The 60,948-nt window shown below is 31.4% G+C and overlaps 5 protein-coding genes across 9 annotated transcripts; 3 read left to right on the top strand and 2 right to left on the bottom strand.

The window, feature by feature from the left end:
• The first annotated feature begins 235 nt into the window (after nt 1-235).
• LOC114162286 (oxysterol-binding protein-related protein 4C-like) lies at nt 236-4,532 on the top strand. Of its 3 annotated transcripts, XM_028046116.1 has the most exons (8): nt 239-422; nt 694-745; nt 1,319-1,480; nt 2,072-2,317; nt 2,546-2,642; nt 3,352-3,646; nt 4,008-4,110; nt 4,224-4,532. In XM_028046116.1, the coding sequence occupies exons 3-8, from the start codon at nt 1,325-1,327 to the stop codon at nt 4,470-4,472; spliced, it is 1,146 nt and encodes a 381-aa protein (XP_027901917.1). In that variant the 5' UTR covers nt 239-422; nt 694-745; nt 1,319-1,324; the 3' UTR covers nt 4,473-4,532. The 3 variants fall into 3 exon arrangements, with proteins under 3 accessions (XP_027901916.1, XP_027901917.1, XP_027901915.1); XM_028046115.1 differs by lacking the exon at nt 694-745 and having other exon boundaries at nt 236-422; XM_028046114.1 differs by lacking the exons at nt 239-422; nt 694-745 and having other exon boundaries at nt 1,310-1,480.
• A 2,881-nt stretch (nt 4,533-7,413) lies between these two features.
• On the bottom strand, nt 7,414-8,361 carry LOC114162769. Its single transcript, XM_028046744.1, has one exon. It carries the CDS (start codon nt 8,066-8,068, stop codon nt 7,556-7,558), a length of 513 nt encoding a protein of 170 aa, XP_027902545.1. The 5' UTR covers nt 8,069-8,361; the 3' UTR covers nt 7,414-7,555.
• A 2,105-nt stretch (nt 8,362-10,466) lies between these two features.
• Nucleotides 10,467-17,553, top strand: LOC114163142 (pentatricopeptide repeat-containing protein At5g57250, mitochondrial). Of its 3 annotated transcripts, none has more exons than XM_028047262.1 (4): nt 10,467-13,919; nt 14,966-15,115; nt 16,888-17,050; nt 17,243-17,553. In XM_028047262.1, exon 1 carries the CDS (start codon nt 10,635-10,637, stop codon nt 13,827-13,829), a length of 3,195 nt encoding a protein of 1,064 aa, XP_027903063.1. In that variant the 5' UTR covers nt 10,467-10,634; the 3' UTR covers nt 13,830-13,919; nt 14,966-15,115; nt 16,888-17,050; nt 17,243-17,553. The 3 variants fall into 3 exon arrangements, with proteins under 3 accessions (XP_027903063.1, XP_027903062.1, XP_027903061.1); XM_028047261.1 differs by having other exon boundaries at nt 17,227-17,553; XM_028047260.1 differs by having other exon boundaries at nt 16,888-17,553.
• A 57-nt stretch (nt 17,554-17,610) lies between these two features.
• Nucleotides 17,611-19,662, bottom strand: LOC114163144 (aspartic proteinase CDR1-like). Its single transcript, XM_028047263.1, has one exon. It carries the CDS (start codon nt 19,446-19,448, stop codon nt 18,111-18,113), a length of 1,338 nt encoding a protein of 445 aa, XP_027903064.1. The 5' UTR covers nt 19,449-19,662; the 3' UTR covers nt 17,611-18,110.
• Nucleotides 19,663-22,198: 2,536 nt separating this feature from the next.
• LOC114196009 (glycosyltransferase BC10-like) lies at nt 22,199-28,099 on the top strand. Its single transcript, XM_028086487.1, has 11 exons — nt 22,199-22,512; nt 23,620-24,135; nt 24,957-25,055; nt 25,823-25,923; nt 25,994-26,065; nt 26,196-26,286; nt 26,633-26,713; nt 27,005-27,064; nt 27,138-27,260; nt 27,453-27,491; nt 27,576-28,099. The coding sequence occupies exons 2-11, from the start codon at nt 23,752-23,754 to the stop codon at nt 27,702-27,704; spliced, it is 1,179 nt and encodes a 392-aa protein (XP_027942288.1). The 5' UTR covers nt 22,199-22,512; nt 23,620-23,751; the 3' UTR covers nt 27,705-28,099.
• The last annotated feature ends 32,849 nt before the right edge of the window (nt 28,100-60,948 follow it).

The raw sequence follows: 60,948 nt of genomic DNA, 5'->3' as shown, positions 1-60,948 counted from the left end.
TAATAATTATGAGGATATACTAAACTAATTCACTAAAAAGATGCATAATTGTTATAATTGTTAAAACCAAATAAAGTATTTAAAGTAAAGACAAATCCTAGAAAAGGAAAATAAGTAAAGACAAATAATGTATGCATCATGTGTGAATTGATATTGCAAACATTTTATATATATATAAAAAACAGAAAAAAAAAAACAACCTTTGCACACATATATATACCTCACCCCACCCATTCCATGTTCCATTGGCTCTCTCTATAAACACCATTTTTTTTTCTTGATTTCTACACAAAAACCAAAGCACTTCACACTCTCCTTTAACATCTCATTTCTCAATTCTTCAAATCTACCCTCACTTTCTCATCACATCCTTTCGCCATTATTCTTCACTAATTAAGCCTTTCTTCTTCAACATAAACATGGTATGTTCTCTAATCTCTTGCTTTAGTTTGTGTTCTCATAAGCATAAGTTTCTCTCTGTTATATATATGTTTTTCTATGGATTACCTTCCTTTTTTTTCATTTGTTTTCTTTTCTGCATAAGTTTTTTTTTTTCACCAGATAAAGTTTTCTTATACCAGTTTCAGAACCGACATAGATTATACTTTCTACTTTCTGCATGATTAGTTTCTTTGTTCTTCACAAGTGTGAATGATCTAAGGGTGAAAATCTCTCTGATGTTTCTGCTTTTAGGATTCTGAAGGTGGTTTTAGTGTTTGAAGGGTCAGATGAGTGGTATTCCGAGGCATGCAATTTTACAGCTAATCACACATTCTCAGTTTCTTGTTTTGGAAAATTAATGTAACAGTTGCTTGTGTGGACAGAATATATATTTTACAATAGTATAATGATTCTCTTTTCAAGCATGCATGTGAATGAGAAAAAAGGAAAACAAAAAGTTGAAACTGTTTAATTTATTGTTCCTTAGTTCACGGGCAAAGTAGTGCCTTGGAACCTGTCAATTTCGAGTTGGCAACAACCCTTTGGTTGAGAGTGTTTTGATTGGCTCAAGAATTCTATTGCTTTTGCGAAACCTCAAAAAACAAGTTCATATGTTTGCAGAACAATGTTTACACCTTAGACCTTACCATAAAACAAAATCGAAATTTTAGAATACTAGTTGTCGGGTCAAACTTTGTAGACTTAGATTTGGACTGTGTTTGCAATTTGCAGGCCCAGACTGCATTGTGGTCATCGTTGCTTTTACTTTGCATAAACTAAGAATATTCGTGCAATGCACAAACAAACACATGTTTATGGCAATTTGTTGTAACCCTTTCGGGGTTGTGGAAAATAAGAATGTGAAAAAATGGTGCAGGTTAAGATGAAAGAGGAAAACGAGAGGAAAATTGTGCTGACGAAGCCATTAACAATAGACAGTGAATCTGATTCAGACGCGTATAAAGCCCCTAATCTTATGCAACGAATACTAAGTTTATTCAAGAATGTACGCCCCGGTTCTGACCTCACACGCTTTCAGGTACTACTTCACTTTCTTTCACGTCTTTTTCTTCTTTCAGGTATGTACTTAAATCTTTTTAACAGAAAGTCTCGCCCAATTTCACAATTCGAAATACCCTTATGCTTATAATGAGGATTAGACACATCGATGATGAGAATAAAGAGGAAGCTCGATGGAAGGTGCTTCGAAATGTTACGAAAAGGTTAACCAAGGACACAAAAATCCTTAACACGATATGTATTTAGGATAGAGTTTGATAAGCTCCAATAGCATTCTAGTTTAACTTTAACTCCATCTTATAGAATCAATTTATAAGGTAAGGTTTTATCTATTTAAATATTATAGTTTAATAGGAAGTGCATATGTATCAAATTGGAAATTTGATAAATTTGTGATATTAAAGTTTATGTGCATTTATGGCTTACAAGAGCCTGAGCCACACCCTCTGGACCAAATAATGTCCCCACATGGCAACTAATAGGTTTTGTGAAAGTTAACTCATTTTTTAAAGAAAGGTTAGGAAGAATTACATTTGATTGGTCTATTAACTGGTGTCATTTGAGCCAGCATGTTATAGAGAATGATGAAAATCTTTTACCATGATTGTAGCTGCCACCACTATTCAACTTACCAAAGTCACAACTTCAGTGCTATGGTGAATCAGTGTATTGCACAGGATCAGACTTGCTAAGCATGTGCAACAATGGAGAGAGTCCAATTGACAGGTTCATATCTGTTGTAGCATGGAGCATATCTACCACTCGCCCTGTGAATTTTGGGGTTGCTCCTTATAATCCAATTCTTGGCGAGACACACCATGTTTCAAAGGGAAATCTTAATGTGTTATTGGAGCAGGTACATGCTTCTCATTTCCACATTTCCACATGGCCTCATTCTGAATTTTTATGAAGTAATGTTATTCATAAATTCTGCATCAGTTTTTTACCTTTTTGATGATATCAACCATCAATTGTATACTTTTTTGTTTGTTTATTGAAACTTGAAACGTGGATTTTGGCTTAGTTACTTTTTCCTTGATATCTTCCTATGTAATCACATTATTGGTTTATTTTTTGTATGCAGATTTCACATCACCCTCCAGTAGCTGCTCTCCATGCAACTGATGAGAAGGAAAACATTGAAATGATATGGTGCCAGCGGCCTGATCCAAAGTTTAATGGTATTTCACTATATTCATCCTTTTCTAGACTATTATCCATTTCAAAAATCAACTTTCAAATGTTTGCTCAAAAAAAAGTTTCATCTACGTGTGGTTGGTGCTGCAAAGATTTGTGACACTGATTAATTGATTAAATAAAACTGTGACCAGATAATCAACAAAGAATCATTACTGAGGACATATTTTTCATATCATCAATCAGATATCAACAGGGGAAATCTAAGAATCAGTGTTCTAGACACACTTATTAGCAATCCTTTGTATCAAACACTGCAATTGATAATATCTAGTACCAAGGAAACTTCCATGTTGACAAAATTATTAGGAACTCAGTGTCAGTATTTATCTAATCTTTTAAAGATCTTTCTGATTTTAAAACCAGAAATGTGCATCACAATTTGAATTCTTGGATTTCTTAAATTCTTCACAAAGGATAATAAAAATAAGGTCCAAATTGAATAAACTTTTCAACAAGTACTTTTAGAAAATAAAGAAAAAAAATCAAACTTTCTCAAACTTAAAATTTCAACATTTTTGTTTGACATCTCATCAATAAGATGAGGAACATGCTTTGGCTTTAATTTGTGGGGGAAAAGATTATTTAGACATATACCTGAGCAAGTCAGTTTCAACTTTCATGTTCTAAATGTAGCCTCTGACAGCAAAGACTTACACATTTTTATGTCTGTGCTGCAAATTAAACATACAGGCAGATCAATTGAAGCTAAAGTGCATGGTATACGGCAGCTGAAGCTACTCAATCATGGTGAAACATATGAAATGAATTGCCCTCACCTTTTACTTAAAATTTTTCCAGTTGCTTCGGCTGATTGGTCTGGCACAGTTACCATCCGGTGCCAAGAGACAGGCCTAGTGGCTGAGTTATCCTACAGATCAAGTAGTTCCTTTCTAGGAATTGGAGGGAACCATAGAATGATCAAAGGAAAAATCCTTGACTCTTCATCACTAAAAGTTTTGTATGAAGTTGATGGTCATTGGGATAGGTATTATTTTCCTTCTAAACACATCTTAGAACTTTCACTTGTTTTTCACATCGTATCTAGTATAAGCACATAAAGTGCATAGTAGCAGAGAACAATATAAGAAGGAAATTTAAGTTTAACTCAAATTTACAAAACTTGTACGGTTTTGCATCCATTTATATACATTTATATACTGTAAATTGATTTTATTTCTAATCGATTACTTTCAACAATTGGTTAACTTATTCAGCAGTTACATGGCTGTGTTATTTTCAAGAATGGTATTTTTCAACCAAGGTGAATGTTCTTATGGCTTTTGTTATGCAGGATTGTAAAATTGAAGGATACAAATAATAAGGAAGTAATGGCTTTTGTTATGCAGGATTGTAAAATTGAAGGATACAAATAATAAGGAAGTAAGAGTAATATATGATGCACAGGAAGTTCTGTCAGGTCTAGAAACACCAAAACTCAAGGATTCGGAGGTACTAAAAACTCAATGTGTATGCACATCAAATAATCAAACTTTATGTTCAAATAGTGATTGTGTTTTGTGTCATGTTTTCCTGATTGTGACATGAGATTTTATGTTGATCAGAGTGTATGGCCAACTGAATCAGCTCATGTTTGGGGAGAACTGAGTGAAGCCATAGTGAAGAAGGACTGGGAGAAAGCAAGAGAAGCAAAGCTAGAAATTGAGGAAAGACAAAGGAAGCTCTTGAGAGAAAGAGACTCAAAAGGAGAAACATGGGTTTCTAAACATTTTGTAGTATCTAACAACAAAGAAGGGTGGGAGTGTTCACCTATTCATAAGACTGTACCAGCTGCCCCCATCACAGCACAATAATTGTTACTGTTCCGTACTCAAAAGCAATGAAATACATTTTAGAAGAGAATGTTCATTGAAGAATTTAATTGTTGAATTAAGTTCTTGCCTAATAAGTTACCTGATAAGGGAGAATTTGATTAAAAAAAAATTAGATCTTTGGGAATCCAAGATTTAAAATGTTAGTTATCTATGTTTTAAATTAAGTTTTTCAGAGAATTGTTCGAATGAAAGAGATAAGAATATATATATTTTTTTTTTCAAATTTTTAAATAATTAATAGATAAAAGTAATATGATTTTCTTATTATTAGATAATTTAATATGATAAAGAATATTTATTTTTGTAAAATCTATCACATTACTTTTAAATTCTCAAGAAACTTATATAAATCTTTCAAGAAATATTTATGACAAATCAAACAAATTTTAGTCGTTTGCACATTAAAAAAAAGACTCTGTTTGTATAGTGTAAAGTTTTATGATGGTGTTTAATAACAAATCACCTTTTATGCTAAACTTGTTACATTTTATGGAAGATAGTTTAAAAATCACACCAGTAGTGATTTGTAATTGATTAATTATTAATTTATAATTACTTTATTTTCTATACATATTTTTTTTTTCATAACAATTTTATGTTTTCTGCAATGGGAAATTATGTTTTTACACCTACCAATAAAAAGAACCATTTAACACTTCAATATATTAGTATCTTAATTATATTTTTATTTTTAAGCTAAGATATTCATAAATACAGTTCTATATTATTAAAAATAAGTTGTAAAGTGGGTTTTTTTAAGGAATAACATGTGCATGAAGTTTTTCCATCGATCCCAAAACAATAGATATTAGATAATCCTAGATGAAATCATTTTTCTTTGACAAGAACTATATCCTTTTCAACACTTCTTTTAGGTTCATCCAAGAGAACTCAGAAAGAGGGTGGTTTATAAATTTTGGTCCATTATTAATTGTTGTGACCATTTCAAAGAAAAATATGAATTCCTCAACACATTAGCTCACGAACTACTCGTCACTTTCATATCAATGACATCTCTTTCCAAAAGATGGAACACTTCTTCAATAGCCTTGGAACCTGAGTCATTTCCCTTCTGCCATAATAGAACACTTCAGAGACAAGTAACCACTGACCAAAGCATGTGAAAAATGTAGATTATACATAGATACATGTTGAGAAATTATTAAAATTAGCTAAAAAATAATTTATACAATACCAAATCTTAAATTTTATCATATATAAAAAATAAATCTATATTCAGCTATATTCACCTTTCCAGAGTCCCAATTCAGTGCTATGGTGAATCTCTATATTCCACAACTTCAGACATGCTAAGAAGGTGCTACACTGGACAGAGTCCACTTGCAGTACTCATGTGAGTTGTAGCATGAAGCATATTGTTAAGTTTGTAAGGAGGGGTATCGTTGGGGAGATACAAACACCAATGAGATCTAGGCCCAACCACATAAGACATTGACACCACTCTTAATCCAAAACTTTAAGGCGATGAGTTTATGGGTCTTTATTTTTATATAGTATTCTATTTTCTCATTTCTAGCCAATATGGAACTTAGACTCACACTTGGATTCCTAACACATATCCACCACATCCCGCAATTTTTTGGAGTTGCCCCCTACAACCCCACTCTTGGAGAGACACATCATGTTCCAAAGGAAATCATAATGTCTTACTAGAGCAGCACATGCTTTTGCATTCTGTTACAAGCTCAATGTGGTCACAAAATTATCACATTTGATCAATCGTTACATTCTCATAACCTTTAAGCTTAAGCCTCTCATGTCTTGTGTAATGGACAGATACTTTTCAGTGAGTATTGTTCTGAATTTACTTGTTTTCAGGTTTCACACTACCCTCGTTTGTCTGCCCTGAAGCAACTGATGAGAAAGAAAACATAGAAATCATTTGGTTCCCGTATCCCTTTCCAATGCTTATGTATCCTTCTCATTCTCACTTAAAGAAGGTATTTTCATGGCATACTTTAAGTTCTTGCAGAAATCCCAGCACGTTATTGTAAAAGAAATGTTACTTTAAACCAATCAAACCAACTTTTGATTGCTCTAGTTCCAATTAAAACATGAAAGAGTTCAAAATGAAAAGTAGTAGGCGAAATCATGAGGTTTTATTTTCATGCATATGTCAGCTCAATAACAAGAACAAAATGCATGAGTTGGCAGGTGTTCTTGAGTTCAACCCAAGATCTTGTTGTGTATATTTAATCAGAGTGTGTGGCCAACTGAATCAGCTCTTATATGTAGTGAATTGAGCCAAGCCATCCAAAGAAAAGACTGGGAAAAAAAACAAGAGAATCAAAGAAAGCTGTGGAGGAAAGACAAAGGGAGCTATTGAGAGAGCGAAAAACTTATGTTCCTTAACATTTGATTCTGTCTCAATGCAAAGAAGTGGTCTGGGACTGTTTTACCTATTCAAAAGTGGGCCCCTTCATCTCCTTGTAACCTTGTAATTTGCCGTTTTGTTTATATTAGCCACTAGTCCCACTACTACATTATAACTACTATTTTATAAAAGTAGCCATGTGAGAGTTTTTGCCAAAGTCATCATTAAAAAAAGAACAAAGAAAAGTCTATCTGATATTGCACACTCCTTATTGGATTTGGTGTTCAGAAGGAAGAAATTATGCCTATGATACAAGTTTTTCTACCTGAATCAACAAAAATTGAGTTTGATCCTTTTTCTTTCCCTTCAATCAGACAACCAAATTATCGTATCAGTTGCTAAAAAAGTTATAAATTGTTTGTGTTGTGTTGTGTATTGTATCCTAATTTGCAATCCACTACCAGAGATTTCTCTTCATCTGATTGCTCCATTAATTTTAATTGCAAGACACATTTTCAGTAATCAAAGATTGTTCATGAATTCTGCAAACTGAAATATCAAGTGCTTAATCATTTGGATCATAAATACAAAGAAGAATTATACACAAGAAAATATCAAGTGTAACTGTCTCAAATTTCAATTTTTTCCCTTGTCAAAAGATAATCAAACCACCTAACATGTGTCTTCTTCCTTCCTAATTTTACCTCAATTCAAGGTCTTTCAAACATCAAATATGTTCTTGCAAATCTGACTCACTTCTCCGATTGAAAGACTTCTCTCTGATGGTGTCCAAGATAGGTTTCCAAGGCTGCACTCTACACGGACTTCGCTCAACCACACCAAGCCTCCCAGGACTCCTTGAAGGCGAATTCCAAACATTGTTCAACCCTTGTTGGCTTGAGAAAGGACCATCTTTGAGAGAAGACCCTTTGCTGGTTTTTGCTATTGCAGTGAGCCTCTTTGCAAGGGAAGCCAAATCCACAGGAGAAACATCAGCTTGAAGGATTGAGTACGGTAGCATGAAGTAGACATTCCCAGGTTGAAGTTCTGTGTCTCCATTCAATGGTTTTGAACAAGGTGAAAGAAGCTGAAGTGAGGTACAAACAAAGTGCTTTGGACAGGTGCCAGTGAGTTGGCTCACAGAAATTGGGTTCTCAAAATCCTCCACATATCCACTGAGATGAACCAAACGGACATTGTTGGTTGTGGAGGATGGTTTGGAAGAAAAACAGGCTCCCATATGTGACTCTTTCTTGGTAGATGATGATGAAGAATGAAAGGGTAAAGCTAACTACTAAGTTTGTACTTATTATGTATGACTAATGTTAATTTACTATATAGTATACACAACTGGGGTTTGATTATTGATGCGTGGAGGGATAAATTTCTAGTATTTTTTTGCCTAAGCAGCCTTTTGATAAAATGAAATAGACGGTTATCGGTAACCTAAGCAGTGAATTTTCTGACTGATTCCTTGTGTTTATCTTCAACTTCATTCAAGGACTCAAAAGGGTGGCCATTTAATAAAAGTGCTTCTGCATGAAAACACAAGCTGAAGCCTCATGTGGACAATAAAGGCATTTATACATGTTAGTTTAAGTGAGAAACTCTCAGTGGCATTTTTTCAAACACCATAATTTCTAACCCAACCGTATGAAACGGGGTAATTGACCAGATAGACCTGCAAAATGCTATCTTCAAGCGTTGAAACATTCAAAGCAGAGCCAAATTAGTGACTGTAATCATGCAATGAGAAGTAAACTCAAGAATGAAAAGACTTTAATGGTATAATTAGCATTGGTTTTTGATTTTAGATTTGGATGAAATGGATGTATCTTGTACGTGAGGTTAGGGTGAGGAGCATTACCAATGATAGCTCTCAGAAAATGTGTTGGTGGGTCCCTTTTGTTTGAGGGAAATATAAATTCAACAGAAGAGAGTGGACTTAGAACACGAGGTCTTGACTGAAGTGTTGGAAACGCTAACTTTTCGTTGTGATTTTACAGTGCATGACTCTGACTCTTTTGGTTTCATGCTACTTAACTTCATGTTGGAGTGCTACCTTTTGTTTTGTGCCATGTTCATGCTCTCTGATTTGTGTGGTGTATAATCTTATTGTGCATGCATTTATTGGGAGAAAATTTTAGACTGTTTCAAAAATATATGACAAGAATCTAAATACGAGTTAAAAGTTAATATTTAAGAAAAATTAAGATCCACAAGTATTATGTTCTAAGATTTACTATCTTTCCGCACCGAATAGTCTTATGTATTATTTAGAAGTTGAGTTCTTGAGATCTTGAATAATTTAAATATCTCTTTCTATTCTCATTCTTTATATTAACTTTAAAGAATAAATTTTATAGAAGTTAAGATCTAAAACAGTTTAAATATCATTTATTTTTTTATATTCTTGTGTGTCTTTTAAAAATAAAATTATAATGATTTATGATATTCATGACTTATTCTTATTTATTTTATAAATATAATATATTTTGAGAAAATGTGGTTGTAAATTATAATAATATTTTTAATAATCACGTAAAATAGAAAATTGAAATGCTATCTTGAAATTAGTGATTCTCACTTTTTTTGAATGTTATTTAATTTCCTTTTAAGAGAGAAAAGAAAAAGCAAGGTTTGGTTTCTTTGACTTTTCCTTGATCCTGACTTTTTCTTGATGGATAAATTTTGAGACAATGACTTGTGTCAAGGAAGAAAACTTTGTCACACATTAATTTATATAAACCTCTTAATTAAAAGTTCATATTTAATAAAACAATCTTCATAAATTAGTCTACTTTCACTCATTTACAGCTTAACTTTAAATATTTATTTACTTATCAATTTATTAACAAGTAATGTGTGTATCATGTAAGACACTAAAACTTATATTATCTTGTACACATTATAAATGAATTAATAAATAAATTAAACAGATATAATGTGTAATAAACATCTTAATTTCAAAATCAAAAATAAAAACTAATCTAAATTATGTAATTCAATTTACCAAATCCGTTCTATGTACTACAAATTAGAGATCTTCATAATGATTATTTTTTCTTTTGTTTATTGGCACAATTGAGATAATTTCTTATGTATAATAAAAAATAATAATGTACGGTTGTCCTTTTGTTTTTGGCTTTTGATCTACGTCTCTTAGTTTCTACGTATCTTCCAATGTGATTTAAACTTGTTTAATTACTTTATAAGTTACTTGATACGATAAAGTTTCCAATTTGTTTTGGATTAATAAAAAGTTGGAGATGTTATTTTATAATATTTGATTGCTCATTCAAAATTAGGAAATATTATTTCCTTTTAATTTTCTCTATTTATATGTATCGTATGATTATTCTTGTGCGAGCTGAAAATATTTTTTTTTCTTAGTTAAAATAATTTTGTCTACATAAATAGTTAAAGATAATATCGAATTAAAGTGTCATGGTTGAAAAGATGAAGTTGGGAATCAGTGAGGAAGGGTATTTTGGTCCTTTTATCTGTTAGTTTTCAGGTGTAGTTACTAATTGGGGAGGTGTAGGAAGCAATATTCTTCCAAAATGCAAGAGTATATGTAGCCCAATTGTACATGTTGGACTGCATGCAGCGATTTTGGATCCAGTGATTGGTCAGGCCCAATTAAAGTGGGAGGGAGCACCTCTCTGATCATGTCACTCTCTCTGCTCCGATTCAGTCTCGAACCGAAGAGAATCTAACCGAAGGAAGTAGCATTTCAATTTTCATCCAATGTTGGAACAACAACTACGTTGTTTTTGAAATCCAAGCATTGTCTTTTCCCTTCTATGTTGTTCCACCCACGACCCTTGTCCCTCCAAACCTTGCTCAAGCGTGGCTTCACCCCCACTCCCAAACCCATCAACCGCTTCCTCCTTTTCCTCTTCCACCTCCAAAAGTTCAACCTAATAACCCACTTCTTCTCTCAGCTGCAAACCAACAGCACCCCCACCAACCCCCGAACCCTCTCCCTCTTCACATGGGCACTCCTCAAATCCCACAAATTCGAACAAGCAGAACAATTCATGCACACTCACTTGAAAATCACTCACCCCTTCATGTGGGACACCCTCATCCAAGGCCTCTGTGCCCAACGCCACGACCCTGAGAAAGCTCTCTCCGTTTTGCGGCGTTGTGTGAGGGACCGTGCTGTAGTACCTTCTTCTTTCACCTTTTGTTTTATAGTTCATGAATTGAGCTCAAAGGGGCTGATGGGTATGGCCGTTGAGGTGCTGGAGTTGATGGCTGAGGATGGAGTCAGGTACCCTTTTGATGATTTTGTGTGTAGTTCCGTGATTTCTGGGTTTTGTAGGGTTGGAAAACCGGAACTTGGGGTGGATTTTTTTAAGAGAGTCACTGATTTTGGTGGGTTTAGGCCCAATGTGGTGACTTGCACGGCTCTTGTGGGGGCTCTTTGCAAGATGGGGAGGGTTGGAGAAGTATGTGATTTGGTGCAGTGGATGGAGAAGGAAGGGTTGGGATTGGATGTTGTTTTGTATAGTGCTTGGGCTTGTGGGTATGTTGAGGAGAGGATTTTGGTTGAGGTTTTAAGGAGGATGAGGGAAATGGAGGAGAAGGGTATAGACCATGATTGTGTAAGTTATACTGTGCTTATAGATGGGTTCTCCAAGCTAGGTGATGTGGAGAAGTCGTTTACTTTCTTGGCCAAGATGATAAAAGAAGGACATAGACCTAATAAAGTCACTTACAGTGCAATCATGTCTGCTTATTGTAAGAAGGGTAAGGTGGAGGAAGCGTTTGCTGTTTTCGAAATCATGAAAGAATTAGGAATTGAAATGGATGAATATGTGTATGTGATTTTGATTGATGGGTTTGGAAGGAGAGGGGATTTCAATAAGGTGTTTAGTCTGTTTGATGAAATGGAGAGGAGCGAGATCAGCCCTAGTGTTATTGCATACAATGCTGTTATGAATGGTTTATCCAAGCATGGGAGGACAGTAGAGGCGGATGAGTTATCGAAAAATGTTGCTGCAGATGTGATTACATACAGCACACTTTTGCATGGGTATACTGAAGAAGAGAACATTCCCGGGATTTTGCAGACAAAGAAGCGAATAGAAGAAGCTGGGATAGCTATGGATGTTGTCATGTGTAATGTACTGATCAAAGCACTGTTCATGATGGGGGCTTTTGAAGATGTTTATGCACTTTACAGAGGAATGTCTGAAATGGATCTGGTTCCAAATTCAGTGACTTACTGCACAATGATTGATGGGTATTGCAAGATACGTAGACTTGACGAGGCACTAGAGGTATTTGATGAATTTAGAAAGACTTCAATCTTGTCACAGGCGTGCTACAATAGTATTATTAATGGCCTTTGCAAGAATGGTATGGCAGAAATGGCCATTGACGCATTTCTTGAACTCCATAACTCAGGTCTCGAGTTGAATATAGGTACATTTAGGATGTTAATGAATACAATTTTTGAAGAAAACAATACAAAAGAGGCTTTAGATTTTGTTTACAGAATGGATGGTTTGGGACCAGACATATATAGTGCAGTATGTAATGATTCTATCTTTTTATTATGTCGAAGAGGATTACTTGATGATGCAAATCATATGTACATGATGCTGAAAAAGAGAGGTCAACCTGTCACGGGCAAGTCTTATTACTCAATTTTGAGAGGGTATCTTAGTAATGGGAACAGGGAGAAAATTCTGCCCCTTTTGAATAGCTTCCTGAAAGAATATGGTCTAGTTGAACCAATGGTACAAAGTATACTTGCATGCTACCTCTGTCTGAAAGATGTCAACCGTGCCCTTCAATATCTTGGAAAAATGGTGGATAACTCTGTTGCCGACATTTTCCCTGCCTCTATTCTTAAGATTCTCATAAAGGAGGGTAGATCTTTAGATGCATATAAGCTTGTCACAGAGACTCAAGATAATTTACCAGTCACATATGTTGATTATGCCATTGTTATTGATGGTTTGTGCAAGGGTGGATATCTCAATAAAGCATTGGATCTCTGTGCCTTTCTTGAAAGGAAGGGGATGAATTTGAACATAGTCATATATAATTCAATCATAAATGGATTGTGCCATGAGGGATGTCTTATTGAGGCATTTCGGCTGTTGGATTCGTTAGAGAAACTTAATTTGGTACCCTCTGAAATAACTTACGCTACAGTAGTTTATGCTCTATGTAGAGAGGGGTTTTTGATAGATGCAGAGCATATTTTCAGGAAAATGGTCCTCAAGGGCTTTCAGCCTAAAGTACAAGTTTACAACTCATTACTTGATGGATTTTCTAAGCTTGGACGATTAGAAAAGGCATTTGAGCTTCTTATTGATATGGAGACAAAATATATCGAGCCTGACAGTTTGACGATAAGTGCTGCAATTAATTGCTATTGCCAAAAGGGTGACATGCAAGGAGCCCTTGAATTTTACTATAAGTTCAAGATTAAATCTGTATCACCTGATTTTTTTGGCTTCTTATATTTGATAAGAGGTCTTTGTTCCAAGGGAAGGATGGAAGAAGCCAGGAGTGTCTTGAGAGAAATGCTCCAATCCAAGCATGTGGCAGAATTGATAAACATAGTCAACAAGGAGGTTGATAGTGAGTCAATAAGTGATTTCCTTGCCACTTTGTGTGAGCAAGGAAGGGTTCAAGAAGCTGTTACAGTTCTCAATGAAATTGCCTGTATACTCTTTCCTGTTCAAAAGTTGTCCACTTATAAACGACAAAAGATTTATGAATGGAAGGATTTTGGTTCAAAATGCTCAAGCATTCTACCTTCCTCTTGCAGAAGTGGTTGGAATCTTGGATCTTATGATGACAAAGATGTAAATAATCTTGCAACAAATAATAATGATTGTATGACAAGATCCCAGATACATGGTTTTGACTTCTATTATTCTAGAATTGCTGCACTTTGTGCCAAAGGGGAACTTCAGAAAGCAAATCAATCAGCGAAAGAAATGCTTTCTGATCTGACAGAGTCCATGAACTGAACGTGTGGGGTAAATAAGGAGAATTCTTTTAGTGCTTGAACTGCTCCCCGTGTGCTGCTGGCAAAGAGAGCACACGGATGACACCTACAGGTACATAATTTTTCATTATAGTTAAGCTTCTAAAGTGTCTATACATGTATAATGGGTTACCATTTCTTTGGTACTTAACATAATTTATTGAAACTTACCTGAAAGCTTAATGCCACCTTTTAAATTGTGTAAATTCTTAACTTCTTTGTTAGACAATTTTGGCACGGCATCTATGTTCTTTACAATTTCCATTCTTGTAATCATGTTTATTGTCCTCTGCACTACTACATTTATTGCGTGTCATTACTAGTGTCAATTGGTTTGAGTGCTTTTACCCTTTGTCTTTCTATTTTATGTGGTCAATCTGGTTTTGACTCTGCTGTTCCCAGTCCCCAAAGACTTGGGCCTGCACTTATACTGGATCTAATTTTGTTACTAAGTAAATGGGGGGTATTAGTTTACGGTATTGCAATACAATACATGCTTTCGCTGCCAGAAGCTGCCTTTCACTCTTTCTCCTTGCCTAGCCCTCAACCTTAAAGCATACCATCAACCTTGATCTGTGTGTCCGTGCTTCAGGTAAATCAGTTCCTGCAAGTCAATGAATGTGGCACCCTTTGTGATTTTCCTTAAAGGGTTAAACCTTTCTATAATGCATAATAGTAATGTGTGTATAATAATAAAAATGAGAAATTTCGGTCATGTTCAATGTTCTGGACTATGAAGGGTGGTTGCTGTTCGAGGTTTTTACACAACCCAAAGGCAATTTCCGGCAATGGTCTCTTTCTCTTTTACATTTCCTTACTATTGTATAAACGAATAAGATTTCCAGTTTCCATTGTAGTTATAACCAGAGAAGTAATTTTGTAGCCCTCTGTCTTCCTTTTTGCTACAATCACCAATCTGAAAGGGACAAATGTCTATGGGAGGGGAAACAATATCAGCCTAAAATACATTGCAGAAATAATCATATTTTTTTTAATTTTTATAACCTTATCATAATCTTTACTATGACGCACGGGACAGTGAAAACTCACTCAAGGTATTATTGACATTTGACATGTCCATTTTATTTCTGATTATTTGTGCCATGCTTTGAGTCACAGGACTGGATGAATGCTGGATCCTTTTTGAAAAGGCAGTTATGTAACATGGTTGATGAACTACTGTCTGTCCTTGCTCCTGTTCGGCACTGTCACCCATAAAGTGATTACCAAGGAACCTGCTGGACTCAACACTGAGCCAATATAGAAATGGTAATATATATATACACCTTTCTCATCTAATTTGGGTTTGTTGCTTCAATTATAGTTCTTTCCAGTAAAGGGATTTAGCTGCAGCAATGATTCTGGTAATGTACATCTTGTTGAAGATAAAATTGAACCTTTTTTTTTTTTTTAATTCCTTTGGTTTTCCCTACAACTATACAATTTTTTTATTTTACTTTTACATTTTTTTTTCACTTTATTAAACTGTATATACTTACACTGGATAGGTAATGAAATTAGTTTCATACTCTATTTGTTTTCTGTTTTCAATTATATGTGGTTTTCATTTATGCTGGCTAATAAAGTACTTGTATACCAAAAACATTAAAAGAAATATTTTTTCTTAGGCTCAAAATGAACAGGCTGAAACACTTTTCTTTAATTTATGTTGAGTAGTTCTTCTAGTAGAAGATAACTACCTTTTTGTGAGAGTATCTCATGTCATGATTGCATTTTCTGTCTAACTGTTGTTTATTTGTCACCTTTTGTTCATAAAATAAATTATATGGACTCAAGAATCATAACATCCTCATAAAATAGGCTTTGTTAAACAGGAAAAAGAAATAAAATTTTATTAGTTAAGGAAAGCAGACAAGGAAACCCAAATACCTGGAAAAATTAGAGAAGACACATTGTATACACACTGCCTAGACTTCTTTTTTCTTTTCATAAACTCAAAAGTTGCATCTCTATGTTTTCTTTCTTTTTAATGTATATAAATTTTGAACTGATGGAAGAAAGGCTAATCCGCATTTTGGTGAGTGAAACAGAAACTTTGAAGTTTTCTGATACACTGTCAACTGAATTGTTATTTTATTCTACTTTTCAATTTTCATTGACTTGAAGATTCTTGTTTTGATTATGATACTTTCTAATTTCTTGTCCTTTCATATATTTGTTTTAAGAGCCTTGAATCTGAAAGGTTCTTGGCTTGGCTTGGAAGAAATGAACCTTTGACTAAGATTACATATAGTCACGTCTCAGTTTACTCTGTAAAAATCTTATGCATGGAAGTTATGTTCTGGGATTTTGAACACATGTAGAGAAAACTGGTTTTCTTTTTTATCTTTCACGATAAAAAAAACAAAATACTGTTTAACTTTATTTTTCTTGAAGCATAGCATTTTGATGAACTACACCTGTGAACTCCTCGGGGCAACTAAATTCAAATTTTCAAAAAGTAATGTGTTTTGAAGCAACACTTGAACGATGGTTGTGGGTTGTGCTGACAATTTTTTGACAAATGATTTAAACTTAAGGATGGAAGAGATGAAAGAGAGAGAAGTAGATGGAAGAGATGCTAAAAACTGTGTATGGATATGGACTACACAGCAAAGTCCATTTTATACAGATTGATGACGATAAATACAAATAATTATAGGATATTTTATTTTTACATACCTAATATTATGATATGCCTATTCTAATAAGATATTCTTATAATTATAAAGATCCTAATTAAATAAGAAAATAAATCAACATATAAAAGACGAACAAGTCCTAAGAGATCATCTAAGATACTATATAATATTCTAAGGTAGTATCTGAAGATATTTCTTATTTTTCTAACAGTAATTGTGTGTGTGTGTGCGTGTACTGACTATAAACTGTATGGAAAATAAAATGACTTTCTGTAGCTGCCAAGAGCAGTAAAGGTTTTACAACGTGTTGAACATTACACATTACCGATTTGAACAGAGTTTCCACCATTTTGTAGTGTTTTTTCCATCTGAGATTGGTTCTACTCTTATGATATACAGCTCATGGTATACACGTCGGATGGCTGCTAACACAATACTCAGAATACAAGAGCTGTAATAATGTTGTTGTAATTCTTGAAGAAAGGGGATAAACTGCATGCTAATTTCTGCTTTAAGCCTGGATCGACCAAAGTCTTACTCCCTCTCTTTGTGGCTATTGAATGTAAGTGTTTTTCTTTCTGTTCATGTTATAATAAATAAGCATATTGAGTTGGATTATTGTTCTTTGATTTTCTGCCTTTCTTCCCCTCTTTCAACTGAATGATGCTTGATTTGTAGACATTAAATTTTACTTTATTCTCTCTGGCCTTATAGATCTTGAGTGTTTTTTCTATTAAGGTTAAGTATTTCTCAGCCAGTTGCATGTAATTGCAAACTGGCTGTGTCTTGAGCCTTTGACAGAGATGGCTGGACTGTGGAGACAACTGGAGTTAGACGTTGAAAAATGCCTATCTGGAAGAATGATTGTGTAATGTCACCAAAAATAGAACTATAACATTATTGGAAGGTTTGAATTTTTCTTTTGTTGGTGGTTGAAAATTAATATTATGTAAGAACAATTATGATGTATTCATAGATAGTTCAAATTTACTTCTGTCAGTCCAGTCACCTACCTAAACTACTTACATTATTCATTTATGGCTTAAATAAGGTTTATAGTTTTAATATGTGGTTAATTTTTGTTTTGAGTACTTAATGTAAATATTTGTTTTTTGTTTCTGAGTAAAAATGTTTTAGTTTAAGTCTCTTCTATTACTTGTGTGAGTTCTCGAGTTTACATGATAGTTAAGTTGAGCACATGTCATACAATTTATAGTGTTGACAAATAGCATATATTAAGTTTCTTTTGATAAGTGTACTAATAAGATATGTCGCCGGATTATGAAAATCATATTGGTTATAAAAGTAAGTTTAGAGACTAATTACTGTATGTGTTTGTTAAATTGAAAGAACATGTATCATATGATTTTTAGTAATGATATTTATTAAACATGTCTTAGTGTGAATAATTTGTTTTTGCTTATATTTGAGTTTGGAGGATCAGAATATAAGAGTTGTTATAATGTCTTGTTTCTAAATTAAAAATAATTAAAGCCATATATGCTTTGCGAGCAATGCATTGCTATTTACTTTACCTTGTTAGTGTACAAATAATGTTTTTGTTGTGGACTTGATCAAATCGAAGTTCAAGAGTTGTGATTTGTGAATTGCATTCACAATCATCAACCACTAAGAAGTTCACAATCAATTCTTTGGAAGTAAACATACTTATTAACAAGGTCATATCCCACGTTGTAGCTCTGTTGGGCTAACAATCCAACAACTGAAGGCTTACTTTTAATGTCGATGTTACTGGCTGGACCTATAGTCATGCAGAATATGTCATTACTGATTTGGCTAAAAAAGCTTCCAGAATCCAAAGCCAAATCAGCTCCTTCAGCAAAATGGAATGTAACCACTGGAAACCCAGCTAGATCTTTGCTGATACTACCATAATAACACAACATCCATGGGGAATTTTCAATCATTGCTCCTCTAAAGGACCAACCAATGAGATTTCTAACTTCTTTGTATATTAGTTTATGCACATCATCAACTAGGTAGCTGATAGTGCTGCCTGTGTCAATGATGACTCCTCCTGAGCCATTCTCTTTTATCTCAAAAGTTCCTGGAGCTATGTCAAGCCTTTTCTCCCCTATACTTATGCCTTCCATGGTGACATAATAAAAGCCATTGTGGACTTCAAAAGGGGTGGAAAAACCTTCAAGATCTGCCCCTTCACCTAATATTAGTTGGTTGTAATTGTAATGAGGGTCAGCCAGGTTGCCTATGCAGTAAGAAAACTTTCTACCAATTTTTGTTGCCAAAGATTCAGCTGCACTGTTTAGTCCTAGTATTCCATTGTGTCCTGGATCTGAACTGTATCCAATGTAGTGGCCACATCCAAATAGTACATCTATTATCTGAGAGGTACCTTCATCAGTTGTCTCAAACACAACAGTATCACGACCATATGTTCCTGAAGCCATGGAGCTATCTGCATAAGAGGCATAAAATGGAACAGGGTCACATTTGCAACCCTTGAAGAGACATTGTACTTTACAGTGTGGGAGAAAGGTGGAAGACTTTGAGGGGTCAAAGAGTGGACCTAAATGGTTGTCACAATTTGTGCAAGGGGAGCACATGATCCAGAAGATGTCACTGGCAGTGTCTATAACAACTAGTTGTGGGATAGGGGGTTGGCCTATTGAGATATTGGCCAGTATTGTTCTACCAGTTAAAGAGGGAGAAACACTAGCTTTGTAGTCATTGTTAGAGGCCAAAGAACCTTCTATCCTTGCTTGTATGTAGGCTAAACGTGCTGCTGAGTGTTGGATATCAAGTTGAATTCGGTCTTGTGCTGTTGCATGTGGCTTGTAGTGGGGATGGTGAATTGAGCCAGGGTGAATGAGTCTGGACACCAGTCTTTGAGGTTTAACAGATGAATTGCTGCTAGTTGATGAGAAACATGTTGAAAAAGCCATCAACAGAAGAAGAAATTGTTCATATGCAAATGCCATTGAATATTGATCTTCTTTGTTATTGAGTTTGTTAGGTAGATTGTAGTTATATATTGCTTCCAAGACATTCAAGATAGTTATATATAGTGATAAACTAACCTTTAGGCTTTGCACACACACATATATATTGATTGATTCACCTGGTGGAAGGTATGATTTGTATATACAAAAGAAAATTTTATGACAAGGAATGAAAAAGTAAATTGCCCCCTTAAGAGGCACCAGCCACATGAAAGTTGTATGTCTTTTTTTTCTACTAGGACCATATTTACATTCTCTACCAAGAATCAATCTAGAAAATGAGCACCAACTTTTGTTATGATTTGATAATGTTTATTCTGGGAAAATCAACTGATAAATGTCTGTGTCTTTCTAATTGCTGGTGATTCTTTTTCTGTTTAGCCAAAACATTTTTTATTTTTTTTAGCAAGGTTATCCCCAACCCTTGTAACATGAAGAACTCCTCAATCCCTACTGAGTTACATAACCCCTGCAAATTTTCCTGCACCTCAGTACATACATTAACAGCTCTTCAATCCATCCTTACATTTCTACTGCACATTTTCATAATTAACCCTTATTATAGTAAAAAGTAAATAACAAAACATGAAAAATAAAATTATAATAAGTATATAGAAAATTAGTTACAAAAATAACTTACTTTTATTAATTGTTATAGTTATACAATAAAAATATTATAATCTTTCATCACAGCATCTCACCATAAGTGGTTTCTTGTAACAAATATTAAGATTGAAATAATGAAAGATTATGTATGAGACAAATAGTTAAAACAATCTCTTTATTAATTGTTTTAGATATATCATATTCATATAGTCACTCGCCCTGGTAAATTCTTAACCAAAACTCAGAGCAAACAATAAAAATACAAGCCTTGAAAATTTTATAGGATAAAAACTAGGAAGGATTGAAGGAACTAAAAACACTATTAGTATAATAATATAAGTCATATTTAATGTAAAAATAAAATAAAAGTTAGAGTAAAAAAATCACCACACATATGCTTATAATAATGCTGAAATTAGAGAAAGAAATACAAACACAAAGTGACTCAAATTGTATTATAAATATTAATTATGGAATCTTATTATAAATAATAAAAATATAAAGACTTTGAGTTTAAAAATTGACTTTCCTCTTGTATAAATATAAACATAACTTTTAACCGGTGTTACAAAGTAAATAACTTTATATAATGAGATTGATTTATACCTGTAATTTTTAAATATAATTTCATATTATTATAATTATTTATATTAAATTTTATAAAAATATAATAACAATAATATGTAATCAAATTATTTATGTTTTAATATATATATATTTTAAATATATTACATAAATTTTAATCAACATAAATGAGACATCAAATAATTTACATTGATGTGAAATTTGTATATATAATTTATTAAAAAAATTAATGAGTTTCAAAAATATAATTTAATTGAAAGATACTTAATAATGTAACATTTTATAAAAGTTATACTATATAATATGTGTGCTGTAATTTTTACTATTAAATATTACATAATTAGTAACTTTATAGGTAATTTTTCGTTAATCTAACCATTAAATTATAAATAATATTTTAATAAATTTTGAAAACCACATTTTGAAATACCAATTATTCTAAATTAATATAAAATATTACATATAATCCATATGAATTTTTAAAAAAAATCTAATTAAAAAAATTTGAAAAGTTTCATGAAATTTTAGACTATCAATAACTTTGTATAAAAAACGAGATTTTTATCAATTTAACGACTAATCTATAATTCCTTATTATCGCCATCATCAATATCAGAATTATACAAATTGAACGATAAAAGCAAAACCTCAGCTTATTTATATTTTAATATACTTCAAAAAAATATATACACTAAAATTATACAAATTGAACGGCAAAAGCAAAACCTCAGCTCATTTATGTTTTAATACATTTTAAAAAATATATACACTATGCTAATTTTTTCTGAGATATCAAATGGTTTTAAATTAATATATATATATATATATATATATATATATATATATATATATATATATATATATATATATATATAAAATATGTGAAATGAGCTTTCAATCCAACAATACATTTAAAAGAAAATCAATAAAAATATATTGACAGTATAATATTAAGTGAAATTTAACAGATGTAATTTAGTTCCTTATACATTTTTTCTTTCTTCTTTCTTTTCTTTTCTCATTGCTAATATTCCATTTTTAGTTTGACACCCCAACTTGGATTTTCGTAATGAGTGATGAATAAGGCAGCAGAAACTGCAATTCATTTCCAAAAGCTGCAAATGTGACAACAGAGTCGTCACAAAAATACCAAATTTCTTTGTCAACAAACACTAAAGTGAAGAAAAACACACTATTATTGATGAAGGACCTTATGATTCCTAGTCAACCCCAACTTTCTCATTGCTCCATTGCAACACACACCTTAATGTTTTTTTTTTTAGAGTAGTACTTTCTAAAGATGTTTATTTTTTAATTCTAATTTTCTAAGTTTAAGATATTTATTCATGCTTTATATTCCTGTTTTCACTTGCTTTTTAATTAATTTACATATTTATCAGAGATGTATATGACTTAGTTTCTCATTCAATTGCAAACACATTAATGAATTTTCCACTAATTACCTTAAATATGTATTATAAGTAGTATTGATTAATTAATGATTCTTTTTCTAAACCAAGGTATTGTTTGTTTTTTTGTGTCTTAGTGTGTGCCACTGCCAAACCAAACCAAAGCAAGGACCCTTTTGGTTTTTCAGAGAGAAAAAGCAAAACGCAGAAACAAAAGAAAGCAAGAAAGCGAAACGATTCGCGTTTTGAAGAAGCCATCACAACCAAATAGAGGCACACACACTGTGTTTCTTTCTTACTCTTCTAGCGTATGTGCTTTGTGATCGTGCATGGTTCCTTGAGATTTTCACCTGCCTACAACGGTAGATCTTTCGACGCTCATTTTCCTCTGCGATCTTTCGTTTGACGTGTGATGTGAATTTGTCGTCTTCCTCACGTTGCAGGTATCGACACTCTTTTTTTTTTTTTTTTTTCATTCTCACTGCGTGAGAGAGAGAAAGTTTTTGTTTTGAAGCGTGTTTGGGATGTTGGGTGTGGAAGATTTGGAAACAGTGAAGGAGTGAAGGGAATGGTTTTTGTTTTGGTGAATTAATTAATGGGATTGTGTAGTGTTTTTCTGGATAATTCAGTTTCAATCTCTAAGGTTCTTTGGTGTTTTTGTGGTAAATTAATTAATGAAATCATGTAGTGTTTTGCAAGATAATTCGATTTTAACGTGTAAGGTTTTCTTTTTCTTCGATGTGTTTTTGTGTTTGAATTTTCACGTGGTGTTTGTATGAGTGGATGGATACTTTTGTATTACTTGTAGGAGTGTCCCTTTGAATTGGAAATAATAAAACGTTGAATTGATTGGTTGTGTAAACTTATTAGATGTAATAAATGCTCATACTTTTAACGCCGTGTGTTTTTTTTTTTTTTCTGGGACGATGTCTTTTTCTGATTCCTTAATGTTATTATCGTGTTTGGTTATACTAGAAAGGTGTGGTGGAATGGAAATAGATTTGTTTTATGATTTTAGATTTTTAGAGAAACATCCCTTTCCTACCCGATCGTGGGTTTTGTTGTATATTTACGTAATCACTCCTATGATTGAGGAACTGGGACTTTGTGGGATCAGATTGGAGTGTGTGGGTTATGTTAATATTTTCTGTTTTCACTTTTAAAGTGGCTAAAGAAAATTGCTTTTGACTTTGTGCTCAACCTTACACATATTAGTTCCTTCCTCTTCCTCACAATTTCTTGGTTATTCAGTTAGGATTGTCTACTCTTTAACATATATTAAGATATTTTGATTTCGACATCATCCGTTTCTTAAAGTTTGGAATTTGTGACCGAGTTATTTTCACTGGACAGTAAAATACTATGTGGGGTTCAAAAATGTGTCAAAAGTTTGCTTTTGATCATATTTTGAGCTGTTGCAGTCAGTTCTGTGGCGAATCTTAGCATGCACTGTGCATATTATTTCGGGCCCAGATGTTGGTTTCTGAACCTTAGTGGATTTAATTGGCCGAGTTGTTTGCTAATGTATCTTTGTTCTGTTTTTATTTCAGATTTTTTCTGCATCAACCTGTTGAAGACTTCTTTTTGGCCATTTATCTTGATTTATTATTTTAGAGTGGTGCGGAATATGAATGAAAAGGAAATTGGTTGGAAGTGGTGAAAATTGTGACTCAAGTGCATAGATGAAGACAGTAAAAGATTTGCGCCTAGGCATGGGCGATGTGCAGATCCTGCCTGGGTCACGACATCGTCCTCCTATGAAGAAGCCAATGTGGATTATTGTCTTGGTTTTATTCGTGTGCGTGTTTCTAGTATGTGCTTATATCTACCCACCAAAAAGCAGTTCTGCTTGTTACATCTTTTCTTCTGGAAATTGCCGGTCAATTACTGATTGGCTTCCACCAGTTCCTGCAAGGGAATACACAGATGAAGAGATTGCATCACGAGCTGTTATTAGGGATATTTTGAAAACACCTGTAGTTCTTTCAAAGAATCCAAAAATCGCCTTCATGTTTCTGTCACCTGGTTCTCTACCATTTGAAAGATTATGGGATAAATTTTTCCAAGTAAGGAATTGTTACGTGTTATCTGTAACTGATTATATTTTTATTATTTTGATGTATTGTATTAGTTCATGTACACATATCTTATTTGTAAATGATTTCTTTTACAAACAAATGTGAGCCAGTCAAGCTATACATGAGTTAGGATGTGCAAGATCTTATTTCTCTCTTACTAAATCAACTAATGTGTTTTCCTTTCTAAATTACACTTAGTACTTTCTTTTTAAAACATTTGTGATACTTCTAAAACATATGATCCTTGAGAATATAGCAAGTCTGTAATAGTATAGTCGATGTTTAGTTTAGTCTTTACTTTGACGAGTTAGAGAAATAACCTGCTGTTCTCTCCAATGGCGCTAACAATTCCATTGATTATGAAACTCGTTCATCTTTTATTATTCTTGTTTTAATAGTGCTAGGATGAGGGAGAAGCAGCAGGATATCTCGATTTAATAGAATTTGGAAAATTTATTCCTTCTGTTGGGACGGTGACAAACTAGGGCACTGGTTTGTTGTACACTTAACTGAGTACTGAACAAGTGCTTTGCATGAAATTTGCTAATGGTCTTTCTGGTCCTAACAGAATGCGGTAAATAATGGGTTTATATTTAGGTTGAGTGTTTGGGCCTTAACTAATAATTTTGAATAAATGTACTACACAAGATGTAAAATATGCTTGGTTCATAAATTCTTGATATATGCATATGGGAGAATGAATTGTCATAGTTTGTAGTTGTAATTCTGTTGGTTAATTGTCTTTGCTTCTGAACCATGCTAATTCAGTGTGTGCTCACCTGGAAGAATACTTTTCTCCTTTTTGGTAGGGACATGAAGGGAAATTCTCAGTATATGTGCATGCATCTAAGACTAAACCAATTCACGTGAGCCGTTATTTTGTTAATCGGGATATACGAAGTGCTCAGGTGTGTAACTAGTGTCTTGTTCTGTTTACTATCATCTGTTATTTTATTAATCAAGATATACATAGTGACCATGTGTGTGACTAGTCTCATGATTGTCTGATTCCTATCACCTATCAATTGTTTTGTTCATTTTTATGTATTTAATTTAAATCGTTGTTTAATGTTGTTACTTGTTTTTCTTTTTCAGTTTCCTTTAACTTACCCTCTTTACATGAGTCGGCTTTTGTTAATGTAGTGATCAAAACGAATCTCCTACTTTGGAGTACCCAAATATATGAAACCAAAATGTCCTTTGGACTTATGATCAACTTGAGAGATTAACTGATGCTATAACTATTTAATAGACATGCATAGGAATGTAGTGTTGACTCTGTCAGCCTGGTTGTCTGAAATGACAATATTTTGCATTGATAACATAAGCTTCCAATTTCACACTTTACTTCCTGTTAATAGACTATAATGTACATGTATTTGCTTATTTGAATTATGTTAGAAGTCTAGGATAACATAACATTATATATAGGCTATGAAGTTTAGTCTAGTTTTACTTCTGTGACTTACTATTTTTGAGGGTGCCTTAGCAACATATTTCACTTTCATTAGTTAGATTTTTTTAAATTTTTTTATAATAAGCTATGAATTTAATTTGACGTTAAACTATCTGCTCTAAAAGTGGCTATTATGGTAGCTAGTGTAATTATCAGTTGTTTCTGATAATCTTGTTTTGTAGTTAGCAGCTATGTTAATAGTTGGTTACTTTATTGCAGGTGGTGTGGGGTAAAATATCTATGGTTAATGCAGAACGACGACTACTGGCGAATGCTTTACAAGATCCTGATAACCAGCAATTTGTTTTACTTTCTGATAGGTAAATATGTGCCATGATATAACTTTTAGTTATATTCTTAGTTTCTAACCCTTTCGTACTGGTTTTGCAGCTGTGTGCCATTGTATACCTTTGACTATATTTTTGATTATCTGATGTACACAAACGTCAGCTTTGTTGATTGGTATGTCATGCTTTACATAGAGTATACCTACCCGTGTGCTCATTTGTAGAGTGGGTTGTTCTTCTAATTTCTGTTTTCTGCCACCAATTTGGTGTCCTCAACTGACCCAACCTTTTCTTTTTCTTGTTAGCTTTACGGATCCTGGTCCTCATGGCAATGGCAGGTATTCAAAACGCATGTTACCTGAAATTGAGATGAAGAACTTTAGAAAGGGTGCACAGGTATATTAAATAAGCTGCATGCTGGAAATTCTGCATTTCAAATAGTATTTTGCAATTTCCCTTTTCAAAGGATATTGATTGAATAAATGGATTTGGCCATGATTTATGTCAATAGGCTTACTAAAGCATCAAGTTCAGTCTTTTGGCTTAAAACATAGGGGTGAATAGATTCTCAATAACAGAAGAATTCTTTGTTCTTGCCTGAAATCGCCCCCTTTTTCTTTTTACTTTTCTGTAGTCCTATTTGCATCCTATTGTGCTTTAATATCTCCACACATGATGTGGAGGAGCACAATTATGTCATCTGTTTAGATGTCTCTGGCTAATTGTTAGATTCCTGATGCAGTGGTTTTCAATGAAGCGCCAGCATGCTGTCATAGTTATGGCTGACAACCTGTATTACTCAAAATTTAAGGCATACTGTCAGGTGCAGTTCTTATATACTGTTTGCATTAAAATTTTGAGCAATTTCTTTTATTTATCATTATTGAATATTTTAGTAATTTGCTTTGAACTGGCATGGTCATCAGACCAAACAAGTGTAAGTATTTCACTTTTAGGGTCAAATACACGCTTGTTGATTATTTGCCTTTGGCATATGATTTACATGAAATTTCTTTCAATACAACATATGTAGTCTGCCGTAAGTTCCTTCCTTCTCATCATGATCCGTATTTGACTGTGCTCAATTATTAACGTGAATATTATGATATTACAGCCTGGTTTTGAAGGGAAAAATTGCATTGCCGATGAGCATTACTTACCTACATTCTTCCAGGTGAGAATTTCTATCTGTAATCCTGGCCTGCTCTAACAGTTTCAAACTGTTAACTAATACGATTCTGTTTTAGATTGTTGATCCTGGTGGAATTGCAAATTGGTCAACAACTCATGTTGACTGGTCTGAGAGAAAGTGGCATCCAAAATCATACAGGGTTCGAGATGTTTCATATGAGCTTTTGAAGAATATTACGGTATAGTGCTCTGATAAATTTATTTTTCAATACAGAAAGTCACCAGTGATGTGAATGTAAAGAGAATATCCAATCTTATGAACCATGTTTTCCTTGAAATCCAAAGAATAGTTTTTTTTCATTCAACTGCTCTTTCAATATATTTTCTAACTGAGATCATGAATATTCATTACTCCATAATCATACTCGCAGTCCATTGATGTTAGTGTGCATGTCTCCAGTGATGAGAAGGTATGCATCTGAAAGCTTTCATCATATCCTTGATTTATTGAGAATGCATTGAGTGACTTAACAAGTTATCACGTATTGCTACAGAGACAAGTACAAAGTTGGCCTTGCTTATGGAATGGGATTCAGAAGCCATGTTATCTATTTGCTAGGAAATTCAATCCTGGAACACTGAGCACTTTGTTGCAGCTTTTTTCTAATTATTCAGCACCTTGAGCCAGAAATTTTTGATCCATTCTTTGGTCGGAGTAGCTGTTGCTTTCGACCTAGTTCTTGGTCTCTCATAGGGTAGCAGTTGTAAATTACATCATTTTTATCTACACTGAGTGCAAAGTCTATTGGCATCACAGTCACTGTGGCTAACATTTTAGTGTTGCTTCCTTAGGGATAGGGATCAATAGCTTGATTCATCCCCCTCTGCCCCTTATTTTTCATTTTGGGTTGTGTAAGTTTTCTCATTGCATGACTGATTTTGGGGGAATCAAATCATCTCATTTTGTGGTTGCTCATCTTTGTAAAACTCTGCAAATGCAAAATGTTTAGTTAAAATACAAATGTTACCATTCGTTCTAGAAATTTATGCATCACTTTACTCCTTGATGCAATCTTCATAGCCACTTGATGAGGCTTATGGTGTTAAAGTAGGGGTTTTAGATTTAGCATGAAGATCTGTAATTTTAATCTTATTGATATAGCTTCAGAAGTAAAAGTTTTATATACTTGTAATTGTACTTCCTGATTCAATGAGCTAAGAAACTTGTGATGACCACATCTCTGGTTTGTATAACTAAAATTTTGCATCTTATGTCCTGCAAGATATCAAGTCTTTTCTATAAAAGTATTTAAATAAAATTTCTCATTTTAACCACTTTATACGAGTATAGCTTGTTTATATATATATATATATATATATATATATATATATATATATATATATAGTGAAATAATAATCAATATATAACAAATGGTTAAAACAATAATCAGAATAAAAATATAATAAGGGCAGTTATTTTAATTAATTTATACCTTTCTATTCTTTTAATTATTTTTAAATGACTTTTTTTTTCAATAAAAAGTTTAATGTTATGTTTTAACAATGTAATTTAAAAGAGTAATTTCTTTATTTGAAGAATTTAAATTTTTTTATACTAAAATGATTTGTTTAGATAAAGTAATTAGAAAGAAACTCAAATCTAAAGAATTTTGAAAGGAGTTTCAAATGAAAAAAATATAAGAATTTCAAATACCCTCAAAATTATAAGAAATTTAAAATTTTGAATTTAATATGTTTTTCACGTCTTAACGTTTAGTAAAAATTAAAATTAGTTAGATTTTTAAAAGTTTAGACCAATTTAGTTCCTCATATTTAGAAATGTCTGAATATATTTAATCAAATTTTGTTAAGTTTTTTATGTTTCAAATACGTTTCCAAGCTAACATTAAAGTAAAAAATGTGTCGAACGGTATAAACAACTCAAATACAATCATGAAATACGTTTGAAACGTCAAATAAACTTAACAAAATTTTGTTAAAAAGACTAAATTTATGTAATTCTAAGACTAAATTGCACCAAAGTTTCAAATAGAGACTAATTACAATTTTTATTGAATATTAAGGGACAAAAAAACATATTTTCAACCCTAAAATTTACTCCTTTTAACTCCATTTATAAAGGTTGAGCTTAGTCAGCCCGAGACGAAGGTTAAGTTGAGTTGGCCTGGGCCAATGGTCGAGTCGACCTAAACCGCTGGTTGAGCCGAGTAGACCAGCCTAATGGTTGAGCTGAGTTAGTTCAAGTTGATAGTTGAGTCAAGTCAGACCGAACCGATGGTTGATTCGAGTTAGTTCGAGCTAAAAGTCTAGCCGAATCACCCTAGGCAAGGGTTGAGTAGAGTTGGCTCGAGACGAAGGTTGAACTGAGTTAGCTCATGATGGAGGTAGACTCAAGTCGTCTTAAACATATAGTCGATTTGAGTCAACCATAACTAAAGGTTGAGCCAAGTCAGTTTGAGCCGAAGGTGTAATCGAGTCATCCAAAACTGAATTCGATGTCATTATTTCCCAAGAAGAGGTGCTACCCATCTAGTTTTTCCACCATGATTTTTCCTCTTTTTTTTCACTCATGATTTTGGATATTATTTTATTTTTGTTTTCTCACTTATCCTTGTGCTACCATCTTGTATCATTATTTCTACTCAGGTTCTTCCCCGTTCTTACAAATTCACTTTGTTTTACAGTTTAATTGCATGCTGCTATGTTTTGTTTGATCTATTTATTTATGGGTGAGAGAAAAGATTAGTGTTTAATTAATTCAGTTTAACTTTGTTAGTACCTCTACACTTATAGGTTGTACATGTAATTGCTGTATTTTAGATTTTATATAGCAAGTTGTGGAGATTGTTTATGATTGACATATTAATGTTTAACTTTTCTAATCTCTTATCCATCCTCCTCATCTATCCAATGAAACAGTAATTAAAACTAAAATCTAAATATAGAGTCAACAAATTGAGTGTTATGTTGCTCAACTTTCTACAACTTGGTCACATTTCTCAATTACAATAATCTTTTTGTGAAATGAATGATCATTAATTAAGTCTGCTACATTGATCTAAAATGATTAAATACAATAAATATATACAAATTTTAATTGTATCCAAATTAGTTTCAAAATTAATTTGATTTCATTTTTCATGGATAATTAATCATAATAAATTTTTCAGCAATATTTTTTTTAATTTATAATCGAACTACATGCATTGATCATAATAAAATTTGAATTTATATTTTTTTTGAATTATTTTTTATCTCATTTTAAAAACTTATTAAACAATAATTTTATTTTAAATATTTATGTCAGAAAATTTTAAAAGAAACTCACAAATATTTTTTAAACGAACAGGTGACGTATAACAGAATAGAATAGTAATACATATTTTTTAGTATAGATCGAATAACAGATAAACACTATCTATTCGATCCTTGTTCATTCTTACATAGGAGAGTAATAATTAATACACATATAAAACCTATTAATCTAAGTTACTTATATAAATATAATTTTTTAAAATTGAGAGTAATTGATTTTAGTTTAAGATTATAAGTAATAGAAAAATAATCATATTTTTTGTACTAGACTAGAAGATTGAGTCGGTTAAAAACCGAGAGAATAAGTGGGTTTTGGTATCGACTCGGTAAAACATCGAGGGAGAGAATATTAATCCCGTTAGTTTTGGGCTTGGTGGTGTTTGTAGGAGTTAATAAGGTTGTTATTATATTTGGAGATATTTTAGGAGTGGAAGATAATTTCCTTTTTGTTGGGTTGTTATTATATTTAGGGATATGTTAGGAGCAGAAGATAATTTCCTTTTGGTTATTATTTTATTTTGTATATCTAGGATTTAGTATTTTGTAACTAATTATGATATAAATAAGAAGGTTACTCCCATGGTCAAGGGACGAGAGTTTTTTGGCCTAAGCAAGTCATAAAAACTTTCTTTTTGTTTTGGTGAAGAATTATCCAATATTTTTTCTGAACCAGAACATTGGCGCCCACCGTGGGGTTCGGTAAAACTCGATCCTTACCCCATTAGGATAACAAACACACACAAAAAGAAAAAGAAAAAGAGAGACAAACTCGAGGATGAATAGAGGCAGAGGAATGGCGCGTGAAGGGCCTACCAGGCAGCAGATAATGCAGAGCATTCTGGAGCTGCAACGACAGAATGAGGAAATCCGACTGAAGGCAGAGGCTGATCAGGTTCAACTAGAAAGGGAGAGAGAAGAAACTCGTAAAAAGGCAGAGGAAGATTTACAGGCTCTCCGGGAAGAAGCTTTGGGAGAGAGAGAAAGATTGCGGAAAGAGGCCGAAGAAACACATCAACGATTAGAAGAGGCGTTGCGGCAACAAGAACAGCTACGGAAGGCAAATGAAGATATGCAAAACCGATTGGAGGCCACCAGGGTTGGTTTCCGATATGCCAGTCGGTTGAACCCTGATGTCGGTGATGCTAGTCCTCTAGCAGATTCGATCATGGAGGAGCCAATCCCACAGAATTTCGTAATTCCAAAAATCACGCCTTTCACAGGGAGTTCAGGATATCCCGAGTTTCAGGGTGGCTCTCGCCCAAATACTGGAGGATGCGGAAATAGCAAAGCATTTGCGCTATCCTAATATCACGGGGAGGACACTCGGCAGTAGACTGGAGGCTTGGTGTGAGTTTCATCAGGCTAGAGGTCATGACACAAATTCGTGTTATGCTTTAAATAATCAGCTTTCTATCTTGGCAGACAGGGGACTCCTGGAGAAATTCATGAAATTGGATGCAGATGCGAAACCATCGAAAACCCGCACGGTTCCCGATTTGCATGAGACACCCGTCCTGGGGGATTTTAATATGATAGCAGGAGGTTTTGCGGGGGGAGGACAGACTAGCTCGGCTAGGAAGCGATATGTAAGGAGTGTCATGACTACTGCCAAGATTGACAAGCCGAAGAAAGTTCCAGCTATAATATTTTCGAGCGATGATTTAAAAGGAGTAGTCCCACATGAAGATGATCCCATAGTCGTGTCTGTGATTATGATGGGAAGGAATGTTCATAGGGTGCTGGTTGATCAGGGGAGTTCTGCCGATGTGATGTTTTGGAACACCTTCGTAGGGTTGCAAATACCGATGGACTAGTTAAAGCCCTTTGACGGAGTGCTTGTGAGTTTCTCAGGAGATCAGGTGGAGGTTAAAGGGTATGTTGATCTTCGAACGACCTTTAGGGACAAAGAAGACGCAAAAACTATATTCGTACGGTATATAGTTGTCAATGCTCCTTCATCATACAACTTACTATTGGGAAGGCCTTCTCTCAATAAATTGGAAGCAGTAGTGTCAACGGTGCACCTGAAGATGAAGTTTCATTCTGATGGTGGGAAGGTCCTCACTTTATTCGTGAATCAGGAGGTTGCTCGCAAATGTTATGAAGACAGTCTAAGGTCAAGGAGGAAAGTTACATATTCAGTAAGCACAACGGAGGTGGTCATAGATCCCGACTTAGATCCTAGACTAGTACACCCTGAAAGAAGACTGCAACCTGTAAGAGAGGTGAAAGAGGTGCTTGTAGAGGGTAAGAAGTTAAGAATTGGAGGGGATATGAGTTCAGAACAAGAGCAACAGCTCATACAAGTACTGAAGAAAAACCTTTCTTCTTGCCTGGAGTGTAACGGATATGACGGGGATAGATCCCGATTTTTTATGTCACAAGCTTAACATTGACCTTTCGGTCAAACCTAAAGTTCAAAAGCGTAGACGGTTGAGCGGAGATCGTGCCCAGGCAACTACCGAGGAGATATGTAAGCTATTAGGAGCGGCTCATATACGGGAGATACAATATCCGACTTGGTTGACAAATGTGGTGATGGTGAAAAAGTCCAACGGAAAGTGGAGGATGTGCGTGGATTTCACGGATTTGAATAATGCCTGCCCAAAGGATTCGTATCCTTTGCCCAATATAGATGCCTTAGTTGATAGTGCGTCGGGCTGTGCTTTGCTAAGTTTCTTGGATGCTTATTCAGGTTATAATCAGATCAAGATGCACTCATCAGATGAAGATAAGACAATGTTTATGGGAGGAACAGCTAATTACTGTTATCGGGTAATGCCATTTGGGTTAAAAAACGCGGGAGCCACTTATCAAAGGTTTATGGACCGAATTCTGGCGTCCATGTTGGGAAGAAATGTCCATGCATATGTGGATGATATGGTGGTTACTTCGGTAGAAGAGGAGAAGCATAAGGGAGATTTGGAGGAATTATTTGTTACCATCAACAAGTATAGACTTAAGCTTAATCCCGAGAAGTGTGTTTTTGGGGTTAGAGCAGGAAAGTTTCTGGGTTTCTTGCTTACCGAGAGAGGGATAGAAGCTAATCCCGACAAATGTGCGGCCATCATAAATATGAGGAGTCCAAGTAATGTTAAAGAGGTACAAAGACTGACGGGGAGGATGGCGGCTTTGTCCTGTTTTCTTGCTAAAAGTGGAGAATCGGGGTTTTCCCTACTTCCAATGCTTGAAGAAAAACGAAAGGTTTCAATGGACTGATCAATGTGAAGAAGCTTTCCAAAAATTGAAAGAGTATCTAAGCAAACCACCTGTATTGTGCAAGCCTGAAAAAGGTGCTGATCTAACGTTGTATATTTCGGTGATCGAGCATGCAGTCAGCTCGGTGTTAGTCTGAGACAGCGATGGGGAGCAGAAGCCGGTGTATTTCGTAAGTAAAGTGCTTCATGGTGCTGAGGTGAGATATCCCACTATAGAGAAAGCCGCGTTGGCTGTAGTAGTGTCCGCTCGGCGTTTGAGGCATTATTTTCAGAATCACAGTGTCAAGGTGATGACGGATCTGCCGATCAGGTACATATTGCAAAAACCTGATATATCGGGCAGGTTGGTTAAATGGGCAATAGAGCTCTCGGAGTATGGGATACAATATGAATCGCGAGGATCGATCAAAGCTCGGTTTTTGGCTGATTTTGTGGTGGAGTTATCTGAGCCGCCCGTTGCGGATTAGACTGTAAAGGAGATAACTTGGATCCTATCAGTGGATGGGGCCTCTAATTTAAGAGGTAGTGGTGCTGGTATAGTTTTGGAAGGGCCAGAAGGAGTATTAATTGAACAATCGTTGAGGTTTGCTTTCAAAGCTAGTAACAATCAGGCAGAATATGAAGCTTTGATAGCGGGGATGCTTTTGGCTAAAGAGATGGGTAACACTAGACTGTTGGTCAAAAGTGATTCCGCATTAGTAGCAGGTCAGGTGACTGGAGAATTCCAAGCTCGTGATCCGCAGTTGGCCAAGTACTTGGAGGTCGTCCAATCTCTTGCGAAGAATTTTGTTCTCTTTGAATTGGTGCATGTTCCGAGGGAACAAAATTGCCGAGCCAATTTGTTATCCAAGTTGGCTAGTTGTTCGAGACCGGGGCAGCATAAGTCGGTGATAAGAGAAACGTTGGTAGTTCCTCGGGTGGATACGCGGGAGAAGCATCAGGTTTTAGAGATTTTGGCGACTGAAGAATCTTGGATGGCACCTTTAAGAACCTATCTTGCAGATAACAAATTGCCAGAGGATCCTAATGAGGCACAGAAAATAAAAAAAAATTCAAGTCGATATACGCTGATAGATGGTCATTTATTTAGGTATGGATTTTCCAGACCTTTGATGATTTGTGTAGGAAGGCGGGAGGCGTCTCGGCTCATGGCCGAACTTCATGAGGGTATTTGCGGGAGTCATGTTGGGGGGAGAGCATTGATGTTGCGGATAGTTCGGGGAGGGTTCTTTTGGCCCACTATGAAGAATGACTGTGTGGAGTATGTCAGAAAATGTGAATCGTGTCAGAAACATGCCGATTGGAGTCGCGCTCCGCCGGAGGTCCTGCACTCTATTAATACACCTTGGCCTTTCCACACTTGGGGAATAGATATTCTGGGACCGTTCCCTAAAGGGGTCAGACAATTCAAGTTTTTGATTGTGGCTGTGGAGTATTTTACAAAGTGGATTGAAGCCGAACCAGTTGCTGTGATCTCGGGTAGTCGGGTCCGAGAATTTATTTGGAAGAATATAATATGTCGATTTGGTGTTCCACGCCGAATTATTTCGGACAATGGAACTCAGTTTGCATGTTCACAGGTGAGGCGATTGTGTGAAGAGGTTGGGATTAAACAGGTTTTCTCTTCGGTGGAGCATCCTCAGACGAATGGACAAGCAGAAGCGGCCAATAAAGTGATATTGAGGGGTGTGAAACGAAGATTAGTGGCAGCAAAGGGAGAATGGCCAAATGAGATACATCGAGTATTGTGGGCATACCACACCACTCCCCAGACGTCTACCCGAGAGACCCCCTTTGCTCTGGTGTACGGGACCGACGCGATGATCCCTATAGAGGTTATGGAGAACACAGGAAGAGTGCGGTTGTTCGACGAGGAGATTTCCGAAGTGGGCTTGCGAGCAAACCTTGATGTCATAGATGAGGTTCAGGATTTGGCTCAGATTTCTAATGAAGCGATGAAGAGGAGGCTAGAGAGAAGTTACAAGACTAAGGTGGTACCTCGGGGTTTTCAGGCACAAGGCACAAGATCTTGTATTAAGGAAAGCACAGTTAATTCAGATGGATAGCAAGTTAGCGCCGAAGTGGACTGGGCCTTATCGTGTTAAACAAGTATTAGGAGAAAGAGCTTATAAATTAGAAACATTAGAGGGAAAGGAGATCCCACGAACATGGAATGTGGCTAATTTGCGTTTTTACTTTAGTTGATATTTTGGTTAAATTGTTTTGTTTTTTGTAAAGATATTTTTTTCTTCCTGATTCTTTAATAATAAAGTATTGTTCAGACCTATGAGTTCTATTCCGAGCCTATGTGCTCGAGGTTAAAAAGAACCTATGAGTTCTATTCCGAGCCTATGAGCTCGAGGTTAAAAAGAACCTATGAGTTCTATTCCGAGCCTATGAGCTCGAGGTTAAAAAGAACCTATGAGTTCTATTCCGAGCCTATGTGCTCGAGGTTAAAAAGAACCTATGAGTTCTATTCCGAGCCTATGAGCTCGAGGTTAAAAAGAACCTATGAGTTCTATTCCGAGCCTATGAGCTCGAGGTTAAAAAGAACCTATGAGTTCTATTCCGAGCCTATGAGCTCGAGGTTAAAAAGAACCTGAGTTCTATTCCGAGCCTATGAGCTCGAGGTTAAAAAGAACCTATGAGTTCTATTCCGCACCTGAGAGCTCGGTTTATAAACAAGTTATTATTTGCTTTGGAGTTTTGATGTTTGCAGGATTGAGAGCTCGGTTTATAAACGAGTTATTATTTGCTTTGGAGTTTTGATGTTGCAGGATTGAGAGCTCGGTTTATAAACGAGTTATTACTTGCTTTGGAGTTTTGATGTTTGCAGGATTGAGGGATCGGTTTATAAACGAGTTATTATTTGCTTTGGAGTTTTGATGTTTGCAGGATTGAGAGCTCGGTTTATAAACGAGTTATTACTTGCTTTGGAGTTTTGATGTTTGCAGGATTGAGAGCTCGGTTTATAAACGAGTTATTACTTGCTTTGGAGTTTTGATGTTTGCAGGGTTGAGAGCTCGGTTTATAAGCTAGTTATTACTTGCTTTGGAGTTATTAATTGCTTTGAAGTTTTTGTTTGCGAGCGCAGGTTTGAGATTTCGGTTTAAAACCACGATCGAAGGTGGTGGCAGAGTGTAAGTGATAGTTAATAGATTGTAGGGAAAATAAGTAATGGTAAAATAGGGCATAATATTCGAACAGATTATAAGGAAATAGAAGTAGCAAGTGGTAAAATAAGTTTGAAGGGCGATACAAGCAAAATAAGTCTATAACTAAGCAAGAAGTCTCAGTCGTCAGTATCCACCAGTTGTCCGTCAATCACCGACTTGGAGATATCCGCTGGAGACAAGTCTGCATCTGGGTAGAGGACTCAGACTTGCTCAAGGGCCAGTTGGAATCCCATGTTTAAGGAGGAACCGATCTGATCTTTGAGAAGTTCTGAATTGTGGAGGAGATCCTTCTCTTTAAGAGTCCAGCTTTCCTTCTCGGCTTCAAGGGTTCTCAGCTGGTGCTGTAAATCTGCAAGTAATTCATCCTTTCTTTTTACTTGATTGGTTAGTTCTGTGACTTCATTGGTCAAGCGGGAGGTTTCGGTTTTGGAAAGTATCAAGGCTTGATCTTTCTGCTCTAGGTCAAGGGATTTCTGAGTGGATTGGAGGTTAAATTGGTCCATCAGCATGAGACTAGATGCCTCGGCCTTGTGGAGGTCGGCTAAGATGCTTTCATGAAGAGTTTGGAGATCTTGGGCTCTTAGTAGGTTGATGTCGTGGCGGAGGTAGTTGTGTTTTCGACTATGTTGGGAATTGAGGAATTGGGGGTGCCAGAAGCTTAGCTTAGTATCATCTGCGGTACGGAGGGGAGCCAATTGAGTTTGGGAGGTTGAATGTTGGGAGGTGGCTTCGAGGACCTTTTTGCCTCGGGCTCTGAATTTTCTGGTTAGGGGTTCAAGGTCAGGCTCGGATGTTTCTTCGTGGAGTTCAATACGGGGAGGGGGAGCTGAAGGACTTGTGCCAGGGGTGGAGGTTTTTTGTTTTTTAAGTTGGCGAGCTCGTTTTAGCATATCTTCGTGGGACATCACCATCAGGTTCTCTGCAAAAATAAATAGAGTTAGTTAAAAGGAGAGAGTCAGTATTAAGCATGTTATAGTAAGAAGACGATTGTAAAGTAAGTACCGATGTGGAATTTTAGATCCACCACTCGGAATTCCAGCTCTAATAGTTTTCGAGTATCAAAAATAACATCCAGTTGTTCCAGCATCAGGCAGTCTTTTTTCTCAGAGGGATCCAGGTCTTCTAATTGCCGAGGGGATTGGAGGTTAGGTGATTGGCACCAATACAAGGGGAAGCCTTCTAGAAGGGAAGGGCTATGGTCGGGGGCGACTATCTTTATGAAGATACCTTTGAAACCCTTGTAAGAAGAGTTGTATAGGGTTAGGAGAGCTCGGCCACTAACTCCACTAAGAGATGCTAGTAGTTGTTTGTGAGGGGCTCGTAACTCGAAGAAATAGAGAAACATGTTGCTTGAAGGGGTAATACCGAAATGGGTGCATAAATCTGAAAGGCGCGAATGAAGGCCCAGCTGTTAGGGTGAAGTTGGCAAGGAGAGACATTCAGGATGGTGAGGAGTTCTTTTTCGAAGGTGTTAAAGGGAAGACGCAAACCTAGTTTTTCAAATAAGGTAACGTACATAAAAGTAAATTTTTGAGGGGAAATAGGGAATAAATTGCCATCCCTACAGATAGGTTCGTCACCCTCGCAGGCGATTACGGTTACATCAGATTCATTGCTTTTACATAAAGTTTGGTGGCGTCTAAAAGCTCTAACTCTAGTAAGGGTAGTCATGGTTGAGGTTTCCCTCCGCAAGGTCAGAGGGACCCAGGAATAGAGGGCATTATAGTGATCATTCATGGAGGGCGATTGAAGGTATGTCGAGGGAAAAGTTTTCTCAAAATAAGTTAGGGGCGATCAAAGAGGGGAAAAACAAGTTCAAGCTAAAACACAGTGCAGAAAACAGAGATAATGTATAAGAAGCCAATACAGGAGGCAAGAAAGTGCAGGTATGGAATTTGAACGAGAAAAGAAGAAATACCTGGAAGAAGGAAATGGTGGTTGAACAAGACGTTGGGGAGTCGAAAAGCTTGAGTGTGACAAATGTGAGAGGTGCGAGAATAGTTAATGGTGCAAAGTGAAAGGGGGAAACGAGCGTCGTTTGGTATTCAAAAAAGGGAGTGAAGGGGTAACCGTTAGATAGATTACACGTGGAGGCGTAAATGCAGGGAGTAACGGTAGATAAGTTACACGTGGAGGCGTAAATGCAGGGAGTAATGATGATTTTACGGGAAGTGGTGAAGGGCAGTATTGATAAGACAAATTCTGCTCTCTTCGTCTTAAGGGCGAGATCGTACAGAATTTGGAGAGCTATGTACTAGACCAGAAGATTGAGTCGGTTAAAAACCAAGAGAATAAGTGGGTTTTGGTATCGGCTCGGTAAAACACCGAGGGAGAGAATATTAATCCCGTTAGTTTTGGGCTTGGTGGTGTTTGTAGGAGTTAATAAGGTTGTTATTATATTTGGAGATATTTTAGGAGTGGAAGATAATTTCCTTTTTGTTGGGTTGTTATTATATTTAGGGATATGTTAGGAGCAGAAGATAATTTCCTTTTGGTTATTATTTTATTTTGTATATCTAGGATTTAATATTTTGTAACTAATTATGATATAAATAAGAAGGTTACTCCTATGGTCAAGGGACGACAGTTTTTTGGCCTAAGCAAGTCATAAAAACTTTCTTTTTGTTTTGGTGAAGAATTATCCAATATTTTTTCTAAACCAGAACATTTTTAAATACCAAAAAACTAATTAGTATATACATAAACTCTAAAAATGACAACTAACTAAAAGTATTTAAAAAAATGTGACATTTATAAGAAAAACGAAAGGAGGGATTATTAGAGTTTGAAATTGAAAAAATATTTTAATTTTTTTATAATTAAAAATAAAATGTGGTGTTTATTGTTATCATTTTTTTTAAATCAAAGACATTATCTTCTAGGAATACTAATTTATTTAGTATTTATAGTTGCCTTTTAATAGAAGAAAACTTTAGTGAATTAACACTCATAAATAGCATTCAATATATTTAAAGTAAAATTTAATGCACATTAATTTTATTCTATAGTTTATTAAAATAGTTTTGCTAACATCATGTAGTTTTTAAATACCTCTTTAAATAAATCAAAATATTTATTTATGATAAATAAATATGTAATGATGTTTTTCCAAAAGTGAAACTGATTTTAAATTAGTTATGATGTAAAAAAAATATGATGAAGGTATCCGATATGATACCGATATACATATATTAAAAAGTGTACACTATTTTCTAAAATTACAATAAATATATAATTATTATCGTATAAATATAAACTAAAATAATACATATTAAAATTGTTAATATAAAATTTATAAATCATTATTATTATTATAAAAATACTAATATATATATATATATAATTAAATACTACATTAAAAAGTAAAACATTCTAAAATATTAAATACATATACGTGTCAACACGTGACATGTATGAAAGTATAATTGCATGATAAAGTAATTTGGTGACATCCCTCTTTATTCTTATTCCTTTTTAAAACTTTTCAGCACTACATATTTGTTAGGTTTTACAAGGAGGAGGTTTCACTAGGAAGAACAAACACTAATGAGACTTGAGCCTAACCACATAAGATATTGATACCACTCTCAACCCAAAACCTTAAGACAATGAATTTATGGGTCTTTATTCTTATATAATGCTCTACTTTCTCATTTCTAGCCAATGTGGGACTTAAAATCACACTTGGATTCCTAACAATATCATAACCGGTTTTATTTTTTATTTTTCATATTTTTCTTCTAAAAACAACCCATTTTAACAGTTCTAATATTATATATACGTTTTAGCAAAACCTTAATTAAGACAGCTTTTAACAATCATAATATTGCTCGCTAGCCTCGAGTCAATGCACAGAAACTCTTATTTATAGCGCTTTGATCTTCACTGCATATCACATCAAAATCATTTCCAGACTCCAAAACACAGAATGGTGAAGCACATCTTCTTTCATTTTCTTCTCTTTACCATTTTTGTTATGCTAGTTACAGGTTAGTCTCTTTCTAAATTATTATTTTGATAAAAAAATGTGAGTCGTTGGTAATGGAGAAGTTGAATCCACAATTTCTCATATCTTACTTTTCACATCTTTCTTAAATCAATCTTCCATTTTTTATTATTAGGAGAATTGAATCCACGATCTCTTGTGTATTTCTTTCTGATTCTACTGATAGATTAACTTTATAGTTTTTCTTCCTGAATTAGGATTATATATGATTGTTGTGAAGAAGTGATATGAATATTTTTGTTGATTTGTTTGTGTGCATAATAGGGCAAAAAGAAGTGAAAGAAGATTCAAATGATGATGATCCTATAAGGCAGTGCAATGGTTCTCAGGGACTTTGCAAGGAGGAATGTGGTGAAGAATGCTGCAATTCAAAATGTGCTGCAAAATACAAAGATGGAGTAGGGACTTGTAAACTCTATGCTAAAGGTTACAACTTTTGTATATGTAAATATGCTTGTCAACCAAATTAGGGCAAATTCTATATCTACATATTCACTGTCTATTAAATAAGTCCATTTTTTTTTTTTCAAAAGTGGTTGCTTATAATCTTCTTTTGCACAAATTCAGGGAGTTATTGAATTGATTTTAGTTTAAATGGGTTTCTTTTTATTTTTTTATTATGTTTTTATTGTGTTATTATGTTTTTTTTATTATTATTATAAATAATGTTTCTCACTCCACATTAATTAAAATTATTGTCTTAAAACATATTTAGTTGCCAAGTTTAAAATATATTTAACTTTTTTTTAAACAAATTTATAATGATGACAATATTTTTTTTTTCGAAGGTACGAAATATATTAAAAATTAAGAAAAATATTTAGAACGCACTTATATTGACCTTATTGAAAATATCATTACAGGTTAATCAGATAAAAACTTTGTTAAATATGAAGCTTTGTCTTCTTTCTAAGGGGTAATATTGTGTTTTTTTTCAACCAATTCAAACATTTTATCCGTTTGTTCTACAGTTTTAAAAATGTTATTTTTAACATTTTGGGATTAGAATAAAGATATTGATGATGTGATAAACGATGGTTACAAATTTGGAGAGCTAAAGAATGAAATATTTTATTTAGAAATCCCCAAAAACAAATATGTTCAAATTAAAAGACTAAAAAGGTATTTTAAAAAATTAATAATTATTTTAAAAATAATATCAGTCAATTAAACTCAAATAACATGACATTATGACATAACATGTTCATTATTTGTCACACCATCAATATTATTAACACCCCTACACTTAATAACTAAAATTAAAATTAACATTTTATGAGATATCGACCTATAAAATCTGAAATTTTTTAATTAAAAAATAAAATAAAATAATGCCTCAATTTAGAACTGAAAATACATTTTAAACTTTTTGTTTCTCTCTATGATTATATTTTCCACTGACTGTTACAGCAGGTATATTAGTTAAAGATAAATTAAATGTACATGGAGCTTTTTAACATAACATTAAATATATATTTATTAGTACAACGCTTCTTCTATCCCTATTGTCTGTAATAATTTAATTTTTAACACAGATTAACAATAACAATTAATATGTGATTTTGAAACAATTTACTATTGACTATTTTGCGTCTTGGTAACTGGTGTGCCGAGAATATTGATTAAAAATAATTAATACGTCTTAAAATATATAAAAGTTCATAATGAACTTTGATATTAAATAAAATCTCACTGAATCATAAGTAATATAGTTTTATTTTAAATATTAAATAAAATCTCACTGGATCATAAGTAATATAATTTTATTTTGTTTAAAAAATAAAAATACTCATAAATATTGTATAGTTGTTATAATATTTTATTTAACATTTACGGATGAAAGTTAAAAAATAATTAAATAATAAAATAACTATATTTTAATGTTATTAAAAATTAAAATATAATTAAACATAAAAAAATTTAAATTAAGAAAAAAACGAACCAAAAATAATATTAAAGATCTAAAAAATTTACAAAAAAATAATAATTAAAGCATCAGTTTGAGATTTAATTGAATTTTCAAAATATTATTTTTATTGCTTACAAATTTTAAAGAATATTTTTGTCTTTATAAAATTAAGTTATATACATTTATATTATTTTAGTTAATAAAATTAATTATTTCTTAAACAATATTCACATTCTCTTATCTTTTTTAACAAATACTCACTTTATTATAATTACAATTTTAGTGACTGAAATTTTAGTCTTGTAAGATAAGTTAAAATTAAAAGATTGTTTTGAAATTAATGGATATCCATTCACTTGTTAACAATAACTCATAATTGATTATTATTAATGTAATTTAAATTGTTCATATTAATTATTGTAATTGTATCATTTCATTTGCCTTTTTATCTTATAAATAGAGATTTTTCCTGTAGGTAAAATTAGTGTTAATTCTCTCTTCTTATTCTTTTTTTCATTTTATAACATATTATCAACATGATAATCCAGACAATTGAATGTTAGTGTTAATGGTAGCGTTTTTTTCTACTTTTTGCTCGCCAATTTGATGGTAGACAGACTAAACTAAAATAGATTGACAGACTGAAAATATTAACTTAGCCCATCGTGTTTTGGGCAGATCAACGCCCTTGGATTGTGATTCACTTTGTAATCCATAGTTTAGAAAGAAGAGAGTAAAAAAGATAAATAAAATAAAATCATAGAACAAAAGTTGACTCTCTTGCTAATTCATTTAAACACTTAATAAATGAAATCAAATTATCTCTATTTTAAAAATAAAGATACCCAATTGAGTAAAAAAATAATGATTATAAACTTAAATATAAAAACTAAATTATTAATTAAACATTAATGTAATTTATTAAATATAAATAATGAACTGAAATATAATATTAATATATTTAATTTATAAATTAAATATAATATAAATAATGAATTTAATAAATTAATAATAATAAAATTATATGTATATCAAATGTGTAATTTTTTCTGAATTTATATTTATTAAGAAGTTATTCTTACGTTAAAATAATTATAAAAAAGTAATGGCAACGAAATTTAAATTTATGATAGTATAACATAAAATTCGTATATATATAACTATAATTTCCATTCCAATTTTAATGAAAGTAGAGATAAGAGAAGTATTAAGACAATATTTAATCCAATTAATGTATTATCATATATTTAATTTCATGTGTCTAACAGTACTAAATTATGTCTATCAGAGCTAGTAATATAATACCGTTATTTTCATCATAAGATCTAATTAATTAATTGAAGAATTGATTAATTCAATTGAGAAAATAAATTACGTGTCTTCTTATATTATAATATATATATATATATATATATATATATATATATATATATATATATATATATATATATATATATATATATTAAAAACTACTCTAAACATTATAATACAACATTGATAAACACTTAAAATTAATATATTCTATCAACTATGCATATATTCAATCGACAGAAGAAAGTTTAATTAAAGGTATATTTCGTTCGGAAACTATTAAATCAAATGACATTCTACATTGATAAAATCTACTGGCATGAATAAGACTCGTTCATTAGTTAATAATAAGAACGAGAAGAACATAATAATTTATCTATAATAATATATAAATTTTTTTTCTTATTTTGTGTATACATTTCATAATACAATTATACTCTTTATAATATAATTATTAAACTTTTTAAAATTAACTGTTACTTTCATCTATTTTCTATAAAACTGTTTATTTTTTTTTCTTTTATTTATTTATCAACAATTATTCTTTTTATTCTTTTCATTTCACTTTTAATAAATATATATTTATTTTATGTATTAACTTAATAACATTAAATTATTATTATCTATTAATATAATATCATTTAAATTTAAAAAATGCATACATAGAAGTTATCACCACTGTGTTTACACTACTAATTTATAATAAAATTAACTTCAAATAATATATATACCTTACTAAAAATGTTGGTGTAGTGTATAAATGAATGTGATAAGGTGTGAAGAGTGTTACATGAGAAGAAGAAAATCAAGCTTTCTTTCTAGCATTGTTGCAGATTCGTTCATCTTTGAACCCTATGCATCAAAAACTCTTTCACCAAAACCCTAATCTCTTTTCTCTTTCCAACATCTCATAGGGTTCTGAAAGCCCAATTTCTGTGTTTCTATCTTTTTCTTTATATCAAATCAAGTCAAACCTAGATTTATGATCACGTTTAAGCTCAAATTCCTTTGTTTTAACTTTTTTTAATACATATGAATGATGGATTTGAAGTTTCAAATGCTAAAAAACACACATTTTCTGTGATTAAAGCATCATCCTCTTTTTCTTCGGTCAACTGGCACTGCCCCAATGCTAAAAAGTTCCTTTTTATCGGTGGGAATAGAATATTTCAAAAAAATATATGTAGAAATATGTAATGGGGAGGAAATGAGAGAATATATTTGTTTTTTTAAACCAGATGAAAGGAATGAGTATTTGTGCTTTGAAAAAATGGCACATTTTGTTTTTTGAAAATTTTCCCCAAAGTAATTTCGTATAATATTTCTTCAATAATCTCAAAAAATTTTAGGAATATCAACTATAGAATAATTACAAATAATATTATGACTAAACGAGAAAACAATACCAGAGATATCACAGACAAATTTAATCAATTTATTTTTTAAAGGAAATATCTCTACATTTCATAATAATTGTAAGAAGTTTCAATCATTTCAAAATAAATAATCAAAAAGTTTTTCTTCTTCTTATATGAGTCTTTGCAAGACACCACATAATTTGACATATTATATATATATATATATATATATATATATATATATATATATATATATATATATATGATTTCTTTTATAACTCCTAAGAAATTTTATCATAAATTTTTTAAGAAATTCAATGTGAGAATATGACAAGTAGAGTATAAAGTTTCTCCATATATATTTTGGACGAGTTAAAGCATGTAATATAACATTTATCACTTAAAATAAAATATTTTATTTTATTTTTCACTATACCATTATAGATTGACACTATGGAGAGGTTATTTAAGGAATAATACAAAAAATAAATATATTTATAAAGATATACATTCATTACTTCTATTAAAACAAAAAGTCTTAATTTTCATTTCTAATATTTTACAAAATTAAATAGTTTGAATAATCTCTTATCAAACTTCTTGTATAATTTTGTGAACAAAATTAGAAACACTTCTGGCAATTCTATGGACAAAATAACAAAATCTTTGTAATTTTTTTTATTATTAACACATATTAACTCCAAAATTTATAATTTTTAAATCAATCGATTGAGTTAATGACATATCTTTTAAATGGGAACTCATGGAACACCTGTATTAATATCTATATTAATAATATATTAGACTGAAAATTCTGAACAAATTGAAAAAAATGTTTTTCTCAATATAAAGATACAAATCAAGACATTAAAAGTTATATTATTTATTTATTTTTAAATTATATTAAATATTTCTAACAATTTTTCAATTAATAATGTAACTTTTTTGAGCAAATTTGATAAGGACACAGATTTTTCAGGATTTACATCAACTAAGATTATTTATCTTTTTGGACTAATGTCAATTAAAATATTTTAAAATTAATACGAAAAAAAAAAGTTATCGCAGTCAAGGTTGACTTAGAGTTTCTCCCACCTATATTACGAAATATGTTATGACCAACTTTAAACAAAATAAGAGGAGTAATATATGTGAGAAAATCTTATAGACATTAACAATTTTTTCTTTTAAAATCATTAGCAAAAGAACATTTAATTAACATTAGATAAAATATGATCCTACAAAAAGGACAACTTCATCTGAACATATCTTAATAATTTTAACTGTGTTTAGAAGTTGACCTATTATTTTTACAACTACTTTAAAATTTGAATTTAACTTAAATATAACTTGAACATGTTTTCTTTGGCTCATTTACATATTTTTTCTTTTCCTCTGGAAAAGCAACCTTAAATTATTTATAAGTTTATTAATTTAGTACTTATAAGCCTTTTTATGTTATGGGATGAGATAAAAGGAAATAAGAGAGAAGAAAAATAAATATTAGAATGTGAAATTCTTCAATGATACATTGATATTGTTCACGGTAATATATAATTTTGGATAACGATATTTTAATTTATTTTTTGATCTACTTTTAATTTACTACTTCAATCATCATTAGATCATTATATCACATTATATTATAGATAATCTAATGATGATCGAAATAGAGAGTTAACAATAAGTAAAAAATGATGGTGGTCCCATTAATATATAACTTTCTTCAGGCTTTTTCTAACTGCAACCCATAATTACTAACTGCACTCCCAATAACACTGACCCCACACAATACAAGCCTTTCATACATTATCAAAAATTGTAAAACTATGTTCTAAATGTCTGCATTTTCACCTTGTAAGAAATCTCCACTCTATCACATGTCTTTCCATTTTCCTGAAAATATTGGATCATACCAAATTATGTGGCAGATTTCTGATATCAAATGCTATTGAAATGTTCATTCCTACCCTAGAAATAAACCCTTAAGTGCATAGAAAGGAGTAGCACCACCCTCAAAAAACTCACTTCATCAACATATCAAAGTCTAACACATTGATTTCACTGTTTACAACACACAAGTGCTCTTCGTGCTCTTCCCCTCCCTGATGTATATAATAGCCATCAGAAAACCTCAAAAAGACCTGCATGAACATAACACAGTTCTTCACAAATAATCTTCATATATATGTAATATAATTAATAGTGAAATACACAAAAAAAAAAGTATAAAAACAATGCTTTTAATTAAGAAAAGCATTATAATGTTGAATATGTTACAAACTTCTGAAACATGGAGATATTTGACTCTTTTGGCCAGCTTAATCAAATTTGCACATCTTTTTCCAACATAAAATTCTAATAATATCAAAGAACATCTTCAAACTATACAAAAAAGAAAGTCATTAGAGTCTGACATGAGAGAAAAAAAGTGAAATATAGCCGTAGGATGACCTGCCGGAAAAACCAGCAAATGAAACGACCTAAATTGCTAGTTTGGTAGCAAATTAATGCCGGCAAGTCATCCTTGGCTTCATTCCACTTTCAACCTCTCCATGAAAGACTTTTAGACAAAAACTTAGCAACTTCTCCAAACTTGTTTTCACTTGGCTAATGAATTTGGATCCATAAGCTATGTGTTGCTATATAGTTACTCAGTTAGTGTCCTTTTATAAGCTCAAGGTAGGGCCTATAGTGGCAAAAGTTGATGCTTTCATGCAATGGACATTATTATCATTTTGACTTTAATAATCTTTTGGAGAAAATTGATAGGTGTTACTCCGAAAGGGCAATCCAACAATTCTATCTGTTTGATAAAAACATTCCATTTGAAAAAAGTATCTCATTTTCTTCCAAGACCTTCTTCCTTCGGCATTTGGGTTGGCCACTTTAGCACAATCAAGATTGATGGGGTTCTCCACCAACCATTCATGTTTCAATCAATTGACTAATTATATTTCTTTTTCTTGGAATAACATCTTTCATAAAAAAGAGGGTAATTAATGAGGATTTGTGCCACTACATGGCCATCCCTTTTTTGTTATGGCACAACATAGAGTTACGTGAAATCTGAGTCATGAATTATTTATAAAAAAGATCATAAATTCATTATTTTAAGATCTTAGATCGAAAGTCATATTAATTTTTTATATGTAAATTAGATTCGTATTTTATTGATATTGATGAAAGGTCAGACATGAATTATCACATGATATCTTAATTATTAGTACATAAGGTGCTAAGGAATAATATAATTGGTGTATAGTGCAGAAAAGGGTTGAAAAAGAAGAATATGATATGGGACACGACACGACCTTTGACTTTCGAGATTTTCCAATTAAGAAGAAGATGTTGGAACAGTAATGGAATAATGTCTCAGCCATTAAAAAATTGAGCAGAAGTTGCAAGCTGTTGAAGTGATACAGAAGTCAATCCCATCATCGAACAATCTGTCAATGTTTTGGTCAAGAGAGATTAACGTGTTAAAGATTGATTGTTTGCTAAAAATTGTTCTATTCTCGAATCAGTATTGTTCTTTATGTGTGGTAAGAGTACCTTTATGTTTACTTTTACGTTGATGGAGACAGACTTTGTAATATTATATTCATAATAATGCATTGAATAGTGAAAATATACAGAATTACTACCACAAAAAAATATTTATCATGTAATTTATTTTATTAACTGAGTTTTAGACAAATATGCCTGTAATTTATTTGATTTGTTTCATTGGTTTACTCTTTTATAAGAGGCTCTGTTTTATTGTTTTTAATGTAATTTTTTTTTCACTTTGTATGTGTTGAAAGTGCTTTCTATATTTCAATTTTTTTCTACTGACAAAAAAAAACTATTATTTCATGCATTTCATAAGCATATTTGGTGGTCAGTGGAGGGTTTATCAAATGTTATGTTTATATTTCTGTGCTTTCCTTTAAATAAAATGGATTACTTGCTTTTAAAAAGTTTGATTAGTGATATTGTTGTAAATGTTATTCTATCTGTGTGTTTTATGTTTTAAATATGATGCACGACTAGAGATGGCAAATAAACCCGTCCCGTGAGTATTGTCTAAACCCGTCCCCGTTTTGACGGAAAATTTCCGCATTGACTGGGTATGAGTATGGGTATGGAGAATTTCCGATTTTTTCAATTGGGTATGGGAATGTGGATGAATATATCCCGTCATAATACCCGTCCCCGCCATATCTCCATTCTCATTTAAATTATTAAAATATTCACAATTAATTAAGTAACCCTCTATATATATATATATATATATATATATATATATATATATATATATATATATATATATATATATATATATATATATATATATATATTCTTTCTATTTCTTATTTTTTCTAAATATTTTGTTTGCCATTAAACTCATTCGCATTTCTAATATATTTTTTTATCTTATCATAACCTTTATGTAATTTTGTTAAAATGATGTATGTCAATTAAAAAAAATTTATGTCTAACATTTGAATATTTCTATTAATTTTTAATATTTCTATTTATTGTATATTTTCCTTTCACCCGAGAATGTTTAATACTCTCAATTTAAGTGTTTAATAGCATAAACATTTCATTTACTAGGTAATATAAAAAAAAATCTTTACTTATTATTATTAATTTTTGTTTCATTTGAAGAACTCTTTTATTTCGTTAAAAAAATTGTTATTTCTCAACCATTGAGTATATATGTTGATATTTGAAAAGTTTTCTTAGATCTCTAAAATGTTTTTCGTCTTATCATAACCTTAATTATACATTTGTTTTTCTTTGTACAATTCCTTCCGATAGTCTCCAAATTGTTTATAAGACACATATTTGTTAATTTTTTAATATTTTTATTTTTGTTTATTTTCATCATATAGAATACTATTTCGATAAATTTTATCTAATTATTTTTTATTTTCTAACTCATTACAATCATACTTTAATATTTTCAATATAATTGTATAAATAATTTTTATTTACTACCATATAAAAATTTAATGTAATTGTCATGAATATTTTTTTATCCCCATCCAACATATATTGGAGTTTAAAAGATACAAGATCTGTGGTAAAATTTTATTATGTTTACTATTTGTTTTTCGCATCATTTTTTTATCAACCATTGAGTATATATGTTGATATTTGAAAAGTGTTCTTAGATCTCTAAGATATTTTTCATCTTATCATACTTTTAATTATATATTTGTTTTCCTTTGTGTGATTCCTTCCAATAGTCTCCAAATTGTTTATAAGACACACATTTGTTAATTTTTTAATATTTTTATTTTTTGTTTATTTTCATCATGTAGAATACTATTTCGATAAATTTTATCTAATTATTTTTTATTTTCTAACTCATTACAATCATACTTTAAGTTTTTCACTATAATTGTATAAATAATTTTTATTTACTACAATATAAAAATTTAATGTAATTGTCATTAATATTTTTTTACCACCATCCAACATATATTGTGGTTCAAAAGATACAAGATCTATATTAAAATTTTATTATTATATTTATTATTTGTTCTTTGTGTCATTTTAATCAAGTGATGTATTATAACTTTTATTAGTGTATAAAAAATAGATTCATTATAATTTAAAAAATTGAAGTAAACAAACATTTCAAATATATTTTAATTTAAATATTTTTTTCCTTTTATATTTTAAAAAAAATATTTTTAAAATTTATCAACTAGGTTTCATTAATGTTTGCAAAAATGTTTTGGTTCTCATTAAATTTTATTTGGTATTCTAATCTAAAATGTAAACAATTATAATTTATTTCAAAATATTTGATATCGAAGAAACAACCATACTCCTAATATTGAATATTTGATAATATTATGTTTCCTTTACCGTAATTTTTTATTATTTTATAAAAATTAATTAAAATTAATATTAAAGTATTAAGAAAACGGGTACGGGTATGGGTACAAGATTATACCTGTTACCCGGTAGGGATGAGGATGAGATAAAAGTTTGATAACCGTTGGGTTTGGGGATGGAAATGATGATGAATTTTTTTTACGGGAATAGGTATGGGATAGTGAAACCCGTCTCCGCCCCGTCCCGTTGCCATCCCTATCCATGACGTGCTTTTAAGAAGTTTTCCGGCATGTTGAAAATGTTCATGAATGATCTAACTATGACATTATGTACTAAATTTAAAATGAAGGAAGGATTACAACAAATTAACATCTTTGTGTAAGAGGGAGACAATTTGATATAGGATAATTAGAGTATAAAGGTTGGTTAAACAAATAATACAATTTTATTTAAATTTGAGTAACTTTGTTAGATATACAATATTCTATGATATAAGAGAAAAAATAAAGGAGAAAATGCAGAAGACAATTAGTTCTGATACCGAAATAAAAAGTGGATTTTAAGTCTAACTTAATCTCATAAAACAAACTTGTAAAATGAGGTTTGTGTCTCACTTATATATTATGAAATTGTCTTATGTGGAACTTCCAACACACTCTTCTCACGCTAAAGTATATACATCCCGTACGTAGAACTAGAAATGATGGTCCGATAGCGACCCGAGATAGCGGTTAGAATTATATGTCCAAGAAACATAGATCTTGCTAGGATAGACTTTTTACCTATGACTCTAATACTATGTTAGATATGTATAAATCATGAGAAGTCTCAAATACTCACAAGCAACTCAAAGAGAACTTTCATATTACAAAATATCTGATAATAATAAAGAAAAATAAAATATATGATATCTCTGTCAATAAAATTAAAACCAAAAGATATATGATATCTTTATAATTTTGTAAGAAATAATTATCCACTAATAAATTATCTGTCAATTAAAACACAAAAAATAAAAAAGAAGAAGATTTTTTCTTGCAAAATTTTATAAGAAATTTGCAATAAATATTTTTGTAGTGATAATTATTTATATAGATAGCTAGATCAAGTAATAACATTCATATACAACAATACCTAATGTAATATTTCAAGAAAAACATGTTATAATTACATATTTCATGTTCAAACTCATTTGGAAGTCTTATATGAGAGGAAAGAGAACATAAGTGAACCAAGATGTCTCGCCGACAATATTCTAAGATGAAAACATAATTGTGTGCCGGCAAGTCATCCTTGGCTCAAAAATACTCCCTTTACCTCTTCATGCAAGACATTTGAGCAAATAACACTACCACATTTCAAACCGTTTGATAGAGTGTGTATACTTATAGGCACAAAAAAGGCAAAATATCAAAGTTGTAGGTACTAGAAATTGACCCTTGTTTCCTATCCGAACCTTTGTAATTGTTTTGGAATGAATTTGGAATCTGCTACATGTAGCTTTAAGATTGGCCAGGAAGAAGAAGCGTTGACTTTGGCCAATTTTTCCTTATAAACTATTGGTGATTGGTTAATAATAGTTATGGGAATAGAATAATATATGAGAAGCCATGGCATGGAGATGGCTGTGGTGATTGGTGGCAACCCATGTCTGTGTAACGACATTGTCACATGTGAATTTGATCTCAGAATTTTAGTTGATTATAAGAGTATCTCATAAGACTTTCTCTTAATTCACTTCCATGACGGTATGATAGAGATCCGTGTATAAATTTCATTTCTTTTATGTTAGATTATTTTAATCTAATATTTGTTCATAAAAGATTCTATGATTGTTAGGTTTTAAAATTATATTATAGTAATTCATTAGAAATTATTTTTAAGTTATGCAATAATTTTTTCCTCGTTAATTAGGATTGTTTTGTCAAGAAAGTATTACTTGAAAGAGAGATTTTAAGAAAGAAACTATTTTATATTTGACTTGTTGTTTTCTCTTTTTAGTGCTACCACTAATTTGATTATAAGTTATAAAAATCAACCCTTATTTCTTGTACTAGGTGACTGGCTTGAAAAAAAAAGATCAAATCAGATTTTAACATAAGTGGAGAATGAACAAATGAATGGGGAACTGTATATTACTTTTTGAACAATTTTTTTAAACTTACTAATTAATATTTTGTTTGTTATTCAATGGGATGTTTACACTTTGTCCCTGTTGATTGAGAATTGTATATGTGGCTACTGCCTCTATCTCCAATAATTAATTCTCGTTGGCCCCGTCCTGTGGGGATCATCGAATCAATAGTAATAAGTCATGTTTGGAGAGGCTCATATACCGAACGTCTTGAAATAATACCGGGAGTGCGAGATTCTATTAATCGAGATTCCGAAGCTGAAATTTCTCATCGACCGTCAGTCAATTAGTTTAGCTAGGACATTTATTACACGACTCAAATAAGCTTCACTTACAGGTATCTAAGCAATTCTTGCATTGAATGACTGACTTCAAAAAAAAAGGTCAAAAATAACGAATATAGAGACTGAATTGAACAAAAATAACGAATATAGGGACTTAATTGAACAAAAATAACGAATATTGGGACTAAATTGAACAAAAATAACTAATATTGAGACTAAATTGAACAAAAATAAACAATACAACTACAAACTGACACGTGACACAATTATAAATTGACACATGGACAATTTTTTTGAAATTAAAAAATTTTAAAAAATAAATAAAATTAAAAAAAATAAAAATAAAAAAACGAGGAGTTGACATGTGATATATACTGTTCAAAAACGTTAACTATTTAAATACCGTTAGTAAAATAATTAAATTGACTAAAATATAACAAAAATGAAAATATAATTGAACACAAAACGAAAATAAAAAACAAATTAAATAAAAACAAAAAAATATCGAACAAATATATATATTTAAACCTAAATTACAGTGTTGATTACTTGTATTAGGTCACTTAATAATATCTTGCCCAGAGAAAAAAGGTTAAAGCAGTGATTTTTATAACTCAGATATTAAATTTAAGGTTACAGGCACAAAATGCCGATGTAAATAACATTTATGGCATCTTATCCATCCCAAAAATATCACTTTATACTACAAAAAACTTTTGTTACACCACCATTGCTGGCCTCATAAAGAAAATCTGATTCACTGTGCTATAATATGATATTCATTACGAATTTTCTGTAACACCCTCTTCAATTCTCCATAGTCAATTGATTTGTCATTGTCAATTGAGAACAGATATCTGTATTCAAAGAATAATGCTCTTTATATAGGAAAAAAAAAGTAAAAGAAAAAGTTGTTTTATACTTTTCTTTTCCTAAGGGTAGGATTACACAGCATTTTGTGATACCAAGAAGACTCATCATTTAAATTTAAAGTTTTGCAAAATATTTATACGATAATTTCAAAATTTAAATAAAATTTATCAATTAAATTTTATTTTTTACGCTTTAGCAGTAAGAGTTATATTTTATTTGATAAGATAAATTAACAGTTACACTTAAATTGGAAAATAGATTATTTTGATGAAAACGTGTTATTGTACTTTATTTGACGTGGATATAGTCTCACGTAGCTAATGAAAAATGTAATCGTTTATTTGAAATGAGGTGAATAGTTTAAAATTTTATTCGAACAAGAATATATAAATAATTCAAATATCTATAACGATATATAAAATGATTTCTTTTTTTATACACTTTTTATTTTTCAATTTTATCCTTAATTATTATTTTAAAAATTATTTATTTTATAATTATTTTTTAACCGTTTTTTTAATGACCGTTGTTTTAAAATAATTTTTAACCGTTATTTTATTTAATAATTATTTTAAAATTTATTATATATATTTTAAAAATAAATATTATTGATCTTATAAAAATTAAAAAATGTGGATACACCGACGCGACAGTGCCTGTTTTTGCTAGTTAATATATAACATGTTTAATATGTTAAAAAAATTATTTATTTTTAAAATTTTAAAATTAATATATCAAATTTATGAATAAATTTCAATTTTGAATTATAATTTAGGATTAAAATCATGTTTAATTCAAAAATTAGAAAAAAAACTCTTATTTATAACTAAAAGTGTATATAATAAGCACATATATGAAACTAGTTTTAAAGTTTTATTTTTGAGCTATTGATTTATTCATCAATTTTAAAGTGCAGTTCCATTATGGAGAAATAGGAATTTAAAACAGAAATAAGAGGTCAAAGATGAACTTTGGGCAGCATCCTAATGTTATTATTTTTTCAATTAGCAAAACAGTACGTAATACAAAATACATATGGAGCATGTTGCCAAGTGAACTAACATGATTTTGTTTTTCTGAGAAATTAAATTTTAAAACACTGTGTGTACTAAATTGAAATAATTTTTGGTGCTTATTTAATGTGCATTTTCTCAGTTATTTATTTTTTGTCTCATTAACAGTGAACCACTCTTTTAATGTTTAATGAATACTATTTGATATGAACTCAGAATAATTTATGTTGCAGAATCATGCAGACACAGATCACCAATTTTGCAGTCAAATTTATGAAATGATATTCATTTCACATGGCTCATATTCTCCATACAAAGCATTAAACTGCTGATACATTCGTAGAATAGTTTCAATCATGCCCGGTCTCTCTGAATTCAAGTGGATCAAATGGTTATATATCCTCAGAGAACCAAAGACAGTGTTGGAAGTCCTACATGGACTAGAAATAAGATAATCACATAATATATAAATGAGGTGCAAACCTCTCATTTTACAAGTCGATTTTGTAGGGTTGAGTTAGACTTAAAACCCACTTCTAACATGATATCAGAATCAAGATAAAGTCTATTCTAGTAAACTTTATCGGACATTCTGTAATATCCCTCGATTACTCAACCATCCAAATATATAAAAGTTGATGAAAAAACTGCAACCACATTTTAAAATATGATTATAAGTCACATTGTTTAGGTATAGCTAATATAGTATATTTCAACCAGACACATTATTGTTTTAATGAAGAAAGCTCTTTTACAGGTCTTATATGGAAGAAAAAAGAGCACCGGTGAGCCAAGATGTCTCGCCAGCAAAATCATAGTTATTAATTTAGCCAGCAAGTCATCCTTGGCTCAGAACCACTCTCTTATCTCTCCATGCAAGAATTTTGAGCAAACAACACTTCTCTTCCAAATCCACACTTCAAACAACATTTTGTTGGTAGCCTGGGTATTTATAAGCATGAGAAAGAAACATCCCAAAAAGTACTTTTATGTACTAGAAATTGACCCTTGTTTCTTATCCAAACTGTTGTTATTGTATGGAGTCAATTTGAAATCTGGTACGTGTAGCTTTGAAAATTATTAGCCAGGAAGAAGCAAAAGTTGACTTTGGCTTATTTTCCTTCCGAAAGGCCAAAACTGTTTTCCTGATTGTTGAATAATTGTTGTGGGAATAGAATAATGTGTAAGGGAAGACAACGAGACAGTAGTTATGTGAATGGCGTTGTGATGTGAATTTGTTCTCATAATTGTAGTAGATCAGAAGAGTATCTGATAAGATTTGTATAAATTTCATTGCTTCTATTCTAGATATATATATATATATATATATATATATATATATATATATATATATATATATATATATATATATATATATATATATATATATATATATATATATATATATATATCATGTCCCTCTTATATTATGCTCTAAGTTCATCATGCAGATTCTCTATTACTGTGATATGTTCTGATCTGCTTTAGAATTTTCATAAACCATTTATTTTATTTTGACTATTAAATTTTGACAACTTTTTTTTATAACAGGAGGTGTGATTTTTTAAGTGATTTTGGAATATTAAGAATAAAAAAATGAGAAAATGAAAAACCACTTAGAAAATGACACCTGAAGTTATAAGAGAAAGTTGTCAAAATATAATAATAAAAAATCATTTTTCCATCTTTTCCGATGTAAAATCATTGACGGAAGCTATTTATTTTTTTAATTTCTACATATATATATATATATATATATATATATATATATAATATAATTTACTTTAGAGTGGGATTTTGTAAATAGATATTTAATTTAAATACATTAGTTGATTACATGATTTTAAAGATTTAATTTAGATTTTAAAACCAAATAAAACAAAGAGTCAAAATATTTACTATATTATTTTATTTATAAAGGTTTATGTGAAATTAAAAATTTTATACCAACTAAAAATCAGACAAATTTATAATATATAAATATAAAAATCCCCATTTTAATTTTATAAAGTTGAATTAATATAAAACTTCAGTTCTTAAATTACTTTAGAATAATCTGAAACCTATTCCATCGTATTTGTTGTTAGATTGGTAAAAAGTGTTTTGCTGTTTTAACTTTGACTGCATGGAACCTTATAACAATTTTGATTAAACATATTAGATATACAAATGAGAAGATAGAGAGGCTCTTATCAATGGATTCTGATAACTTGTGTGGAAGTAGTTATATATCTACTTAATGCTATATTTCGGTAATGAAGGAGTTTCTTTGCTTCAAAACCAATTAGTTATATATACTATAGTGATTAATAATCATAAGCTATAATGAAAAGACAAGTGTACATAGTACAGTGACACAATATATGGTATAGTTTTAGTGACCCTAAGGATATTATTAGGATATGGACTTGGAATAGAATTTAAGATTTGATGATAACATAATACTTGTATAATATTCATATTCACATTATTTTTATACTTTTTTATAAACATTCCATTATCGTCTTCATAATTTTTATATTCTAAGAAAACATAAATTTAATTTTAAATGTTAGTGTCATTTAAATTGTGATGTTATTAGAATTCATTTTGATGATTTGAATACAACACAAAAATTATTTTGAAAGAATAAAAATATTTGGAAACATAACTAAAGCATGTGTTATAGTATGACCAAGGTATGTGAAGGACTTTGAAGTTAATATTATAAGTTTGCAGGAGTTTATTTTATGCGGGACAATGTTAACATAAATTTATAGAAAACAAATAGAAAGAAGAAAATTGTATATTATTGAGCGTGTATAAAATATTACATGAGGTGTGTTATATATAGACACAAAAGTAAATGGCCTATCCTAAAAAAATTTTCATGACCACCTTCACTTCCCTCACCAAAACCATCATCGTACCGATGTTTCTTGTAAAAGTGTACTGCATTGCTGTAATTAGTCTTTCTCTGTGATGTAATTGAGCTTATCCAGAAAAAATAAAAATAGAAGCTCAGCAGAAAAAAAGAAAAATAGAAACTCAGCAAAGACGTCTAGATATGAACAAATACACTTCATAGTGATATGCAAGAGAAAGTACATATATCCTCTCCTTATAAAAGAAGAAAGAAAACAGAAAGGCTCACCTAAATGATCCGATATACATACATAATATACATTTGAACAAGCCACAAACAATTGAAATGATGCAACAAGAAAATCAAGCTCTTTATAAAGACTCGTATGAGAGTAGAGAGAGTAAAAATGAACCTGAATATCTCGCCGGCAATGTTTTGGGAAAGATCAAGCTTTTCCATATGCCGGCAAGTCATCCTTGGCTCAAATCGTACTCTCTCTACCTCCTCATGCAAGTCATTTGAGCACACAATATTAAACTTCACTCACACTCTCTTCTATCTACACTTACATATTTCAAACTCACTCTATGCTCTTGTTACATTTATAAGAAGAGAATGTCAAAGGCCGAAATTCTTCCTTGTCCAAAATCGTTTTTGTTATCTAGAATCATTATTCTTGATGCTACTTGTAGCTTTGTGAATGAATTGGCAAGGAACAAGCCAAAGTTGACTTTGCCCACACTAATTTTTCAAAACTGTTTGTTGATTGACTCATTTGTACTGTTGTTGTGGGAATAGAATAATATAAGAGAGTGCAATCATAGTACCCATGTTTGTGTTATGGCATTGTCAATGAGAATTTGATATCACTTCTCCCAAATATGTGGATCATAAGAGTGTGTGATAAGATTTTGAAATTGCGTTTCACAGAATCACAGTGCCTAATTAACAGTTCTAATCTCTTCTGCAGTATCTTGTATTGTGTAGGTGTTTTTCTTGCTAACTCTCCACTCAAGTTACGTACAAATTTTACACTCTTCTTTTATCTTTCTTTATGATGCTTCAACACAAAATTTTACTTTTCCTGATCCAATAGGAGAGTTTATGAATCATTGGCGTGATTAGATATATAATATGGTTTTTTCTGCGTGTAGCAAAATGGTTGGATCCTTCTTTCATGCTTCAGTGTGTATAACTGGTGTTTCAAGTTTCAGGAGGAATCTTTTCTTCCAACAGTGAACATTTAAGAAATCAGACTTTATTTATGTTATTGATTAAGTATATAAATATATTTCTCAATATTTTTAACACATAACTTTTATTTCTTTTCTATAATTATCGTAGAGATACGTAATAATAACTATTATTATCGAGCTAAATAAATAAAAATATAATATTTCTCTTATTTATATTTCATAAAAATAATAATACTAATAACTAATTTTATTTTAAAATAATAAAATACATGTTGATTTTTGTTTAAGTTAATGTTTTGGACAAGGAAAAATATATTTCTGGTCCTTAAGATTTAAAAAAATTAGAAATAGTTTCAGATGAAAATTTATATACCGTTTGGTTGTATTTTTAATAATATTGGTTTTGAATCTAATTTTTTTTATAACACAAAAGTTTTTCCTACACGTCATGTTGTGTTATTTAATTTTTTTTATAAATAAAATATTAACGTAAGTAACAATTAATTTTAAAAACATAAAAAACTTCAAAAATTTGACCTGTGGAGATGAAAATTGCTAATATGGAAGTGCAGAAAAAAACAATGGTTTCCCTCCAACCACAACCTTCATGTTATTATTTTAATTATATTATTATTACTAATAATACATAATGATAACATTATTTATAATTATAATTAATATATAATAATAATATTAAACATAATGATAATGTTATTATTATTAATATTATGTTAATAATAATATTATATGATATATATAATATAATAATATAATAATATTAATAATATAATAATAATATTATTAATATTAATAATAATAACAATATTATTATTATATATTAATTATAATAATTAATAATAATAATAATATTATATCTATTATTAGCTTCAAAAATAACATTATATTATATATAATTAAATGTTAATAATACATTATTATATATTAATAATACATATTATTAAAATATTATTATTATTAATAATAATAATAATAATAATAATAATAATAATAATAATAATAATAATAATAGTAGTAGTAGAAAGGTTGTGGTTGGATGAACCTTTTCTTCTTCTGAACGTCTTATTCACTATTCCTCCTCCATATGTTGGATTTTTTACTTAATTTTTTATTTTTAAATTAATCATAAAATGTGTGGGTTAGACGATGTTAATATATTCTTTTATAAAAAAATTATATAATACATGACACACAATTTGTCACGTACGAGAAATTTTGACGTTGTTAAAAAAATTAGGAACTAAAATCAATACTTTTAAAAATATAAAAAAAAAATGGCATACAAGCGTCAAGCATGGAATATTTCTAATTTTACGTAATACTTTAGTGACCTAAACATATTTTTCTTCTTAGTTTTATGTGAATGTCATAAAGTTTTAACACTTTTCATATATATAATGGACTATTAAACT

This window comes from Vigna unguiculata, chromosome 9 (assembly GCF_004118075.2).
Source record: "Vigna unguiculata cultivar IT97K-499-35 chromosome 9, ASM411807v1, whole genome shotgun sequence".
Taxonomy (NCBI): domain Eukaryota; kingdom Viridiplantae; phylum Streptophyta; class Magnoliopsida; order Fabales; family Fabaceae; genus Vigna; species Vigna unguiculata.
Note: the sequence above shows the minus strand (reverse complement) of the source record. Positions and strands in the feature narration are given on the sequence as shown.

Bases quoted from the DNA above. Each gene is read 5' to 3' on its own strand.
- LOC114162769 (XM_028046744.1), bottom strand. From the start codon at position 8,068: ATGGGAGCCTGTTTTTCTTCCAAACCATCCTCCACAACCAACAATGTC.
- LOC114163144 (XM_028047263.1), bottom strand. From the start codon at position 19,448: ATGGCATTTGCATATGAACAATTTCTTCTTCTGTTGATGGCTTTTTCA.
- LOC114163142 (XM_028047262.1), top strand. From the start codon at position 10,635: ATGTTGTTCCACCCACGACCCTTGTCCCTCCAAACCTTGCTCAAGCGT.
- LOC114162286 (XM_028046114.1), top strand. From the start codon at position 1,310: ATGGTGCAGGTTAAGATGAAAGAGGAAAACGAGAGGAAAATTGTGCTG. The intron at 2,643-3,351 runs GTATTTCACTAT...TTAAACATACAG, and splicing joins GCCTGATCCAAAGTTTAATG to GCAGATCAATTGAAGCTAAA. The intron at 4,111-4,223 runs GTACTAAAAACT...TATGTTGATCAG, and splicing joins CAAAACTCAAGGATTCGGAG to AGTGTATGGCCAACTGAATC.
- LOC114196009 (XM_028086487.1), top strand. From the start codon at position 23,752: ATGAAGACAGTAAAAGATTTGCGCCTAGGCATGGGCGATGTGCAGATC. The intron at 25,056-25,822 runs GTGTGTAACTAG...ACTTTATTGCAG, and splicing joins GGGATATACGAAGTGCTCAG to GTGGTGTGGGGTAAAATATC. The intron at 27,065-27,137 runs GTGAGAATTTCT...ATTCTGTTTTAG, and splicing joins ACTTACCTACATTCTTCCAG to ATTGTTGATCCTGGTGGAAT.